The sequence below is a fragment of the Thamnophis sirtalis genome, unplaced genomic scaffold (assembly GCF_051295495.1).
Source record: "Thamnophis sirtalis isolate CommonGarterSnake01/CBP01778 unplaced genomic scaffold, rThaSir2_p1.2 scaffold_13, whole genome shotgun sequence".
Classification (NCBI taxonomy): domain Eukaryota; kingdom Metazoa; phylum Chordata; class Lepidosauria; order Squamata; family Natricidae; genus Thamnophis; species Thamnophis sirtalis.
This window is the reverse complement of record NW_028261393.1, coordinates 44,404,913-44,477,001: the sequence shown is the minus strand read 5'-3', so window position 1 is coordinate 44,477,001 and position 72,089 is coordinate 44,404,913. Positions and strand designations below refer to the sequence as shown.

General features: G+C 41.6%; 1 protein-coding gene across 3 annotated transcripts; it reads left to right on the top strand.

Annotated features, from left to right (window-relative positions):
• Window positions 1-19,879: 19,879 nt before the first annotated feature.
• On the top strand, window positions 19,880-52,374 carry HDX (highly divergent homeobox). Of its 3 annotated transcripts, XM_087728232.1 has the most exons (12): window positions 19,890-20,001; window positions 22,086-22,137; window positions 23,026-23,145; window positions 28,601-28,747; window positions 35,152-36,264; window positions 38,005-38,058; window positions 40,391-40,537; window positions 42,956-43,163; window positions 47,161-47,240; window positions 47,452-47,535; window positions 49,113-49,235; window positions 50,561-52,374. In XM_087728232.1, the coding sequence occupies exons 4-12, from the start codon at window positions 28,601-28,603 to the stop codon at window positions 50,684-50,686; spliced, it is 2,082 nt and encodes a 693-aa protein (XP_087584358.1). In that variant the 5' UTR covers window positions 19,890-20,001; window positions 22,086-22,137; window positions 23,026-23,145; the 3' UTR covers window positions 50,687-52,374. The 3 variants fall into 3 exon arrangements, with proteins under 3 accessions (XP_087584359.1, XP_087584358.1, XP_087584360.1); XM_087728233.1 differs by lacking the exons at window positions 22,086-22,137; window positions 23,026-23,145 and having other exon boundaries at window positions 19,880-20,001; XM_087728234.1 differs by lacking the exons at window positions 22,086-22,137; window positions 23,026-23,145; window positions 28,601-28,747 and having other exon boundaries at window positions 19,923-20,001.
• The last annotated feature ends 19,715 nt before the right edge of the window (window positions 52,375-72,089 follow it).

Here is a 72,089-nt window from a genome sequence, read left to right as displayed (position 1 = left end):
CAGGAAACCCTACACCACTTCAGGCAAATGGTTATCCAATCTCTTCTTAAAAACGTCCAGTGTTGGAGCATTCACAACTTCTGCAGGCAAGTTATTCCACTGATTAATTGTTCTAACTGTCAGGAAATTTCTCCTTAGTTCTAAGTTGCTTCAGACAGCTGGTAACTTGCCTGCAAGGAATACAGACACAGATAAACCTCCAAGTGCTTCAATGACCCACTAAAAGGATGCCAATGACCAGCTGTCTGCAAGGAGTATAAATCCTTCCATTCCCCACTATCCTGTCAGAGCTAAAGATGCTTCTTGGATGAGAAGTGAAATGTCTTCAAAAGAAAAAAAAACAAGAAAGTCCAGTTGCGTCCTGAAATGCCATCTTTGGGTGAACTGCAGTGGTGGGATTCAGCCAGTTCACGCCACTTCGGGAGAACCGGTTGTTAACTTTCTGAGCAGTTTGGTGAACTGGTTGTTGGAAGAAATCATTAGGGCAGAGAACCGGTTGTTAAAATTATTTGAATCCCACCACTGGTGAACTGTCATTTGTTTATATAGCCCATTTTTCTAGTCTTGCCAGAACTAATCAACGAACAGCACATCTTGTGTTTGCAGAACATGCTAAAACGGTGTGGGTTTCTCTGTACAAACTCATGATTAGGTCAATTTAGCAAACCACGGTTCATTTAGTCATGGATTAGTGTGTAAGGCAAGCGTAGCCACAGATTCCCTTAGAGGGAATGCAGGCAACAGTAGTTCAGGGGGAACAATGTCAACCTTGATCTCTGTGAATCCCACCTACTAATCTTATGCTTGGTTGCTTTGCAAAGTCAGGAGGCTCTCTTCTGTCTTCAAGCACCTTAGATGTGTAGTCATCTAATGTGAGATTGTATTTAGTATCCTATTGTGATTTAAATTGATTGCTTTAGTATACTATGACTGTCACTGAGTGTTTTATCTATGAGTTATGATGAATATATGTTATGATTATAATTATGATTATCACTTCTTGCTTATATGCATATGGAGAGCTTATGCACTGGAGAGAAATTCCTTGTGTGTGTGTCCAATCACACTTGGGCAATAAAGGTATTGTATTGTATTGTGTTGTGTTGTGTTGTGTTGTGTTGTACTGTACTGTACTGTATTATGTTCCGTTCCATTCCATTCTGTTCCATTCCATTCTATTCTGAGCGGAGCATCGCACAGGCGCTGTATGTGCCATGCGTGTGTGCGAAAGCGCCGAAGGCTTTAAAGGACAGGTAAGGAGCTCGAGCGGGTGGGTGGGCCCTCCGGAGCACCGTACCAGAGCGGTACCTGTACCAGGGCGTCGTGACCCAACAAATGCACGCACGTCAAAGGTGCGCCGACAAAACCGCACCGAGAAAACCACAAGTTCGAAATCACGACAACAGCGCGCCGACAACAGCGCGCCGACAAAAGCGTGATTACGGTTAAGGTAAGGTTTAGGGTTAGGGTTAGGGTTAGTTCAAGGTTAGGTTTAGGTTTAGGTTTAGGTTTAGGGTTAGGTTTAAGGTTATTACGTTGTTTTTGAGTTGTTTTTTGAAGGCACGGTTTTGTTGGTGCGCTTTTGTCGTGCGTGCATTTGTCGTTGAACCCCGGGGCATACCACCTGCAACCCACCACTGGCATGCGTGCACAGGGAACAGGGAGAGCCTGTTCTTTTGCCTCGCTGCTGACCCACTCTGGAGGCTCCGGAGGCAGCACATAACTCCCAGATGGCCCTGCCTCCACCTTCTGCCTCTGATGCAGAGCCCTCATCCGAGCCTTCCCCAGACTCCAGGACTGGCCCATGTTCCTCCCCAGCCTCCCCGCTGTCCCTCTCTGCTGCCAGCTCCGCAAGCCGCCAGCAAACCACAACATAAGCAATGAGCAAGAAGCTCATTTAAAATCGGTTTCCTTCCATGCCAGTGGAGGTTTCCAAGTCACCTTCAATGGCAACCTCGTGCATAACTCCTTGCAAATATGCTAGGGCACAGGAGAATTATTAAAATCTTTTGTGGATGTCAGAGCATGCACCACTGGCTACCAGTACTTTTAGGGTGGATATAGAACCAAGACCACCTACAAATTGTTGAGCACTCCCTGCTATTGCAAATGAAGACACCTCGCATGTTTCCTTAGCCACAATCTCTTTACTCTTAGCAGCTCTGCTGGGATCTTGGACAGACTCAATGCCTGTAAGCCCTGTTCCTTATCATATATTCTTGCCATTCTGTTTTCCTTCTCTGTTTCCCACTGATGCTAAGTTTCCTTGCTTTCCTGCCAATGGCTCCGCTTATCAACATCCAGCACCTGGTCTCACTTCTTTTTTCTTTCTTCTAGACCTACCATATTTGGGCTGAGAAAATCCACTGGATGCCAATAAAGATACAGAAAACTATGCTGACCGCTAGTGGGTATTCAGATTTCTGCACCCTAAGTATGATTTCTCTACCTTTATTTATCAAGTGCCTGTTTTGACCGAGGCTTCCCAAGAGCATGAAGCAAACTCCTGGACAAAAAAAACCCTTTTATTAATTGACTGTGAATTCTGCTCATTTATATCCAGCAAAGTCTTTCAAGGGGGGATTTACAGTCACAGACCTCATCTGGCTTGGAGAACTGCCAGGCCAAGATCTGCTAAACTTGACAAAGTGTCTTGGGGAGTGAGGAACCAATTAAGTGAACTAATTATCTCCTGCAAACTCCACTCCCCTTTCGCTCCTCTTTTACTTCCTCTGGGAGGGGCCATTCATCATCCACCGGTGGCCTTACTCACAAGTTGACCCCTGTTCCTTAGGTATTCCCTTCATCTGTCAGCTCTGCACATGCGCACACTGGGAACAGGCTCCAGCTGTTTGTCTGCCTCACAGATGTCTGCCTCTGAAGGCAGCTGATAACTGGCATACGACTCTGGCCCCCTCTCTGCCTCCGACACAGAGCCCTCATCAGAGCCTTCCCAGACTCCAGAACTGGCCCATATTCCTCCCCAACCTCCTCATTATCCGAATCTGCTGCCAGCTCTGCCAGCTGCTCTTGGGCCACAACATTGCTCATCTCCCTCACAGAGGGACTCCGGGTTGCATACCAATAAAATATTAAAAACAATATTTAAAATGTAAAAGGGGTGAGCAGTGTTAAAAATTAATTAAAAGGCAGGAGGAGGGCTTTCAAAGTGTTAATCAACCCCATGGCTGTGTACTCCTCAGTATCTACTCCTTGGTATAAAACAAGGGTGCAGAGGCATGTTTTCATGTAACAGTGTTTCATGCATCTTCAGTGCTTAGTCATGCTGGCCACATGACCATGGAGACGTCTTCGGACAGCGCTGGCTCTTTGGCTTTGAAACGGAGATGAGCACTGGGAACGACTAACACATATATGGGAATCTTTACCTTTACCCTTTTAATGGTTTTTATTCATAGAAATAGGTTTTTGAAATAGTGACTTACTATTGAAATAGAAATGCATCTCCAATGCTGGATGAGATAATGACCAGGTGTACTAACAGCTTAGTTCGCTGCTGTCCTGGTTCTAACTTTGGTGAGAACATTGAGTAATGTTAAGGTATCTGCTTTCTCTCTTTTTCCTCCCCCTCCCTTTGCTTCCTTCTATCTTTAAACTGGCCTAGTTTTCTTGTTACTTCAAATAGAACAGCGTCTTCTGTTAAGTAAGAGGCATGACCATACAACCAAAGGCTGAGGATTTCATTCCTCTTTGATCAGCGAAGAAAAACAAGTCAGGTGGAAATCTAAAAGAAAGGCCTATGCTTCATGAAAGGAGTTCGATTCTCAGCATCATGCCATTGGGCAATGTAAGTGCTGTGGTGGTGCGGTGGTTAGGATGCAGTACTGCAGGCTACTTCTGCTAACTGCCAGCTGGCTGCCTGCAATTTGGCAGTTCGGTTCTCACCAGGCTCAAGGTTGACTCAGCCTTCCATCAATGGTGGGTTTCAATTTATTTTAGCACCGGTTCGCGCGGATGTGTGTGATGCTTCTGCGCATGTGCAGAATGTCTGGGTGGGTGGGCGGAGCCTACCACCGTCACTATCGGTTCGCCTGATCCAGGGCGAACCAGCAGAAGCCCACCTCTGCCTTCCATCCTTCCAAGGTTGGTAAAATGTGTCAGATTGTTTGGGGGCAAGAGGCTGACTCTGTAAACCGCTTAGAGAGGGCTATAAAGCACTGTAAAGTGGTATATAAGTCTAAGTGCTATTTCTGTTGCTCTTCCTTGTCTCCTTCCTTCCTTCCTTCCTTCCTTCCTTCCTTCCTTCCTTCCTTCATTCATTCATTCCCAGTGATTACAATGTAGTATTGCAGGCTAACTCTGCCCACTTGAAGCAGTTCGATCCTGATTGGCTCAAGGTTGACACAGACTTCCATCTTTACCACATTAATAAGGATCAGATTTGGGGAGAATCACAATACTTCCTGAGCATCCCTTAGATTTTCTCTAAAATAAAGTCTCCTCTTGAGTAAGGATTGATTTTTTTCGGGATGCTAGGGACATATCCATGTAGATTTTTCAACAGTATTAGGAAAGCTTGCCGTTTTTCAACTTCCCAGTCTGATCCATGGTCCTGAAATTTCCAGATAGCCTCTCATTCATGTAACCAATTTCGTTGTATTTATTTTGTACAATGACAATAAAGGCTATGTACTAATGAAGTCTTTTCATGCTGAGATTTTAAAAAACAATTCAAAGAGACACGCCACCCACCATCATGTGGACATTTTCGTAGCTCACAAATAGGTAACAGATGTATATGTTAGGCCTTAAAGTCATCTTGGGCATTGGATCTTCAGGCCTGCCACATTTATTGCTGTGGGGAATTAGGAGGGGGGATTGTATGGAGCTGGGGAGATGTATAGAGATAATAACATTCCGTTCTCCGTGACTCAAGGACATTTTGCCCTGCACCTGGAGGGGTGTGACTGGGGGGCATCTCCAGTTGGGATGGTGCCTGATTGGATCATTTGATGGACATGTGGGTGCTGGGCAGGGACTTTCATTTGGGTGGGGAAATCTGGAAGCTTTCAGATTCAGGTTTTACCAGATGTGCCAATATGACATTTCTAATAAAATGGAACTTTGAGGAAACTCAAGCCTCAGAGTCTTCTTTTGTTGGGTGTGTTACTTGGAACCCTGAAAAGACCCTTAATCATCCCCCTGGCTCAGCTGATAAGGGAGGAGAGATTGTGGCTTAGAGGTTAATATAACTGCCTAATATGTAAAAAGAGCCCAAGTTTGAATCCCAGCAAGGGTATGGCTAGCTGATGAGAGCTAAATAGCTTGAAATAGATCTATACTAGTCTCCCTTCATTTATTTATCAGCAAAAATGCAACATCCACACAAACACACACACAAAGAATGTTACACTCACAAGCACACACACTCTTCTGTTTGCGTGAGTGTGTAACATTGCACACACAGGAGTGCCTTTGGCTTTATAAATGAAAAGTATCATATTTTATAAAACCAAATATTCTCTCTCCCTCTCTCTCTCTCTCCCTCTCTCTCTCTCTGTGTGTGTATAATGGTATACACACAGGAGTGCCTTTGGCTTTATAAATGAAAAGTAACTTATAATTTGTACAACCAAAGGTATTGCTTTTGAATATTTGATGTGCTAAAATCGTACTGAAGTCAGAAAATCAGCCCTTATTTAAATCAAATCCCTATATTTTACTGTATCTATGACGTTTGCTGTATATTCTCATGAGTGCTAACCCTGAAGGTTGAAAATCAAAATAATGGGGTTTATTGCCAGAGGATTTCAACTTTAGGTGCAAATGTTCCTCATTTGTGATTAAAGCCCACAGGAATATTACAGAGCAATCTAAATATAAAAAAGCTGAATCCACATTCTCTACCTTCTACCACAAATATTTGCAGGTGTGTTGTCCCCCCCCCCCCCAGAAAAGGCACTTTCCCTGGTTGTGGATTGTGTTGCTTTGGTGCAGCAAAATATGTCACATTATACTTCAGATGGTCTCCAATTTTCCATCAGCTGTTTTAGATGTAGACTACAATGGATTATGTCTAGTGACAAGGACATGTGTCCTCGCAACCAAAAATACCCACATCCTTTTCCGCTATAGCTTACAAGGCCCTAATAAATGCAGTGTTTATTTATATTTTGTTTCTATTTAAAGGTCAGTTCTGCTTTGCTTTCCCTCATAAACAGACTGGAACTAATTAACCAAGTATGAAAAAACCCGCCCACCCTAAAACAATGAAAATAACAACCATTAAGAGATCAGAATAAATATCAACATCAAATATCAATTTAAAATCGGGAGTCCCAGGCCTGTGTGTGAACAACCTTAAAGGTAAAGGTTCCCCTTGCACATATGTGCTAGTTGTTCCCGACTCTAGGGGGTGGTGTTCATCTCCGTTTCAAAGCCGAAGAGTCAGCACTGTCCGAAGAAGTCTCCGTGGTCATATGGCCAGAATGACTAAATGCTGAAGGTGCACGGAATGCTGTTACCTTCCCACCAAAGGTGGCTCCTATTTTTCTACTTGCATTTTTACATGCTTTCGAACTGCTGGGTTGGCAGAAGCTGGGACAAGTAACGGGAGCTCACTCCGTTACGCGGCGTAGGGATTCGAACTGCCGAACTGCCGACTTTTCTGATCAACAAGCCACTGAGCCACCGCATCCCGAAAAAAACCCTTAAGAGGCAGAAATTGTTACCTCCTTGTAAGCTTTAATGTGACAGAACGGAAAATGCTTAAATATATGACTGGAGTAATCCCCTTAACGGCATTTAATGTTAATTAAATGAAATGAAGTGTAGTGTTGGCTGTTGTCCCATCTTCTTTTTATTTGAAGCAGAGACTTTGACATGTTCTCCATGACCAAGAGAGGATGTTTAGCTTAGGGGGAAAGGCACATCCTTGACCTGAAAGCCAAATGAACAAATATCCATCATCCAAGGAACAGAAACTCAGTTTTAAAAGTATCGAGCATAAATCTAGCATAAGGTCTCGCATAACAAACGCTCTGTCTTACACCTTAGCAACAAAAATCAGAACACCAAATACAAGCTGGACGGATACGACCTCGTAGACAACCCTCACTCTGTCAAGGACCTAGGAGTATTCATCTCAAACGATCTAAGCCCCAGAGCTCACTGCACCAGCATTGCCAAAAAAAGGCATTAAGAGTTGTTAACCTAATCTTGCGAAGCTTCTTCTCTGGTAACATTGTACTGCAAACCAGGGCATACAAAACCTTTGCTAGACCAATCCTCAAATATAGTTCATCTGCCTGGAATCTACACTGTATATATCGGACATTAATACTATCGAGTGGGTTCAGAGGTATTTCACGAGAAGGGTCCTCCACTCCTCTACTCACAATAGAATCCCTTAAGCCACCAGGCTCAAAATGTTGGGCTTGGACAACCTGGAACTACGCCGCCTGTGGTATGATCTAATCACAGTACACAAAATTGTCTGCTACAACATCCTACCTGTCAACAACTATTTCAGCTTCAACCGCAATAATACACAGGCAAACAAGAGATATAAACTCAAGGTTAACTGCTTCAAACTTGATTGCGGAATATACGACTTCAGCAACAGAGTGGTCAACGCCTGGAATGCTCTACCCAACTCCATTGTTACATCTTCAAACCTTCACAGCTTCAACCTTAAACTGTCTCCCGTGGACCTCACCCCATTCCTAGGAGGTCTGTAAATGGGGCGTGCATAGGTGCACCAGCGTGTCTACCGTCCCTGTCCTACTGTCCTGATTTATTTGTACTCATTTCATGTGCTCATGTCCATGTTTATACTTAGACCTGTTGCCTTGTACATGTTTGACAAATGAAATAAAATAAATAATGAATGAATGAAGCCATCAGAGAAGGGGTATATTCTTTCTTAATGCACAGCTTCCTTCATCTCCAATATAAATACAGGATGTTGCTTCATTCAATATTAACCGTGCCGTATTTTTTCTTTTTGGAAATGCTCTCTGTAAATGATGGAGAGTGTGCTTTTAATCAACATTTCATGAAACACGCCATTTTTATTTATGCTTATTTTTTGTTACTTGGAAACCCAGCAGGGAATATTGGGGGGGAAAAATGTTTGTGGGATTAAAGACTGAAGGCTCTTATTTTTACCGAAACTCTTGTGGGGACCTGGATCACACAACTCACTAAATGTACCATTGTTTATTTGACTTTAGAAAGCTTTATGGAATGATCATTTTAAATGAGGCATATAGTTATGCGCAGTAGGATAAAATATGCAGTATAAGTAGTCTCTCAACTTGGACTGGGTCCCATTCAAAGTTATGGCAGATCTACTCTGCAGCTACTTATGACCCAGTCCTGAAGTTCTAATGGTCGGCTCCCACCTCCATGGTCACATGACTCAGGGGTGAAATCCACTTACTTTTGCTACCGGTTCAATAGCAATGTGAGCACCTCCCACACATGCGCAGAGCATCAAAAAGGTAAGGTAAGCGAACAGCGAGGGAGGGGGGGAAATCCACTGTGCCGCACAATTTATATTAGACATAAATCACGTTTTCCGACAGCAGATTGTCGGAAAAACCAGTTCGCCTGAACCAGTTTCATTTATTTTACTAACAGTCTGGGAGAACCAGTAGCATTTTTACTACCGGTTCAAGTGAACTGGTTCGAACCAGTAGTATTTCATCCCTGACATGATTAGATTTTGGTTGCTTGGCAACACAGTCACATTTACAGCCGTTTGCAGCATCCCATGTTCAGGTGACTGCAATTTACAACAGATTTGTCCAAAACTGGCACTTACCATATTTTTCAGACTATAAGATGCACCGGAGTATAAGATACATGATTTTGAAGGGGTAAATTTTTTTTAAAAAGTTTTTGCCCTCTGCAGGGCTCCCAAACCCTCTGCAAGCCTAGTTTTTTGTAAAAAGAGAGAGAGAGAGAGGGGGGGGGGGGAGGGAGGGAGGGAGGGAGGGAGGGAGGCAGGCAGGCAGGCAGGCAGGCAGGCAGGCAGGCAGGCAGGCATGCAGAAGCTTTGGGAGGCTTGCAGAGTGCTCCTGGGGGATGGGGGGGGTAAAAACAGGCCGAATTCTGCTCAGTTTTGCCCCCCCCTAGCCCCCAGGAGCACTTTGCAAGCCTCCCAAACCCTCTGCACGTCCATTTTTGCAAAGGGGGCGGGGTTTCAGGAGGCCAAAAATGCCGTATTCAGTGTATAAGATGCACCCAGATTTTCACCCTCTTTTTTGGGGGGGAAGGTGCGTCTTATACTCTGAAAAATACGGTATACCCAGTTTTCAGCAAAACCATGCAATAGCGAACCAGTGGTTCATTGAACCACCATAGAGTTTGCTTTACAACTGCCATAAATCAAGTCATAAAATGGAGTCCATCATGTGACTGACCCAATTTACAACCATTACGACTTACGACCATTAATAACCATACTCCATTACAGTCATAGGTTAAGAAGTATCAGTAATATATCAAGATACAGATTAAAATATGGTACATTTGCACGCTTCAAGAGGTAGATATTTAAAGCAGTGAAAAAGCAGATGCATTTCCCAAATACCAAGACGCGATACCATGTTTAAAAAGAATGAATTTACGTTTGCTGTAAATGTTATTGCTGCAGGATCAAATTGCATTTTTAAATTATTTTATATGGTGTGGCTTTTAGTGTTACAGATAATTATGATAGTATAATAGCCATTACCAGCATTCTTGGGAATATTTTTCTTTTGTAACTTCAAGGTTGATGCAATCAGAGTTGATGGCCGGAGCAGAGGCAGAGGGACAGCAAAGGTTTAAATCAATACACTTCACTAGTCTTCATTAATTCTAAAGCCCAGACAATTATACTAATGCAGGCAGCAAGAAAGCAAATTCATCAGTTACTAGGAAGCTTGGCTGATGAGATGCATTAGATATCGAAGGAGGATGTTTTCTGCTCCTTACTCTGTTCACTTTGCTTTTTCTGATCAGCTTCTTCCCAAACATATTGCATTTTTAACATAGGATAATTGTGTGTTTATATACTCAAAAAGTTTATGCTATGTATATAGAATAACAGAGTTGGAAGGAACCTTGGAGGTCTTCTAGCCAACCCCCTGCTTAGGCAGGAAACCCTACACCACTTCAGACAATTGGTTATTCAACATCTTCTTAAAAATATCCAGTGCTGGAGCATTCACAACTTCTGGAGGCAAGTTGTTCCATTGATTAATTGTTCTAACTGTCAGGAAATTTCTCCTTAGTTCTAAGTTGCTTCTCTCCTTGATTAGTTTCCACCCATTGCTTCTTGTCCTACCCTCAGGTGCTTTGGAGAATAGCTTGACTCCCTCTTCTTTGTGGCAACCCCTGAGATATCGGAACACTGCTTTCATGTCTCCTAGTCCTTCTTTTCATTAAACTAGACATACCCAATTCCAGGAACCGTTCTTCATATGTTTTAGCCTTCAGTCCCCTAATCCTTTGTTGCTCTTCTCGGCACTCTTTCTAAAGTCTCAACATCTGTTTTACATCGTGGCAACCAAAACTGGATGCAGAATTCCTAGTGTGGCCTTAACAAGGCCTTATAAAGTGGTATTAACACTTCACATGATCTTGATTCTATCCCTCTGTTTATGTAGCCTAGAACTGTGTTGGCTTTTTTGGCAGCTGCAGCACATGGCTGGGCTGGTTCATGTCTTTGTATACACAGAGGACACAGTTTACATCACAGAATGATGTCCAGGTTGCTCTCAAAGCTGCACAAAGAATTTTGGAAGGTGGGGTCCTTGATGCTCTCTGAACGGTGATTTTCTTGCAGATGTTTCATTACAAAACTAGATGACATCATCAGTCCTAGGACAAATGAGGCAGCACTGGTGATGTTACCTAGTTTGATAATGAAACATCTGCAAGAAAAGCACCATGCTCAGAGAACACCAAGGACCCCACAGTTCAACTCTGAGCCTACCTTCTGTTGGTTTTGAAAATGATGAGTGCTTCACATGTACTAACACCATCTCCTTGAAGTGTGACAGCAGTTACACATCAGCTTGAAAGGTGGCCTTGGTGTTTGCAATGGCCATATCGATTCATCCACTTCTCACCTTCTAAGGATGATCTTGCCAATTTTCTTCACTCTTCCTTCATATTATGCATTTTGCAATTCAATTCTTAACAATCCTGTTAAGAGGCTCAGTAGCTAAGATGCTGAGCTTGTCAATCAGAAAGGTTGGCAGTTTGGTGGTTCAAAACCCCAGCCAAGAAACGGAGTGAGCTCCTGTTACTTGTCCCAGCTTCTGCCAACCTAGCGGTTCGAAAGCATGTAAAGAATGCAAGTAGAAAAATAGGAACTAGCATTCCGTGCACCTTTGGCATTTAGTCATGCCGGCCACATGACCACGGAGACCTCTTCGGATAGCGCTGGCTCTTCAGCTTTGAAACGAAGATGAGCACCGCCCCCTAGAGTCAGGAACGACTAGCACATATGTGCGAGGGGAACCTTTATCTTCAATTCAATTCTCATTTATTTCCTTTTTGTAACCAAATGAACACACATCATGTCTTAAAAGAGATGTTTTTGTTCATTCCACATTCATTCGGCATGCATTTGCTCTTGCATAAGACATGTACCTAGTAGGGACCATATATCTTGGGGAAAAATAAAAAAAATTCTTGTTAATAATAAAGGAGAAACCTCAAAAGGGTCAAACCTGAAAGGTTCATAAGGATTAAAAATGGTCGGTGTTTTACAAGGTTGATGTTTATGGCTTTAGTTTGCAAATGAAAATTCAAGAGCAAAACCAAGAAAATAATTAAAATAAATAAATCTCAAGGACAGCAAGATTGATGTCAACCTCACAGGGCAAAGCAGATAGGAATCACAACTAGGTGAGCTAATTCTAAAGGTAAAATTCCCCTCGCACATATATGCTAGTCATTCCCGACTCTAGGGGGCACTGCTCATCTCCGTTTCTAAGCCAAAGAGTCAGTGTTGTCTGAAGACGTCTCTGCGGTTATGCGGCCGGCGTGACTAAATGCCGAAGGCGCACGGAACGCTGTTACCTTCCCACCAAAGGTGGATTCTATTTTTCTACTTGCATTTTTACATGCTTTCGAAATGCTAGGTTCATATCTGTATGAGTATTCATATACTCTTCTTTTAGGATCAAGAACAGACACTAGCTATTTGCAGCAGAAGCAGACGATTTTGTCTGGTCAAAAAAAAAAAAATTCTGATTATCCAAATTTTTGAAGTGGAGAAGCTGTCTAATAATTGCATCCTAATTGGAGATCAAGAAAGGCAACTGCAATTGTATCATTTTTGGCAAAGTTCAAAATTCTTCCCCTTAGCCCAAGATGTCATCTCATTTTAAGGCAAACCAAAATATACCCAAAGGAAAAGGAGACACCGAACAACGTACTGACTATAAAATATGTGGCTGCACATGGGGCATGAACCTGGAAAAAGTGCAGCCAAACAGCTCCTTTACATAAAAAAAAGATAAAAATGTCTCAGCATGAATCGAGTCTGCTGAACACATTTTTAAAAAGAGGAAAAAAAAATGACATGGTTATTACCAGAGGAAAACAATGCGATAAGGCATTGTCAAAAGCTCCTCTTTATGGCTATTGCAAAGATACTAATGGCACTTCAGAGAAGAACACCAATATTGTATTGCAATGAGCTTCTAACAATGGAAAGAGCAGATTCTGATAATGAGCAATCTTCTTTTGGCAAACTCTTTTTCTCTGTTTTATTAAGCAGCCCTAAGACTCCTGGTTTAAAAGATGTGAGTATTTTCCTCCAGCCAAGCAATTATCAATTACCTCCATAAATATTCTCAAGAAATCACCCATAGAGTGTCTTCACCTAACAATATATTTAATAAATTAAACATATGCATTGATTTTTTTCCCCTTTCTGTCGGCTAGATTTTTTTTCCAATGGGTCTATATTAGGATAGGTGTTCTAACCTAGGCTTCCCAAGAGCATGAAGCAAACTCCTTGTTCCGACAAAAACGCCTTTTATTAATTTACTGTGAATTCTGCTCATTCACATCCAGCAAAGTCTTTCAAAGGAGGATTTACAGTCACAGACCTTCTCTGGCTGGGAGAACTGAAACTTGACAAGGAGTCTTGGAGAGTCATGAGCCAATTAAGCAAATTAATTGTCTCCTGAAAACTCCACTCCCCTTTTGCTCCTCTTTTATTTCCTCTGGGAGGGGCCATTCATTGTCCACCTGTGGCCAAGTCGACCACTGTTTTTTAGCTGTTCTCTTCGTCTGGCAACTCTGCACATGTGCACACTGGGAACAGGCTCCAGCTGTTCATCTGCCTCACTGATGTCTGACTCTGAAAGCAGCTGATAACTGGCATACGGCTCTGGCCTCCCTCTCTGCCTCCGACACAGAGCCCTCATCAGAGTCTTTGCCAGACTCCAGGACTGGCCCATGTTCCTCCCCAACCTCCTCACTGTCCGAATCTGCTGCCAGCTCTATTGGCTGCTGGCGGGCCACAACAATAGGCTACATTTTAATAGAGCTGAAAATCACTCGCCAAGAGAAGCATATTGGAAGACTCTGGTTTACCCCGTTATCTGTTGAAGTAGAACATATTCAACCCCTTAAAGGGTTACATCTTGCTTCTGTATGAAAACAGCTGCTTATCACCATTTCTACACACCTGTAGACCACACCAGGAATACTGCATCCAGTTTTGGCCACCACATTGTAAAAAAGGATGTTGAGACTTTGGAAAGAGTGCGGAGAAGAGCAAAAGAAGAGGCTAAAATCTATGAAGAATGGTTGCAGGAGTTGGGTATGGCTAGTGAAAAGGGGACAAGGAATGACATGAGAGCAGTGTTCCAATATTTGAGGGGCTGCCACAAATGGCCAACCTATTCTCCAAAGCACCTCCAAAGGGAAGACAAGAAAAAAATGGATGGAAACTAATCAAGGCGAGAACCTACCTAGAACTAAAGAGAAATTTCCTGATAATGAGAACATTAAACCAGTGGGACAGCTTGCCTTCAGAAGTTGTGGGTGCTCCATCACTAGAGGCTTTTAAAAATAGACAGGACAGCGACTTGTCTGGAATGGTGGATGGTGCAATGAAAAGTGAATCTACCTTTTAAGCTGAGGTTGAAGAACTTTAGCCAAGAGTTTTCCAAATTCAGGAAAAGTTGTCCCATAAATCCTTTTGTATCACAGAGTGCTTAAGCAAGGGTTTGGATTAGAAGCACTTCAAGGTCCTTTCCAACTCTGTTATTCTAGGATCGAGCTTCCTTGCCACTTGACTTTTAGATCTAATTCCACTCTGTGATACAAAAGGATTTATGGGACAACTTTTCCTGAATTTGGAAAACTCTTGGCTAAAGTTCTTCAACCTCAGCTTGAAAGGTAGAGATTCACTTTTCATTGCACCATCCAACTCTACAGCTCTCAACAACTTCTGATACTACAGTATTTCAATCTGGGTAAAAGGCGTTCTCATTACACCTCATTTCAAATGCCAAACCATTTCCCCTAAAATTGTAACCAAACTCCTACCTACAGTGTCTATGTACAGTAGATTCTCAGTCATCCAGGTCATGGTTGCCCCAAAACTGCTTTTTCAAAAGGCAACTGGACTTTGTTTTTTTCCTTGAAGACAGTTTGCTTCTCATCCAAAAGTTTCTTCAGTTCTGTTCAGCTCTGAACTGAAGAAGCTTCTTGGATGATAAGTGAAATGTCTTCACAAGGGGGAAAAAAAACAAAGTCCAGTTGCCTGAAAAGCAGCTTTCGAACAAGCTCCTACAGGAAATCTAAAGCTATTTTCTATAGGAAAATGGATCAGATATTGGATATATTAGCCTGTAAAGAAATGGATATACTCCAAAATCTAAACTACCTATTGAATCAGAACAATATAATCATAGAGTAGGAACCGTAATGGTCGACATTGAAGGAAATCAACAAATTCTTTATTCCTCCGTGAGGAAGCATTTAGAAATGTTCTCGACATGTTAAATTGTTAAACAAAACAAAACCTTCTCCCTCCCACATTATTTACTGCATAATCTTCATCAAAGGTTCTCTCAGTAATTGGGCTATGCAAAATTGATTTTATGTAAGAGAAGATTTGCATATATATATTTTTTTAAAAAGGTTTCGCTGAAATTCTGGTATGCAGAGAAATCCACTGAATCAAATGAGACGTATGTAAATTCCCTCTGCCTTCCTTCCCATCTTTGCAAAAGTAAGCCTTGCCAATTTTAGTAACAAGCAATAGATTTTAAAAGTATTTAACACAGAATGTTTAAAAAAAGGAAAAAGAAAAGCAATCAGGAAGATCAAACGCTACAGCAGGAAAATGAAAGTTATATTGTTTTAAATACTTGATAATGCCCACTTTACCAGTAGATGGCATGCTATTTTATATAGATCTCGTTTGTTTCCACTCAGAAAAGCTATTTAGGAAATAAGACCTTTCAAACTGTATTGTTTGTGAAGTGTTATACTATTCGGTTCCTAAAGATATTTGTAGTTATAGGTTAATAATTTCAAAGTAGTGAGAAAACTGGTCAACTAACATTCAACAGTGCTACAGCTAGCATTGCAGTTACTCGCAATACTGTAAATAAAAAATAACAATACTATACTGAGATTATTGTCTCTAATCACAATGCAAGCACCTTGTCTTCTGGACTCTTTGTACCTTAGGAATTCATTACCAACATGTCCCAGTGGTTAAGCTTGAATTCTGGGCTATTGACAGCTGCTCAAAAATTATTAAACAGTAAGATTATTGCTTAACAAAAAATATGCAATTATGTACTTAAAAATAATGATAGTTTTGACAGTAAAAGCATCAAGTCACTTCCACACACAAACATAAATCCCTAAATATGCTGATTAAAAACACTCTTTTCAATTACTCTCCAAAGCTGATAATTTACAGGTTTGAGTGATCCCGTTATTCAACCTAGTATACTTTGTTTAATGGACTCTATCACCATAATCAGTATGTTTAAATAATGCCTGTTAACCCTCTGAACTTTTAAAGAGTGGAACATGATGGATTTATGCAATTTGTGATGTGACTCCATTCATTGTTTTTCAGATTTCTTGATCATAAGGAAGCCCTGTCTGATATCTTTTAAGAAGAGATTGGAGAACCATTTGTCTGGAATGCTATGGGGTTTCCTGATTGAGCAAGGGGGTTGGACTAGAAGAACTAAAAGGTCCCTTCCAACTCTGTTATTTTGTTATCCTTTACCACTTCTCAAAGTTCCTGCTTTGGAGTTCATCATCTTGAATCGCATTCTGGACCACCAACCCTTTTTCGCTCCTATGAGATCCTTATTTCTATTCTTCTATCATCCCACTTTCTATCCTAGGATGATGGCTGTTAAGACAAATGTCTCCTCAAACATATGTGCTCCACAAAACTTTTGACCCTTCGTTGCTTTCCAACACATTTGAAGCTCTCTCAAGATCATGTTGCTTCAGTTTACTTTTGCCTCCACTTCCTTGTGAAATCTTTGTCGTTTCTTTGTTGTTTCCTTGTTTCTAAACATTCTCATTCTTTGATAAACTAGCCAGAGTTTCTGAAAGTTGGGTGTCGTGTAAAATCAATCAATCAATCTGTGATTATTTTTGGCAACTTGTCCTCTTTTATGTTCTGCAAAATAATTTATATGCTCTCATTTTTGGAGTTAGAATTCCAGGAATTTCGAAAGGCACCAGACTAGGGAAAAACATTCTTGCCGTATTGCTGGAGGTTTTCCTAGTTTTCAAGCTTCTCTACTGGTTATGTCAGTCCTTTCAATAAAATGTTTCCTATTTCTCAGAGATGTTTATTATTAATCTCAACGTATTTCAAATGGTTATGATGGTTCCATTTTACAGTGGTATAATCTGCAATGCATACGTATGGCTATCCATGCAAGCGTTTGACGATAAGCATAACTCAGATTTTAACTATTTTCTTGCTTAATAAATTCTCCCTGGATATTACATTTGCATATTATATTCCCAACAAGGGAACGTGCATAGTTGAATTCACTTTTGTTTTAGTGAAATCCAGAAGAAACAGCTGCCCTTCTACTTTTGATCTTGCTGGAGAAAAAGTTGACCCCGTTTCCTAAAGATTGCATTCTTGCACTAGATTATAATTTTAAATGACCTAATTTTGTTAGGCAAAGAACTTGCATGCTTTTAAAGCTACAGAAAATTTTACTGACAAGTCAAAAATAATAATTAAAACCTTCCTGAATTATCTTAAAATATTACACGTTGCAATACACTTGGTGGGGAAAATGTTATCAGCAATCTACAACTCTCACCTTCTTGACTCAACTTCAAATTTGTGAGAATTGGAGATGCATGGGAAATATATTGGGGTTTAGCTTCATGCATTGAATGAAGTAATTTCTTTTGGTTATGGTGCTGATTACTTTTCACCTTCTCTTAAACCAAAAGCTTTTATTTTAAAAATATTTTTCCCCCCAGATGAACTTGCTTTATGGGTCAGAATTGCGGTAATGACAAAGAAAAAGAAATGCTTTCTCAGTTCTATGCTATTTGTTTTCCGAAAATGGATGCTCTTAAGATTCCTAATTTTTGCTTCTGAATGCACATTCAGGGAACAATACCTCCTGCATTTCCCTTTTTCTCCCTCTTGATTTTTGGCCAACTTGATAGTTTGCACACTGAATTTCCTGAGCAACTGAGTACATTTTAGATATGACTGTTCTTTAATTTGATTTATTTAGGTATGTTTTACAGCATTTCCGGTCTTGCTAGCATTCTGAAGACTTTAAATGCTTTTATGGATAGAAATAAATACTTCAAAAAAGAATAATAATAAATAAACAGAAGACATAGTTATGCCGTAGGGACAATTCCAATTCATTTCACACAAAAATATATGTGCATAAACACAAAACAATTTTCTTAGCAATAACTAAAATTATATTAAAAATACGTTCCATCTCAAACATTTGTAATTACTGTGTAATTTATTGGAGAAAATTCCTCATATATTTCAAGAGTAGTCCAAGCTCTTTGCTGTATTTTAGATTCATGTAAATATACGTACATTTGATTTCATCTCAAGGCAAGAACCTTTTATAAAAGTTGGGATAAAAGTGCTTAAATACTGTACAATGCTGATTAGGAATCACCACTTTTAACACCATCACGCAGTTGGTATTTAACTGAATTTATTAGTTGACCAATTACAATGGAGCTGATCCTCCAGATCTTATTATGAGGACAAATTAAGAGCATCCGAATCATGAGGAAAGCTATGAAATAAAATGTCATATAGCTTGTTCAGTCACCCAGGAACCAAGATTGACTTGACGGTCCAGAATTGTTATTCTGATTATTATACCTTTTTCAAGAGGCAACTGGTGGAGAATGGAAGAATGTCTGCAAGAAATCCTTCCATTCCTCACCATCCAGTCAGTGCTGAAGAAGCTTCTTGGAGAAATGTCTTCAAAGAAAAACCAGAAAGTCCAGTTGCCTCTTGGAAAAAAAGCACCTTTGGGACCCGTTTTTAACGCTGCAGCCATTCACCTTGAATGGCAAATGAAAGATGGGACTTGGAGGGAGTCTCATTCACAGATAAACTTGCATAACCAAGCTCTCTTATGTCTTCTCCCCCACCCCCTCCCCAACACCCCCTTTCTAAATCCTGCACGAGTCCAGCTCCTGCATATGCAACGGAAGAACGAAGCAGTGGATGCAGATTAGCAGAGCTGGAAGGGACCTTGTAGGTCATCTAGTCCAACTCCCCTTCCCCCATACACACTCAAGCAGGAGACCCTACACAGTTTCTGACAAATGGCTGTCCAATCTCTTCTTAGAAGACTCCAGTGATGAAGCTCCCACAACTTCTGAAGGCAACTTCTGTCCCATGGGTTGATTGTTCTCACTGTCAGAAAGTTCCTCCTTATTTCTAGGTTGAATCTTTCCTTGATCAATTTCCATCTATTATGCCTTGTCTGGCCCTTGGGTGCCTTGGAAAATAGCTTGATCCCCTCCTCTCTGTGGCAACCCCTCAAATATTATCAAAGACACTCTCCTGTCCCCCCTGGTCCTTCTCTTCACTAGACTAGCCGTGCCCAGTTGCTGCAACCGTTCAGTTTATGTTTTAGCTTCCAGTCCCCTAATCATCCTGTTGCTCTTCTTTGCACTTTTTGTAAAATCTCAACATCTTTTTTATTGTGTGGGGACCAAAACTTTGGTTTTGATGCTTTGGAAAATATTTGGAAAGCAAATGCAATTCAGGAGCGCTCAGGCTTTTTCTTCTTCTGTGGGACGGTTAGCCGGGAAAGCCCCCCCCCCCCGGCTAATTTTAGCAGCCCAACGAAGGGGAAACCCACTCACCCCAATCCAATCCGCACCCTCCCCAGCTCCCAAGTCGTTGTATGGCCGTTTGGGCTTTTTTCTTTGCAAAGAGGTTCCATCGCGGTCCTTTCAACAGGCACAGGTGGGAAGCCCCTCCCTCCCTTGCGCACACCCCTGGAGACCCCCCTCCTTCCCTCTCCCCCTTTGCAAATCCCAGGAAAAGCCTGGCATAGTCGAGCCCCGCGCCGCCGTTCCCGGAACGCGCCACTCCTCCGTGCCGCCCTCCGACCAAGCTGGCTGACTTGGCTGGCTGTTGCCGGCCGAGCATCGACCCCCTCCGCAGAAGCCGCCGCCGCTGTTCCTTCGAAGCGGGCGCGCGGGACCCCCCCCCCCCAATCCGCCTTCCCGCCGCGCGCGCACGCGCCACCCTTCCAAGCCGGGGCTGTTCCTCGCAAGAGCCTCTCTCCCCCCCGAGGCTGAGAGGCGGGGGCAGCGACTGTCCCGGCCGGCGCTGATCTCGAGCGGCGATTGGCCGCTGTCTACGCTGACGTCACGATCATGATGAGAATTAATGATCGGAGGCGCTGATTTCATTGTGTGACGCCGGGACCGACCCAGCCGAAACCGGCTGAATTCGGAGCCCTGGGGCCCCCCGTGGCCGCCCCGCCCGCCCCACAGAGCACGGTGGGTCCGGTAGAAGGGGGGTGGGCTGACGAACGGGGAGGGGGGAGGGGCGGGGAGGGCGCGCGGCCCCGGAGGGGGGAGGGGCGACTGTGGGGGAGGGGGCGGCCTTCCCGCCAGGCCTTCCTGAGGGTGGGTGGCTTCGAGAACGGCCCTTCCTCGCTTTATGGCTTGGCCGGCAAGAGTTCGACGGAGAAAGGGGAAAAAAATAAAAAGGAGAAAGAATTGGCGAGTTTCGGGGCTTCAGTCCGGAGCTCGCGGATCAGAACTCGGGACGCGCATGCGTGCCGCTCGCCTCGCTCGATCTGCGGCAAGAGACGGCTGGAGCGCGAGGGAAGGCTGCGCCTGCGCAGAACAGCGCCCTGTCGCCGGACTGCCCTCGCTTTACGTACCTTCGCCTCTCTTTTTTTGTACGTAAAGTCGATTTGGGCAGGAGTTGGGGGAGAGATGGCAGCCGGCGAGGTCCAAAATACCTTTACTGTCGGTCCGGCGCTTGCTTTTCGTATAGATAGCCGGTTCTTTTACTTAAAAAAAAAAGTAGTTTGCAAACGTATCTTATGGAATCTGTCAAAAGAATGAGTTGGAGTAGGAGAGAAGCAACGAAGTAGTTTTTTGAGTCATCTGCCTGGAGTTTGCTTAAAATAATACCGAAATAGGCTTTGTCTATTTTTAAAAGTTATTTCTGTCTCTGCATCAGTGCTTCTCATACTATAAAATGCCATAAGAAAAAAATATATAACAGTTTATTGGCTCAGTTGTTTGAACCCAATCAAAAGGTTTTCCATATAAGTGTTGTACATAGGAAGTCAGACAGCTGATTTCATTCATCCAAGCATTGTTTGTTAAGCTACGGATTAGTGCAGTTTTTTTCAACCTTGGAGACCCCAAATTCTGTAGACCTCAACTCCCAAATTCCTCAACCAGCAATTTGACTGGGGGATTCTGAGAGTTGAAATCCACAACATCTTAAAGTATGCTCGCCGAGAAATTTCTGGGAGTAGTTGCCAAGTTTGAGAAAGATTGGATTAAAATATTATGCCAGTGGCAATTAATATGTGTTAGAAGGTTACATCTAGAATTAAGGGATTAAGCAACACCTCTTGTAAGGACAAACATTATTCCATCCATGCTAGTCTTCTGCAACCATAGTAACTGATTAGTGCTTTGAACATGGGAGCATTGCAGGGTTCTGGTATTTCAGAAAACAGTTCTGCTTAGTTCAATTTAATTTAAATGTAAAGATGAGTTTGCATTTCCCTCTAGGGGAATGCATAAAATAGGCCCTATTTATTTATTCATGATTCCTATTCTATTCTATTCCTTATTCCATTTCATATTCTATTCTATTCTCTATTCCATTCCATATTCCATTCCATATTCTATTCCTTATTCCATTTCATATTTCATTTCATATTTTATTCTCCTATTCTATTCTATTTAATTTGACTTTGAAACAAAATCTGTATTGTATTAGTCAGCTCAGCATAGTAAGAAAATTGTAAGTTTTCCTATAGTTAACATATTGCATATGTCTAAAGTAAGACACGGCAGAACAAAGGAAGCTTAAAAAAATCAAGCATAAAAGTTGGCAGCAGTTAGGCAAACAGGTGTCTGTGGGAATAAAATAAAATGGTTGAGTTAATGTCCTGCCTCAACTGCAAAAGCATGAATGGTGTGTGAGCTTTGTGGAATATACCAAGGCAAGGTGTCACATTGAGAGAAGCCTTGTGGCCAGTCTGTGAGAACAGTGGAACAGCAATTATGCTTTGGGGGAAAGGAGCAGGTTCTTCTACATATATGCACGAGTCTTTTGTGGTTTCATTCATTAAAAAACTGTTTGAATAGTGACCAGAAACGTGCCAAAGGTTCAACGTAAGGTCCTTCAGTTGGGGGAAAGATACTTTTATGATGATGAACTCTTGATGCCATATTTAATGACCGTCAACTGGATTCGGATGGGTGGCTATCGAAATATGAATGAATGACTAAATGAACGAATCGATAAACAAAAATAAATAAATGATTTAGCTGATACTGGTATTCTGTAGATTTGTGCTTTGAATTACAGCGTTGCTTAATAATTTCAGGGAGTGAGATGTGGCTTCAGAGCAGTACCCACCCATGATCTACAATATGGAGGTAATAGCGAGGGGTTCCTTATGTGGTTATATATATATAAAGTGCTTTGAAGTCATGACACGAAGTTATGTAATTTGTCTAGTCTAATTTTAAGCTGGAGTCAAGCTGAGAGTGCTTTGGTCAATCCCGGAGCTGGCAGCTGTAAGGGAGAATGCATTCCTGTGGGTTCCAATCAATCTCTCAGCCACATTTCTTTTATTATTATCAAGCCTTATACCCTTCCTGGCCTCCTGACATGGGAGATGCCCGTTTGCAGGGTCTCTAATCCATGTTTAGAAACTGATATCTGAAACTGGGGATGGGGGGGGGGGTGTTCTGTAATGGTTAGGTTTCAAATCTATCCCTGTGTATGTTTGCCCAATTTCTTTTTCATATTGCCCAACGTTTACTTAAAATACCGCAAGATACAATAAAACCTCTGGTCATGAAGGCTTCTGACAGTGACCAAATCGGGTTCCGACCAAAAAAATTCACATTGTTTTTCTGCGGCTGATTTTTCCCTTCCGCGCTGTTTTTTTTTTTTTTTTTTATAAGTGCCAAATTTCCAAAATTCAGGTCACTACCAAATTGGTTTGCGACCAAAGTCATGGGAAGAATTATGGTCGTGACGGAGGTTCTACTGTAATTGGGAATTGTACTATTGCAACCATTGTTGGTTGCCAGTTTTACATGTAATTCAATGTGGTAAAAATACTCCTGGTTCTCCTGCCATGTCCTCTTTTTGCTACCCCAACCCTGTGAGTTAGATTGGGCAGAGAGAGAAAGAGAGAGAGCGACTGGACCAGTCATCCCATTGGCTTTCATGCCTAAGGGAGACCTAGAATTCACCATCTCCAGGCATATTGACCATCATTACATCAAACTGGCTCTCGTATTATTATATTGCAGAATAACAGAGTTGGGAGGGACCTTGGAAGTCTTCTAGTCCAATCCCCTTCTCAAGCAGGAGACCCTAGACCATTCCAGACAAATGGCCGTCCAATCTCTTCTTAAAAACCTCCTACCAAGGTAGTTTTTGATATATTTTTTCAATCAATGTTTGGCACAATAATGGAGTGGATATATGATAGTAAACTGAAACGTTCAGTTAAATCAAAGGTCCTTTTCATTAGGGAAAAAAGGCTGGTTTACCTTCTCAGCTGGAGTTTGATCCAACCCTGGGGTTTTGTGAGTTGCAACTAATTGCATTTTGGTTGCAAACAAGCATTTCTTCTGTTAGCTTTCATACGCCGGGCTTACTATATGGTTACTCAGTTTGGTATAATTTTCTTGCTTTTTCTGTTCATGCCTTCCTCAAATAAACATGGACAGTAGATTAATATACTTAAGGAGAAAGCATGGTATGGGCAGCATCAATTTCTGTTGACTTTAGGTGGCAGTCTTTGATTAAAAGTTAGCTTATACAAATTTCTGGGGAGAAACAATACAGAAGCATTCATTGCTCCAGAAGCAGTATTTGCATCTTCTTTGCAACTTGCCAGCAAGGAACAAAAATTGTATTTTATAAAATACAATATGAGTACGAATGGTTCTAATATGGTGCATTGCTTTGATTATTTGTGTCTTCATTCATTCAGTCAGTCATTCATTTCCCACCTATTATTTTCACCAATAATTCAAGGCAGCGATCACATCCAATACATCTTCCTTCCTCCTCCTCTTATTTTCCCCACAACAACCCTGTGAGGTGGATTGGGTTGAGAGAGAGAGAGAGTGACTGGTCCAAGGTCACCCAGTCGGCTTCATTCCTAAAGTGAGATTAGAGGTCACCATCTGCTGGTGATTGGCCCTCATTGGTTTTGGCACTCAACTGGTTTTCCTGGCTAAGGCAAGACTTGAACTCACGATCTCTTGCTTTCTAGCCTGATAACTTAACCACTAGACCAAACTGGCTCTCTCAATTATGGCAGTAAAGAATAACATCTACTCCACCTTATACCTTATTCATACCTTTTTATCATTTGCTATGTAGCTATAGTAGTAGAAGGCTCTATTTATTTGTTGTTTTGTGGCGTGAAAATTACCAGCGGTTATATACATTTCTATGGTTTTCCAATTAAGTTTGTGTTTTAGAGAGGCACTAGTGTTGATGTGCCAATACTTGTGTTTTGGGCATCATAATTAAAGGGGGGTGGGATCCTCGGACTGCACCTGGCCAGTTTAAGCCTTCTTTGGAAACTGAGCATATGGTTTCCGTCATAATAGAGCTAGAGAAGAACAAATGGGCAATTGAATTTTTGGTAGTACCGTACATAAAACACACATCTTGTGTCACCTTAAAAATAAAGAAATGTATTATGTCATTATTTTATATGTATCAGAAGCTACTTCTGATTAATGAATGGAATGGCTTGCCTCCAGAAGTTGTGGGTGCTCCAACACAGAGGTTTTTAAGAAGAGATTGGACAACTATTTATCTGAAATAGTCTAGGGTTTCCCACTTCAGAGGGTTGGACTAGAAGACCTCCAAAGTCCCTTGCAACTCTGTTATTCTGTTGTTCTGATATAAAGTGATCAGTTGGCTTAGGTATAAGTCATTTAGATAATCCTGTCAACTTTTCTGCAATAGAAAAGCAAGCAAAGCACTTTAATGATCTGTTATCGGTGCATCTGACCTGATCACATTTATTTTAACATACAGGCAGTTCTCGACTTACGACCGTGATTGAGTCCATCATTTCTGTTGCTAAGCGAGATAAGTGAGTTTTGCCCCATTTTGCAGCCTTTATTGCCACTGTTGTTAAGTGAATCTCTGCAGTTGTTAAGTTAGTAACACGGTTGTTAAGTGGATCTGGCTTCCCCATTGACTTTGCTTGTTGGAAGGTGGCAAATGGGGATCTTATGACCCCAAGACACTGTGACTGTCATAAATACGAACCGAATGTCAATTTTGGTTAAATGACCATGGGGATGCTGCAAGGGTTTTAAGTGTGAAAAACAGTAATAAGTCACCTTTTTCAGTGCTGTTGTAACTTCGAACAGTCACTAAACAAATTGTTGTAAGTCAAGGACTACCTGTAAGTTAATAACGATAAGGATGAGTGTTATCACTCAGTATTAAAAGAAATTGAGTCTCAGTGTAATTTGTCCCTAATATCTACATTCTTAAGAGCTGTGGTGGTGCAATGATTAGAATGCAGTATTGCAGGGCTAATTCACTGCTCACTGTCAGCTGTTCGATCCTGACCAGCTCAAGGTTGACTCAGCCTTCCATTCTTCCAAGGTCGGTAAAATGATGACCCAAACTGTTGGGGGTCATAGACTGACTCTGTAAACCGCTTAGAGAGTGCTGTAAAAGCACTGTGAAGTGATATATAAGTCTAAGTAGTATTGCCCTTCCTTCCTTCCTTCCTTCCTTCCTTCCTTCCTTCCTTCCTTCCTTCCTTCCTTCCTTTCTTCCTACTACCTCCCTACCTACCTACGCAGTATTTCAAGCTAAATCTGCCCACTGCCAAGAGTTCGATCCTGACCGGCTCATGGTGGACTCAGCCTTCCATTCTTCCGAGGTCAGTAAAATGAGGACCCAGACTGTTGGGGGCCATATGCTGACTCTGTAAACCGCTTAGAGATTGCTGTAAAGCACTGTGAAGCGATATTGCTTTACAGCCCTCAGCCCTTTACAGAGTCAGCCTCTTGCCCCCAACAATCTGGATCCTCATTTTACCGACATAGGAAGGACGGAAGGCTGAGTCAAACTTGAGCCTGGTGAGATTCGATCTACCAAACTGCTGGCAGGTGGTGATCAGCAGAAGTAGCCTTCAGTATTGCACTCTAACCACTGACCCATCACGGTATATAGGTCTAAGGGCTATTGCTAATACTATTGCCCTTCCTTCCTTCCTTCCTTCCTTCCTTCTTTCCTTCCTTCCTTCCTTCCTTCCTTGTGGTTAGAATGCAGTATTGTAGGATAATTCTACCCACTGCCAAGAGTTCGATCCTGACAAGCTCAAGGTTGTCTCAGTCTTCCAATCTTCCGAGATCGGTAAATGAAGACCCAGATTATTGGGGACCTGATGTTGACTCTGTAAACCTCTTAGAGAGGGCTATAAAGCACCTTGAAGTGGTATATAAGTCTAGGTGCTATTGCTATAGCACACATTCTAGAAATAACAGCTAACTAGCAATCTTGAAATGGCTTCAGCAGAAGTGATTTTAGCATTGATTTGTACCATTTCTTTGTTCACTGACTTCTATCGGAAGTCGTTTTCATTAGTGTTTGCTTCATTTCAGCTATCGGCTTTTCAATCAAACTTGATGTCTTTCTGTTTAAAGAATGGAATCCATAGGCCCCTTTGAGAACCTGATTGATAATCCCAATATATTGATGCAAAGTTATCAAAAGAGGGAACAACTTTCAATCATGGTATAGATCAGCATCTTGCTCGTCTCTGTTATTAAGGAAGTAAGCGCACAACAGGAGCAGAAAACAGGAGAAGCACCTGCTTTAGCCATGTCCATATTGTTCCTCGGATTATGCTATGCTCTGGTGTAGCCCAAGTCCTTTGAATATCCAACAAAATCAAACTACGTCTTTGCCAAAATCAACAACAATGTTAAGTAAAACATGTTTGCTTGAAAGAATCTGTTTGATATAACATACGTTTGGCATTAACATAACAACGTTAATAGCACTTAGACTTGTATACCGCTTCACAGTGCTTTTACAGCCCTCTCTAAGCGGATTACAGTGTCAGCATATTGCCCCCAACAATCTGGGTCCTCATTTTACCCACCTCAGAAGGATAGAAGGCTGAGTCAATCTTCAGCCAGTCAGAATCGAACTGCTGGCAGTCAGCAGAAGTAGCCTACAATGCAGCATTCTAACCACTACAGCTTTTATGTAGCAACAGCAATAGCACTTAGACTTATATACCACTTCATAGTGCTCTATAGCCTCCTCTAAGCAGCTTACAGAGTCAGCCTCTTTCCCCCAACAATCTGGGTCCTCATTTTATCAACCTAGGAAGGATGGATTTGGATTTGGATTTATTACATTTATATGCCGCCCTTTTCCCCGAAGGGGACGCAAGGGATGGAAGGCTGAGTCAACTTTGAGCCAGTCAGGATCGAACTCCTGGCAGTCGACAGAATTAGCTTGCAATACTGCATTCTAACCACTGTAATATAACAAGTCACATTTGCCATGGTTGAATAAACTCATCACTCTTAAGCCGTGATGATAACCTCATTATAGATTAGTGGACAAATCATATCTGGCTCATTTCATGCCTCATTTCCAATTAAAGTGTTAAGTAATGTTTACAAACTGCAGTAACTAATACAAAGCCCATTTTTTTTGCTGCTAAGTGAAATGTTTGTTAATGGAATGTTGCCCCATTTTACGGCTTTTCAGGCCACCGTTGTTAAGTGAATCACTGCAGTTGTTAAGCTAGTAACACCATTGTTAAGTGAATCTGGCTTCCCCATTGACTTTGTCAGACAATCACAAAAGGGGATCACATGACCCCCATCTGCAACCATCATAACTATGAGTCAGTTGCCAAGCATCTGAATTTTGATCATGTGACCATGGAGGTGCTACAACGGTCGTGAGGGTGAAAACATGGTCATAAGACACTTTTTTCAGTGCCATTGTAACTTTGGACGGTCACTAAGTGAACTGTGGCAAGTCAAGAGCTACCTGGAAAAGCTTTCAGCTCGATGATAACAGGCCGCTATACCAGAGGTGGTATTCAGCAGGTTCTGACAGGTTCTGGAGAACCGGTAGCGGAAATTTTGAGTAGTTCGGAGAACCGGCAAATACCACCTCTGGCTGGCCCCGCCCCCATCTCTTCTCTGCCTCCCAAGTCCCAGGTGATCGGGAGGGAATGGGGATTTTGCAGTAACCTTCCCCTGGAGTGGAAAGGGAATGGGGATTTTACAGTATCCTTCTCCTGCCATGCCCACCAAGCCACACCCACAAAACTGGTAGTAAAAAAAATTGAATCCCACCATTGCACTATTCCCGTCACCTCTGCAACTTTGCAGATATCTAAGACTACAAATCACGTTAGTCTGAGCCTGCTTAGCATTCATCAGGGGCAATAAAAGAGGTCAGGAAAAACTGAATTAGGTTTCACCATTGTGTCTCTGGGATCAATAGAGAACCAAGACCTCTCTGTCTGCAACTTCACCCAGTATCCCTTTTCTCGTTTATTTGCTTGTTTTCTTTGTTACAAACCCGTTTTTCCTCTTGTAAACAAACCTTTTAATCATTTTAATAGTATCGGAGTTCTATTTGTGTTGAGCTACCCTTAATTCCTGAATGTAAATAGCTACTGCTTCGTTTTGTTTTTGAGTGTTTGTAAACTATATTTAAGAATATTCACAGGGGAACTGAAATCAATTAGACTCAGCCTGCTGTAGTTTTTCTATTTCTTTACATAAATGGTACCCTTTTTAAAAAAATGCCCTGTAAGTATTACATTATTCCTCTTTTCAGAGTATCTTCTTTTATTTTTAGATGAATCTGCGTTCTGTATTTACTGCAGAACAACAGAGGATATTGCAGCGTTACTATGAAAATGGAATGACAAATCAGAGTAAAAATTGCTTTCAGCTCATATTACAGTGTGCACAAGAAACTAAGCTGGACTTCAGTGTAGTCAGGGTAAGTACTGAGGTTTCCATGCTCAAATTTACATAACAGTCTTAACAGACACAGGTGTTTGCTTACCTTATCTACAGGGCATGGAGCTGTGAAAGAAAAAGAAATCATTAGCTATATGCTTCAATAGAATGTGTGTTTGGAAATTTCTGTCGAAAACCTGAGTTCTACTTTATTTATTAAATTTATTAAACTTATATGCCACCCATCTCACTGTTGCACATTACAAAAGGATTAAAAAGGTAAAGAAAGATAATACAAAATGATTAAATTTAAGAAGAGTGCATTTATTTGTTTATTATTTATTTATTTTTGTTTCTTTGTTTGTTTATTTATTGCAGTGGGCATAAACGCAAAGGTGCTTTTTTTTTCCAGGAGCAACCGGACTGTCTTGTCTTTTTCTGTTGAAGTCGTTTCGCTTCTCATCCAAGGAGCTTCTTCAACTCTGACAGGATAGTGAGGAATGGAAGGATTGTCTTGTCAGAGCTGAAGAAGTTTCTTGGATGAAAAGCGAAACATCTTCAACAGAAAAAAAAAAAGCAAGAAAGTCCAGTTGCCTCCTGAAAAAAAAGCATCTTTGGGACAACCATGACCAGGATGACTGAGAACCTCTACAGACTTTCAGTGGGTATAAAATGCACAAGAGCCCCTCTGGGTATGATAATTTGGGACATTTATTGTATGTGTGCAACTGTAAGATTAAAGCATTCATACAACAAATGGCGTTTGTGGAGGGGAAAAACCCGTATTAGGCAAGTTGGGTTGTTATAATTGGCTTTGTAACACCTTTACTAGTTTCCAGTTGAATGGCTGCTTGGTGGCAAAATTTTATTTGCCTTTATGAAATGAGTGAGAAATGCCTCGCTCCTAAAAGCGATTGTGTGGGCGCCAAGCCTAGTTAAATGTTAAGATTTAGTTTAGTTATTATTTTAACAGTAGGTTAAAGCAGAACAGTCATGTGACACCTCTGCTCCGTGAGCTGCATTGGTTGCCAGTTTGCGTCTTGTTGCTTGTAGTTGCAAAGTCGTTTCCGACCCATCGCAACCCCCTGGACAATGTTCCTCCAGGCCTTCCTGTCCTCTACCATCCTCTGGAGTCCATTGAAACTCACGCCTACTGCTTGGGTGACTCCATCCAGCCACCTCATTCTCTGTCGTCCCCTTCTCCTTTTGCCCTCAGTCGTTCCCAGCATGAGGCTCTTCTCCAGGGAGTCCTTCCTTCTCATCAGGTGGCCAAAGTATTAGAGTTTCATCTTCAGGATCCGGCCTTCTAAAGAGCAGTCAGGGTTGATCTCCTCTAGGACTGACCAGTTTGATCGCCTTGCAGTCCAAGGGACTTGCAGGAGTCTTCTCCAGCACCATAGTTCAAAGAGTTTGTGTCTAGTCCCAATTAAAGATGCTGGTTTTAACCTTTAATGGCCTTCATGGCATGGGACTCGGCTACCTGAGGGACTGCCTGTTTCCGGTGACACCTTCCCATTCCATTAGATCTGGCAGAGAAGACCTGCTACAGGTACCATCAGCTAGGAACCTACATTTGGTGGACCTCAGGAGATATGCCTTCTCTTCCTTGGGCCCACCTTATGGAACATGCTTCTTCCCAAAATTAAATTAGCTTTTGACATCATGGATGTCCCTCAAGACCTGGCTATGTTATTTGGCTTGATGCTCCCCAAGAACCAGATCCGGTACATGCTTAGCTGGCTCCATTGTTGAGGTGTCCAATCTTCTTCTCTCTCTGCCCAGGGGTTTGTATGTTTATTTTTATTTATATGGTTATTTTTTTAATTGGGATTTGTTTATTTTTACATCTATTGCTTCTAAAACCATTATGTTGCTCAATTTTTATATGCTGTCCAGAGTCGATTTTGGTGAGATGGGCGACCATACAAATTTGATTAATAAATAAAAGTAGATGAAATTGAGTGGCAAGCATTACCCTCTTTGATAGGGCAGTTGTTTTTAGAGAGTGTTCTTTGTCACAGAACCTGTCTATTTCTCTTTTTTTTAAGGTTAAAGGACGTAGGTGTTGTGGCCTGCCAGCGGCCAGCAGAGCTGGCAGCAGATTCGGACAGTGAGGAGGTTGGGGAGGAACATGGGCCAGTCTTGGAGCCTGGGGAAGGCTCTGATGAGGACTCTGTGTCGGAGGCAGAAGTGGGGGGGGGGGGGCAGAGCCATATGCCAGTTATCAGCTACCTTCAGAGTCAGACATCAGTGAGGCAGATGAACAGCTGGAGCCTGTTCCCAGTGTGGGCATGTGTAGAGTTGCCAGATGAAGGGAACAGCTAAAGAACAGTTGTCAACTTGAGGATAAGGCCACAGGTGGACGATGACTGGCCCCTCCCAAAGGAAATCAAAGAGGAGTGAAAGGGAAGTGGAGTTTGCAGGAGACATTTTGTTCAATTAATTGGCTCGTGACTCTCTGAGACTCCTTGCCAGGTTTTGCAAATATCGGCCTGGCAGCTCTCCAAGCCAGATAAGGTCTGTGACTGTAAATCCTCCCTTGAAAGACTTTGCTGGATGTGAATTAGCAGAATTCACAGTAAATTAATAAAGGGTTTTTTTGTCGGGACAAAATAATAAAAAAATGAATTAATAAAATGGTTTTTTCCTGACAGAACAATTTGTGGAACGGCTTGCCTCCAGAAGTTGTGAATGCCCCAACACTGGAAGTCTTTAAGATGTTGGGTAGCCATTTGTCTGAAATGGTATAGGGTTTCCTGCCTAGGCCGGGGTTGGACTAGAAGACCTCCAAGGTCCCTTCCAACTCTGCTATTGTATGTATGTACAAGGAGTTTGCTTCATGCTCTTGGGAAGCCTCGGTCAGAACAGTAGGGGAACATTTTAGGATTGAGATTTGGATAGGAGTTTTTAGGTTGAGGTGGCATTTTTTTGTAGGTGGCAACAAAACTAACTGGTTTGTCTTTTTTTAAAAAAAAATTTTGTTTTTTTTAAAATATGAACATTCCATCTTTCCTTAAACAGTATGTCGTCTGGGTACAAATATCTCTTTACAATAACTATCAAGATGTACAGCATCATTCACATTGATATTAATTCCCTAATCTTAGAATTATAGTATATTAAACAGTTGAACATAATAATCTTATTCATTTTTTCCTCTTAACGTATCTTCTAGTAAAATGTAATAAAAATATTAAGCATAATAATCATCATCATAATACTAACAACTATCATATTGTTTATATCTCTATCTTAACATATTTTCTACTTTTCTTTAATCTCCTTTTATTTCCAACTTCCATTTTTATTCTATAACCATTGCTAAAATAATTCCCATATTATATAATATTCAGGTTGTTCTTTCTCCTCAATTGCCAGCATTGGTCTCAGTCTGAAGGGCACCAGATTGATGGCGTGCAGCCTAAATTACGCTGGGTTGAAATACCTAAAACTCTGATATTATGGGTGGAATACAATGATCATAACGCTTCTGTTTGGCATACTCTGTGAATTGCAGGTTTCCTTTGTTATCACTTACCTATACAAGAAGGGACCAAATATCTCAGGGAAAATATCTTGTGTGGTAGTGAAGTTTCACCTGAAAAATCCATGATCGAGAGAATGAAAGTATTTCCAGAAAGTATTACCTCTAAACTAATAATAAAAAGAGAATGTGTAATTATCTCACTCCTTCCCTCTCTTTTAATCAACAGGGAAACAATTCTTGTACATCTACACGAAACTTTATGAGTGAGGCAGGATGCGTGATAAGATTGGGGTCACTCTTGTGCTTTTTCTTTTTCTTTTTTGGTCCTACCGATTTGGTGGAAGAATTTTACAGTTCTTACAAGTTATTCGACAGTTGATTTTTTTTCTCTTATCTGTTCCATAGAAAAATTATAAATGCTTGATCATTGGTTGCTTAGACAATACTATAGTATGTATTGTTTCCTTGGTTTGTTTCTTGTGGGCTTTTAGGACAAGAACTTCTTCTTTCCTTTAAATGGCAGGTGTGGGCTGCTATAGCAGAGCAGTATTGTTGTGTCTCCATTGAACGGCTAGAACGTGTCACTTTTGTGGTGATGCTTTTGGGCAAAACAAAGGCTTAGAAATCAGAATTGATTTCCACTACAAAATGAGCCACGTGGCTTCTTGTTGCGCCGGGAAGCAAAACAAAAGAGCTTCCTGCTCTCTTTTTCTCTTTCCAATATATATTTTTTTTACACTGGTCTATGAAGATACTAAAGTTTGATTTGATTTGACTTGGTGGGTTTTCTCCTTGTGCCTCCAGAACCCCCCTCTATACTTAATAGGACTCTCAGTCCATTCTCGTTCACAGTCTTCTTTGTGCAACATATGGTCTGAATCATGCGTAATACATTAGTTATCCCTTATTCATCATACGTAGACAGTTTAATATACTACCATTAAGGCTCCTTTCATGTGTTTGCTAGGTGTGGGGAGTGAGGGTGCCATGTTTTTCATTACCTATTTTTGGCTTTATCTTTGAAACGTACATTGTGGCTGAAAATGCTTTTGCATTTGAAATGTTTGCAGCACTGGAAGAGACACTTATCATGAACATCCTATGCTATACAAAAGGGGTCCCCAGCCCCCGGGCTGCAGCCCACTACAGGTGTGGCCTATGTGGAACTGGGCTGCACGAGTGGCTAGTGCGCCCAACAAGCAGGCCAGCACATACACGGCCACAGCATCACCACGGCAAGCCAGCGGGCACTCGCGCCAGCCGAGGTGTGCACTGGCCCACCACTTGCACAAGTGAGCTTGTGCCATCCCGCTTCTGGCATGGCCCAGTTCCCTCTCCCTTCCCCCAGCTGGGCCACCAAAGCCACAAAGGTTGGGGTCCATTGGTATAAAAAAAAAAGTCTTCATATGAGAACAAAAATGAGGATTTCTGAGGAAAGAGTTAGTGGCACCTTCTCTTAAACCAGATGTGCAAAATAAACATAATTCAGTTAATAAATCTCTGCTCACTTATAGTAGAAGAAACTGATATCCAATCCAATCATAAACTGACCTGAATTTGTAATACAAATACACACACACACACACACACACACACACACACACACACACACCCTTTATAGTAGTACTAGCTGATAACCCAGCGTTGCCCGGGTATTTATTTATGCTTACCAATCCCTCTTACTAAAGGTTGCCCCATTGTGGAGTACTGTGAAGCTGTTACCATGGCAACTCCATTGTGCTTTACAGTAGAAGCCATTTTAAGGCACAACAGGTTGTATCTTAACAGAACTTGAATCCAAAATACACACTATCACTGTAAAAAGTACTGTGATTTGACACTATAGATATAATTCATTCCTTTTCATTTCATTTTAAATGCATTTTTAGCAAAGCATTTAAAAACATATTTTATGTAAAGAAATAATAAAATAGAACTTCAGTGACATTTCTAAACATGAAACAGTTAAAATTCGAGGAATTGAATGGTGTCATTAATGTCTTTGTAAAGATTGTTTTTTCCCCCACTTTTTAAAATAATTATAGCATTTAACATAAAATTAAACATGTAAAATAATCCTGGATATTGTAACTTCTCAAATGGGCAGGTTCCTGGTCACAAAGTTACTGTGTATTGAGTCAGTGTTGAGTCAGTGTTGATTCCTGGTGATTGCCTGGATAAGTCCCTGCAATTTTCTTGCCACGATTTCAGAAGTGGCTTTCCATTGCCTTCTTCCTACGTTTGAGAGACACTGGCTCATCCAAGATCCCCCTTTGGCTTCATAGCAATAGCATTTAGACTTACATACCGCTTCATAGTGCTTTTACAGCCCTCTCTAAGCGGTTTACAGAGTCAGTCTCTTGCCCCCAACAATCTGGGTCCTCATTTTACCCACTTCAGAAGGATGGAAGGCCGAGTCAACCTTGAGCCTGGTGAGATTCGATCTGCGAAATTGCAGTCAGCTGCCAGTCAGATGGAATAGCCTGCAGTACTGCACTTTAACCACTGCGGCACCTCATGCCTTAAGGCAGGCCTAGAACTCGCAATCTCCCAGTTTCTAGCTGGTGTCTTAACCATTATAATGAACTGGCTTTTTGCAGCCTTAATTACTTAACTGTCTCTCGTTCCCATATGTATATCAGTCAGGTGTTGAAAATGTTTATTATTTTCTCAGAACTTTAAACAAAGTTTTAGTTTGGGAATAAAGCATTTGACATAATGATGGAAACACCACCTTGAAGTCTAGCTGAAAATTATAGCTGAGGCCTGGAAAACCATCTAGCTTAGAATTATAGGTGAGGCGTGGAAAGCCATCTCGAAAACTCTCTGAAAATTATAGCTGAGGCCTGGAAAACTACCTACTTTGAGAATAATAGTTAAGTCACCAAAGGCCACCTTGAAAGCTAGCGGAAAATTACGAATCCTCTTTGCTTACAAATTCCTTTTCATTTTTGCAGACGTGGGTTGGAAACAAAAGAAGAAAGATGAGCAGTAAGAACGCCATGGATTCTGGAGGAAGCCCATCCGCCACAGCCAGCAGCACATTGACAGTGCCTCCGGAAGTGGCTGTTCAAAACGTGGTCAGCATTGCCCGTTCCCAGAGCCAGCAGTCCTCGTGGACGTCCTCCAACAACGACGTCATAGTCACTGGCATCTATAACCCAGCTACTTCATCCAGCCGACTGGTCTCCAGTAAACAGACTAACTCCCTGATGAGCGATATGCATAAAAACTCCCTGTCGAGGTCCGCTGGGAAGAGCGATCCCGAATTCCAGCGGCAACACATCGCGGTGACCCGCCAAGCTCCCCACTGTAAAAACGCTTCGCTGTTCCTGGGCGAGAAAACCATCATCCTCTCCAGGCAAACCAGCGTGCTGAATTCAGGGAATTCTATTTATAACCACACGAAGAAAAGTTACGGCGGCTCGTCGGTTCAGACGGCGGAATTAGTGTTACCTCAGAAGCCCGTCTTGTGCCACCGGCCGTACAAAATGGACCAGGTGGGCTGCCAACGGTTGCAAAAACCAGAGCACCCCATCCTCGCTTCCTCCGTTCCGTCCGGGCAGAGATCGAACATTAGAGATCCTTCCTGCAGCACCCACAATTTGGAAATCCGAGAGGTTTTTTCATTGGCTGTGACCGACCAGTCCCTGGGAGGAAGCCGTGAGAAGGCCCTGTCAACTTCTGGAGAAGGCAGTTGCCTGTCTATCGCGATGGAAACCGGGGATGTGGACGATGAATACGCCAGAGAGGAAGAGTTGGCCTCCATGGGTGCTCAGATACAAAACTACTCCCGGTTAACCAGCACGCCCCTCCGCGTCGAGAATCCGGGATCCGTTTTTTTGGGCTCGGGCAGGAGCATGGGTTGCAATTCGCACGTGCTGAACGCGAGGAACTTGCACAACAATATCTTGTATCACAACAGAGACTATCGCTTACCTTCACGGACTTCGTTGCATAGCACATCCAGTACGCTCTATAGCAGTTCCCATCCATCAAGAAGTAACCTTTCTTCTCATTTTGCAGCATCCAATCAACTAAGGCTATCTCAGAACCAAAATAATTATCAGGTAATTGGGCTTTTCTTCCTAAGTTTTCTTCCCACGTTTAGGAAAGGTGCCACTTCCATTTTGAAAAAATTGTAAATCACGAATTCCAGCTCATGAGCGACGGTAAAGGGAATTGCTATCTTCTTTTCTGCTACCAGGAAATAAGAAGAGTTTTCTATTTCAACCCCCCCCCCTTTATTTATTTATTTCATTTATTCATTTCTTTATACATGCCCATTTTCCTCTTACGTCCCTGGCATTTCGATACTTCATTCCTGCATTACAATTCTAATGATACCTGAATTTGGAAACAATCGTTCTGAAAACATCTTCAGAACCATATGAAGCGAAAAGTCTATCTTGATTCATATTCTGGATTAGATTGTGACCTCAAGACTGGACTACTGCAATGCGCTCTACATGGGGCAGCCCTTGAAGAGTATTCGGAGACTTCAACTCGTCCAGAACGCAGCCGCGTGAGCGATTGTGGGTGCACCTCAGTACACCCACGTTACACCTATCCTCCGCGAGCTGCACTGGTTACCGATCAGTCTCCGGATACGCTTCAAGGTGCTAGTCGTAACTTATAAAGCCCTTCATGGTATTCGATCTGGGTACTTGAGAGACCGCCTGCTGCCAATTACCTCCCACAGACCCATTAGATCTCACAGGGTTGGCCTCCTCCGGGTGCCATCTACCAGCCAATGCCACCTGGCTATTACCCGGGGGAGGGCCTTCTCTGTGGCAGCTCCGGCCCTCTGGAATGAACTCCCCGCAGGGATTCGGACCCTCACCTCTCTCCAGGCCTTCCGAAAAGCCGTCAAAACCTGGCTTTGCCGGCAGGCCTGGGGGTGATGAGTTCCCTCCCCTCTCGACATGTATGGTTGTGCGACTGTTGTCTACTTTTATTATTTGTATTTGTCTTTTTATGTTCCCCCTTTTTTCCCCTTTGAACTGTTCGCCGCCCTGAGTCCTCCCGGAGAAGGGCGGCATACAAATAATAAAATACAATACAATTTAAATCAACTAAAAAAAAAAAACCCTTAGCTGAATTTACAAGAATTCAGAACCATTCAATAAGTTCGAGATCCAGTAAATGATGATTTATTCCGTTGGGTCTCAACCAGAGGCGGTATTCTGCCTCTAGTTGACAGGAGTGGCGGCAGGCTTCATCCACCTGCCCAGACTTCATCACGGACGCGAGCGCCCAGTTCTTAAATGATAGCGAAGGTAAGCAGATTTCATGCCTGGTCTCAACCTGTGATCCGTGGACTCCTTATGGGGGGCGGGTGGGGGAGCGTGATATCGTCACAGGTAGAGGTGGTATTCAGCCAGTTCTGACAGGTTCTGGAGAACCGGTAGCAGAAATTTTGAGAGCGGGGAAGGAATGGGGATTTTGCAGTATCCTTCCCCTGCCACGCGCACAAAACCACACCCACAGAACCGGTAGTAAGAAATTCTGAATCCCACCACTGGTCACAGGGAATGTGTGAAGGCTTGAAGAAATATTATGATTTAAATGTTAAGTCTTGGGGGTCACGAAAGGTATTTAAAATGGGATCCATGGTGAAGAAAAGGTTAAGAACCACTGGTTTATTGTTTCTAAATCAGGTTTTGTTAGAGAAAGAAGAATGGTTTATGTTCATCTCAAAAGAATGCATTCTAATACACTTACAGTAACTGTTCTTCAGATGATTATCTGTCTATGAAGCATGCAAAGATACCTTTGTGCTATTTTTTAATTATTATTATTTTCCACAGATTTCAGGAAACCTTACTGTGCCTTGGATTACTGGGTGCTCCAGGAAAAGAGCAGTAAGTACATCCTGTGGAACTGGACCAACTTTCAGCTTTAGATTGTATGTTTATTTGTTACATATATTCATATACAGCACAGTTCTGAGTAGGTTATAATGAATTTTAGCCAACAATGAGAAGCATTTGTTATTTTTCCAAGAAACATTGCATGTAATAATTCTGATTCGAGTTGTTTTTCTTTTGCAGCCCTGTAAATTTGGGGGGATTGTCACCAATGTAGGCAGTAATCAATTAAAGTTGTTATAGTCAAAAATCCTGTCCATTAACTGTTACAAATTGGTTTAATATTAATTATATCCATCAACAGTTTTCGTTGTTGCGTTTCAGTGACAGCATCGCAATGATAAAAACGGCTGGAAAATAATTGTACTAATGGAGCGGTATTTTTAAAAGCAACTGGAAAACCCAGTGTGGGTTAAAACAACGTGGCAATCTTTTTGGAAAACAAAATAAATCTTTTGAAAGATGAGCCTTGCTGATCCCAAGAGTAATGAAGACAGTTTCAATTGTGGCCAATCAAAGTAAAACCTTCATAGTCCCAATTTATAGTCCATTTCAACTGAACATTAGTCTCAACTTAAATTCTGTCTGCTTCCAAATAGTTTTGTCTTTCTTTTTCTTTTTCTTTCTGGTTTAATTTCAAGCCAGTGAAATCAAACCTGTGGGGCACAAAGAAAAAAGTAGAGTAGAACAGAAAGGCTGTGAATCTTTTAATTCTGCAATAACTCTAAATCTATCCTTAAAAAAAAAAGTTTTGCGCGGATTCCTCTTTAATGTTGTTGGTTAACTATCTTATATTAATTTGTGTTGGCGTTAAATAGCCTGAATCTGTGCAATTAAAAATGCTTTCAAGGCCATTTTAAACCCGTTTGCAGAAGCTGCAGTCTAACAAATGGCACCAATTTCTAGACTTTTACATAATCTTCATTTGCACAGGGAAATTGTATTCAAATGAGGTTTGCAAATGAAATAAAGTCATTTGTCTGTCTCCAGTTATAGTAGGATAACAAAGTATTAGCAAAGTTGGTTTTGTGACCAGAATAATCTTAGGTGTCATTTTTAAATGACACATCCTAAAACCTGATCTGGAGCAAAGTTTCTTAATGTTTTAAGCCATGGTCTGTAAATGGCTTCTTAATAAATATAGATATCTATTAATAAAGGGGTGAACTTTTCTCTAATTTTGTGTGAGTTGGATTATGGCACACTAATCTCTCCACTTCTTGCAACCAAAATACTAGTGTGAATCAAGCCCCTTGGGCCCCATTTGGACATTATAGCTTAGGGTTGTACTCATTTTTGTTGCCAGCAGATTATACATTAATGGTTGCGTGTTATTTTGAGGGGACAGCACATTTACAATTTACACTGTTATACAAGATGTATACTCACTACTTTACGTTGTAGCCAAGTGTCATTTCTTCAGTGTTGTCACATGAAAAGATATACTTAAATATTTACAAAATGTGAGGGGGTGTACTCATTTCTGTGATATACTGTGTGTTTACGGGGGTATTCAATTGTTGTTTCTGGGTTTTTCTTTTTTTTTTAACCTTGCTGATCACTGACTGTACTTTAAAAAGATTTGACCATGGCAACTTTCTGGAACATTGCTATCTCCAAGTTTTTGGACTTTTAATAAGATGTTCTAAGAAAAGGAACATTCTTTTTCCAAGTTTCTGGACTTTTAATAAACTGCATTTAGTAATCTTTGCATATTTGTGTGCGCAAGCCCATGTCCTTGTAGGTTTTTCAAGGTAAAAGAAGATTGCAAAATTCTGCAGCTAAAGGCAGCCGTTTTTAATTGGGTCCAAGTGACTAAGCTTTGTGCTAATTTGTAACAAGTCTCCTCAATTTTACACCTATTTCTTTGGAGTAATTTCTTTTCACCGATGTTATAAATAAACCAATAATTTTGACTCGACGATATAATTTAAAGTAGGACTTGATGTTGAGTAGAGGTCTACAACAACTTGCCACCGGACAATTCACCATGAGACGACAAGAGTTACATTAATATCGAAGAAATAAATCCAGTTAAAGAAAGGATGCTAAAGGAGGGGGGGGGGACGACAAAATTAAACGTGAATGACAAAAATTAAAATAATTTTTAATTATTTTAAATAATTAAATTGAATTGTCCCGCTGGGAGTTGTCCCATGGCCATGGCAAGTTTTCCCATGGGTTGGACGTGGTGAATTGACCATGGTGTGTTGGCTGGAGCAAATTGTCCCATTCCGGTTGAATGCCCCATTCACTGTCTGCCCTTGTCTGTCTTTTGCACTCTTCATTGTGGGGGGCAAAAAAAGGATATGTGCTTTTTTCACAGTTACAGGACCGTACGCAATTCAGCGACCGAGATTTAGCCACCCTTAAGAAATACTGGGATAAAGGCATGACCAGCCTTGGGTCGGTTTGCAGAGAGAAAATTGAAGCCGTGGCTGCGGAATTAAACGTTGACTGTGAAATAGTAAGGGTAAGAAAGTCACGTTTGTAGAAACCAAAATAGCCGTGATGAAAGTTTTCTTTCTTTTTTCTGAATTGCAAGAGTGAGATCGAAATAGATTGCACGTGTTATTGAATGGTTACATTAGGAAGTGCTCTGTTTCCTGTCTATTTATAGATATCATGCCTTAGGTGAGACATTTATTGATAGCTACTATATGTTAGATGTCTGATACTTCAGTTGTACTGAGATTTATATCCCTTTTTTAAAAAAAAAAACAACCTGAGAGCTGAAAAGGAATAACAGTTGTATTTCAGTTCTCCGTATTGTGGAAGGAAGCTGAGTTTTGTTTTGATCTCAATCAACCCACCCATCCCAAAAAAGAGGAAAAGATAAGAGCTATGCTTTGCATGTATGGAGTTCCAAGTATATTACCTGACAGCAATAGCACTTTGACTTATATATTGCTTCATAGTGGTTTACAGCCCTCTCTATGCGGTTTCCAGAGTCAGCATCTTGCCCCCAACAATCTGGGTCCTCATTTTACCCACCTCAGAAGGATGGAAGGCTGAGTCAAGCTTGAGCCTGGTGAGATTCAAACTGCCAAATTGCAGGCAGCCAGAACTCAGCAGAAGTAGCCTGCAGTATTGCACTCTAACCATTGTGCCAGCATGGCTCTGATCCTTCTTCCCAATTTCCCAAGCTCTGCTTGAATACCTGGATACTTGAGAATGCAATACATACAATACAGGAGAAGAGCAGTCAGAACTGGGAGGTGGAGTAAAATGTGTCATCAGCTTAGAATCCTTCTGTTGCCACAAACAAGCGAAGGCCAGTCCTCCATTGGCCCTTATCTGATCCCAATTTAGTGCTAACTGTTACGTGACCAGATTCTTGTGCCATAAGCTTCAATAAATCATTTCTGCTTCAACCTACATGAATGATGCTGATTTCTTTCTTTCTTTCTTTTTTGAGCCTGATATGCGTTGTGCTCAATGATGAAGCGAAGAAAGGCTGGGAATTCAGGAGAATAGAGATAGTCCTCGATTTACAATTATAATTGAGCCCAGAATTACGGTCATAAGTTGTCCCAAACGTTAAACTGGTCACCATGTGATTGCTCTCGATTTTACAACCTTTTTTGAAACAGTCGTTAAATGGTATAAAACCCCAAACATTTGTTAAATATTCTGTGTGTCTTATATCTGTAACAGAACTCTTTATTGGCATCAATGAGTGTCCCAAAGGTGCATTTTTTTCAAGAGTCAACTAGACTTTCTGGGTTTTGAAGATGTTTCACTTCTCATCCAAGAGGCTTTTTCAGCTCTGACTGGATGGTGGGGAATGAAAGGATTGATACTCCTTGCAGACATTCTTCCATTCCACCCCATCCAGTCAGAGCTGAAGAAGCTTCTTGGATGAGAAGCGAAACGTCTTCAGAGAAAATCCAGAAAGTCCAGTTGCCTCTTGGAAAAGCACCTTTGGGACAACCATGACCTGGGTAAATCTCCATAGACATTTAGCACTGATGATGTTACCTAGTTAGGGTAATGAAACATCTGCAAGAAACCAAGGAAGCTCAGAGAGTACCAAGGACCCCTCATGTCCTGTATCCGTGATGGCGAACCAATGTCACACGTGCTACAGGTGGCACACCAAGCCATATCTGAGGGCACGTGAGGTGTTGCCCTATGTCAGCTCCAGTGCGCATGCTGGAAGTTCCAGTAGGCCTGTTGGGCCTCTTTTTCACCATCCACAGGCTCCGGAGGCTTCATTGAGGCCTGCAAGCATGTGCAGGAGGGAGCACGGAGGGATTGTGCGCGCATGCGCAGGGGGAGGGCGTTGCATTATGGGCGTGCACCCTTTTGGAACCCGAACAGAAAAACATTCTCCATCACTGTCCTATATCTTTCTGTCCCCCCTTTCTCTCTATATAATACTGCCTCAAGACCATTTTTTAGAATAAATAATCCTGTGCACATCCTCTCACTTGTGCTTTTAAGTGTTTCAATTTAGAAATCAGGTATAATTAGGGCAGCCCTCGCCATCCGATTCTTTCTAAATGGATTTTCTCTGTATTTCTTTCCTTAGCCAAATCTGATAATTGCCATTAAGGTGCCTCTAATTCTAAAACTTCAGTACGATACATTTTAGACATTCATTAATTGATAATCAATACGTAAACAGCTTTTCATCCAAAGCTAATTGGATTGGAGGTGATAAAATTAGAAGAAATGAGAACATATGTTGAAATTTCATTAAGTTTCTCTTGGATTCTAAATCTTATGTGAAATTTGCCATCCACACATTTCCAAAGAAGCTTCAATAATGCAAATGTGTTCCTTCTTGAATGATTGCAGTTGTGATTGTGGCTTCCTTAATATTAAGGAATATTAATATTAAGATAATGTCTTAATTTCCCCCCCCCCTCCCGTTTCCTCACCCAAGACTTGGATCGGAAATAGGAGACGGAAGTATCGTTTGATGGGCATTGAAGTCCCTCCCCCGCGAGGTGGCCCTGCCGTTTTTTCGAGTCAGTCTGATTCCAGTGATAAATCGATACCCATTCCAGGCGATGATCCCCTGACTGATATAGGAGAGGATAATGACAGGAATGATGAAGTGTCCATCTGCTTATCGGAAGGAAGCTCCCAAGGTGGGTCTATGACAACTTGCCGTGGCCAACTCGCCACAGCCAACTCGCCATGGCCAACAAAGAAAGAGGCTTCCATGGATCAACTTTAGACAATGTTCCTCACATGTGGGATTATGTTGAGAGTTTTCTACCTTTTTGACTTTAACAAATCCTAGTTAAAAAGTCAGTCTGGGCCAGGATGTATGTCCAACGTATATATATCTTGTCTGAATATTTCATTGTTCATTTGGACAGTCCAAGTCTAGATAAAATTTTAACTTTAAAGGTAAAATTAATTTTTCAGGAGAAGAGAGGCACAGACTCATAGCTTGGCACCAAATCTTTAATACGGCTGAAATGAACTTTTAGAGTTAGACCCCATTCTTAGCAACCCAACAAGTGTCAGAGGCAGGCTGTTACGATGCCAGAAGTGTGTTTTAAAATGCAACAGTAACTGTGTTGGTTAAAATGAACAGGGGTTCACATTTTACCGGCTTCACAGTTCAGCTAATTGCTCCTTGTGCGTTTGACTGGAACAAATTGCCAAGGTTTTGCCTTGGGTACTTCAAAAATAGCCTGTTTCTGGGGCACATTAATGGATAGATAGATAGATATGCCAAGCTTGATCTCATCATTTTGTTTAACCAATTTGGAGAAGGCAAGGGTAATGTATATGTGTGTGTGTGTGTGTGTATGTGTATATGTATGTGTATATGTATATATATATATGTATGTGTGTGTGTGTATGTGTATATGTGTATGTATATGTGTGTGTGTGTGTGTGTGTGTGTGTATGTATGTATGTATGTATGTATGTATGTCTCTAGTTGTTCGGGTTTTCTCCCGCGTAAAATTGGAGATGTCTTGGCGACGTTTCGACGAAGTCTCATTCGTCATCTTCAGGCTTGGTGCTTCCAGGAGCAATGTGAGATCTCGGCTGTTTCTTCCTTTTAACTGCCAGTGGGGGTTTGAACTGATTGGGTGGGAGCTTGGCTGTGTCCTGATTGGATGGAGGTGTGTTCTGATTGGTTGGGGGTTTGTGTTTCATGTAAGGATAGGAGGGGTTTAAAGAGGCTAATTGTGCATTTGCAGTCTGGCTTCTGGTCCTTGGTCGTGCCTCCTCATCAGTGTGGGTTTTTGTCTGCTTTCTTTATGGATGTTTGGTGGTGATATTCTGTGTGGCTCTTGTGAGTGTGGGCCTGGTGTCATTCATCATGTTCGGGACTCGTTTATCAATACGGGCAGGCTTCCAAATGGCTGGCAGGCGGGAGGTATCATCCCGCCTGTTCATGCTGTGTGGGCGTTTTTCTATCTCAATGGCTTCTCTGATTATTCGGTTGTTACTATCAAAGAAAGGCACCAAAAAAATCACTCTGATCAATGCAGAGACATTCAATTTTGCAGCTATTAAGATTGTTGGACGAGCAGGCACAAAAACAGCCAGGGAAGTGACTGAAGCCTGGGAAACAGGCCCTTCATCAGTCAACAGCAGTGCTGATTTTTCACCAACTTATCAAGTGCTTAGAAGGTGAGGTTCTGGCAGCACAAGCAAATAATAGCCAATGACTTAAAAGCCAGCCCTCAATTTACCCTAATCCAGGAGTCACCAACCTTTCGGACCGCAGGAACCACTAAATTCATAATTTTTAATCCAACAGACCACTAATATGAATTAATGATAGGATTGGGTCCTTCAGGCACTTAGCTTGGCCGCCTGTTAGCGGAGAAGAGTGCCCGGGGTCAACCCTAACTTTGCTGTCCATTGCAGCTAGGAATCTCAAATATGGCCAAGAATGAATGTTTGTCTTGCAGCCAGCCCGGATGCCAGATCAGTCCCCTGCAAACTCCGTCCCTCAAGGAGCCTGGCCGAAGTTTCACATGCCGCTCCCTGAAGTGCCTGGACACCCAGGGAGGGAGGGAAGGACTGGAGCTACTAAACAGGCGGCCAAGCTAAGTGCCTGAAGGACCCCATCCATTCAGCGAGTGAGATTAATTGCTTCGCCAGGCCGTATCCGGCCCAAGGGCCATAGTTTGAGGATCACTGATTTAGTGCAATATAAAAAATGCAAAGATGTTTCTGCAGGCTACCAAAATGTTCTTGCAGACCACCAGTGGTCCCCAGACCACTAGTTGGTGACCGCTGCCCTAATCAACATCTAAAAGGCCACATACAACAGGCACTATAAATACCACACACAGAACAGTTCACACTCTGCCAGAGAGAAGTTCCCTGAAGATGGGCCCTAGCACGAGTACCAAAGCTCGGAATACAAAATTGATTATATTATTAGTTTTGACAATGGATCTCTCTCTCAGTTCTTCTCTTGTTTGGCCATTGCAAGATTTGAAATCCAGCTCCACACCAGTAACAGTGGATGGATTAGAGCTCTCCAGAGTAATTCCTAGTCACTCATGTTGCTTCTCAGTTTATATCCTTTTTTCATGAACACTGATGATCTGTTGGCTGGACTAGAAATACCATTGTAAAGGTTCCCCTTGCACATATGTACTAGTTGTTCCCGACTCTAGGGGGCAGTGCTCATCTCCATTTCAAAGCTAAAGAGCCAATGCTGTCCGAAGCCATCTCCATGGTCATGTGGCCCGCATGACTAAACGCCGAAGGCGCATGGAACGCTGTTACCTTCCCACCAAAGGTGGTCCCTATTTTTCAAACTGCTAGGTTGGCAGAAGCTGGGACAAGCAACGGGAGCTCACTCTGTTATTCGACGCTAGGGATTCGAACCACTGAACTGTTTTCTGATCGACCAGCACAGTGTCTTAGCCACCGAGCCAAGGCATCCCTGCCATTAAGATAAGATAACCTTTATGGCCTTTTTTTTTTTACTGTGAGCACACTGGCACACAAAAATAAAATGTGCGTGTGTGTGTATGTGTGTGTACATATACCCATGTATGCTGCATTTGTGCTGATAAATAAGCACAAATGCAATACAAATGTAACAAAGGCAACATTAAAAATAATGGCTTTCTGTCTGGATGGTCTTCTGGGGTGAGCCGATAGACAGAGAAAGGAAGCAGTATGCTTCCTCCCATATTTGGGCATACCAGGGGTTGTGACACAATATATACCTAGATGATGATAGATAGATGATAGATAGATAGATAGATAGATAGATAGATAGATAGATAGATAGATAGATAGATAGATAGATGATAGATAGATAGATAGATAGATAGATAGATAGATAGATAGATAGATAGATAGGTAGATGATAGATAGGTAGATAGATAGATGATAGATAGATAGATAGATAGATAGATAGATAGATGATAGATAGATAGATGATAGATAGATAGATAGATAGATAGATAGATAGATAGATAGATAGATAGATAGATAGATAGATAGATAGATAAGATAGATAAGATAGATAAGATAGATATAGATGTAGAGATACACACATGCGCAGACACATACATTAATCACTGTCCATTTTGAATACATAACGGAAAGAAGAGTTGAGAGTTCACAAAGTTGATCCTATATGGAACAACACTGTGGATGAATCTGATGCTCTGCTTCGGATACCATGAAGCCCCCTCCCAGAAGGTAACAAGGGAAACAGGTTGTGATGAGGAGGTGTAGCGTCCCAGACAATCCTGCAGACCCTGCTCAAGCATCACTTATATTCTAGGACTTGGATAGAAATAAAACAAAGAGGTGCTCAGTATTGATTCCGCATAATGATTCATTATTTTTTTCACTATCAGGTAGAGTTAATTTTAGCATTACTATGTCAGAAGAAAAGCAAGATGATTTAAGAGGATGATTTATCCTTGGGGGGGTGGGGAGTGGAAACAAGATCTAATAACTTTGGAGGTTTTTTAAATTCATTTTGTTATTAACTCTTAATTACAGGATATAGACAAATTTGATTTTACTTAACCTTTTCATAAGTCTCTGTGAAGTGGACACACTTTCTTTCTTTCTGGGGATTTTCTGACAGTCTTTAGATCAGCAATTTGCTTAGAATTACATCATTGTTTATTTCTGCAGAAGAACACAATGAAGTTCTTCCAAATGAAGGCATGGGCCACAAAGAAGAGGACCACACTACTGTATCTTCAGATAATGTGGTGAGAACGCTTCCTAAAATCAACTCCCTAAATTAAAACCACAAAGCTTGATGAACTGATATCTGAAGGGCTTGGTGTTGTGCTGTGGAATTGGGAGGGAGGAAAAAAATCAAAACTCAGAATATCCAATCTTGGAAAGCTTTTGTGGAGGATGAAATCCTGACCGTGTCAAAATGTTTGCTTTCAAAAATGAAATACATTTTTTTTCCAGAAAATAGAAATAATAGACGATGAAGAAAGCGATATGATAAGTAATTCTGAAGTGGATCAGATGAGCTCTCTTCTGGATTACAAAGTAAGTGCCCTGCATTTTTGTTTAAACAGAAAAAAACATCCTCTAAATCAGAGGTGGGTAACCATGGCCCCTTTATGACTTGCGGACTTCAACTCCCAGAATTCCTGAGCCACTTTCTAGTCGTAGTAGAAGCCTCAGTGCTCTAAAGTCTCGAGTATAAATTAGGGACCGTGAGAACACAACTCCAGGCAGATGGGTGCTGAAGCAAACATTTTTAAAAGTAGGATGGTTTTATTTTTTTCAGGCAGAATGTTCCAATTTCACCAGCTTGTAGATTACAGGCGATAATGTTTGCTTTTGATGCCATATAAGCAACAGCAGTTGGGAATACGATAAGGACAGCTTTTTGCCAAATTTGCAAAGGTTACATATGTACATAAGAATTGGAGGTGGATCACTTCTAACTTAGGTTTCACTTGGTGTAACAATATAGAACACATGTTATCCTAGAACATTGCCAGGTTTAAAGTAAATGGAGGCCTTTGGGGGAAAAAACGCAATATGTGTGCAACTGAGCTTCAGATAGTTACTTCATGATCCCTGCTTTAAGGGAAAGAACAGTGGCAGATGAATATAAATGTGAAGAAAGTGGTTTCTTTAATATCACTTGCCACCAATCTGAATAGTATAACTACAAGAATGTGTTATCATGAATTTTGATAAACAGTTGCCCGGTTTTCCCCAAAACAAGACCTCCCCGTATAATAAGCCCAATCAGGCTTTTGAGCACATGTGCTAAAATAAGTCCTCTCCTGAAAATAAGCCCTCCCCGAAAATAAGACCAAGCGCTTATTTCAGGGAAACAGGTATTTTCGGTTAAATGAGCAAATATTTGAGAAAAATAGGTTATCCATATATATTTTAAATAGAGTTCTTATCTATTGCAGTTTTTGTTGTTGAAATAAATAGGAAGAGTGTTTCCTAATTACAAAACATAGGACAGAGAGAGAGATAGGTAGATAGGTAGATTTTGAGGTAGATGGATGGATGTGCGGTGGCCTAGAGGTGGAGCTCTCGGCTCACAATCAGAGGCTGTGAGTTTGATCCTAGGTAGAGACAGATATTTCTCTCTCTGGGCACACTGAGAATATATCTGCTGGAAAAAAACTCTGCATTGGCAACAGGAAGGGCATCTGGCCAGTTAACACTCTGCTACCTCCATTCAGTTGCTTAGACTCCATCCCGCAAGGGATTATGGAGTGATAGATAGATAAGATATGGATTAAGAAAGGGGCATTTTGATTCTGCATTTTAATGTTTAATTGGATTGTGCTGCTATTCTTTAATCTATTATTTAGTATTTCTCATTTGGGGAAAATACTTTGTAAATTTATTGTAAATATCATAACTTCATGTTTTGCATCTCAAAACTATGAGAAATTGATCCATTTTTATATTAACTGACTTTTTCTCAAAGCATAAAACTCTACATATTTGTACCACATATTTGCAAATATCGCTCCTCTTTAAACAGCCAAAGGGGGTGGGGGGGATGACCACATTTGAGAAGAACAATTTAACACCCTTACAAAATGAAATATACTGTAAGTTATATGGAACCTTTTTCCTCCCTCCAGAACGAGGAAGTAAGGTTCATTGAGAGTGAACTGGAGCATCAAAAACAGAAGTATTTTGAACTCCAGACTTTCACAAGAAGTTTGATACTTGCTGTGAAAACAGATGATAAAGATCAGCAGCAGGTAAGACTAAAGAAAAAGGAAACAACCTTTTGTCATCTTTTGCCTCTGCTGTGAAGATACAAGCAAATTTCAGTGGGTCTCCCGGTTAGAACAATTCTCTGCCACTAACGATACACATGTAAATATATACACAGTGAGGATGTTGCCTCTGAATATTTCTCTATTATAGAGGTTGTTAAATGTGGATTACAGAGATTGGGATGGGTTTATTTTATCTATTAAATATTTATGCCATCCATCTCCCTTAGAAGGTGACTTTACAAGTCATAAAAACAAGCCAAAACTGGTTAAACTATTGAAAGATTAAAATGACAAATATTATTAAAATACTAGCTGGATACCTGTGCTTCGGGACGAAACTATGTGATCGGGCTGTGCAGGAAAAATCTGATTCACTCCAGTTCAATTCGTTGGCTCAGTGGTGGTTGGTGATTGAAACAAATAAGGGAAACAGTTCCATAGGTGGAAGGCATATACATTTTGGTGAGGTATCGACGTTTAATACTGTAAGGAGCCCCAGACCGCTCCTGGGTGAAGGAGTGGAACGTCTGCCAGTTTGAACTGACAGACGGAATGTGAGACAACTGGCAGTTGGAACAGAGTTCTTTTCAGGTGGGGAGGGGGAGTAGAACTCCTTAGCTTCAGAACATGTTAAATACTGTATAAAAAATACTAATGATCTGATGGTCATTTCGAAAAATCCTTTCTTAGCGAACACCTAGAAGCCAAGAGGAACATACCGGCCAAATTTCAAGTTTGTAGGCTTTACAGTTCTGGAGATTGCATGATAAGTGAGTGGTATTTGGCTTATATATACATATATTAAAACATGATGCGTGAAATAAAATGAATGAAATGAATTTCACTGAATGAAGAACTTCAGAAATGCAACTCTTGACCTAGCATCAACAGAATCATCCTCTCATTCAATCACTTCCCATTTTATCTTCCTGGGCTGAGTCCCTTTCTCTTGATGGGGGACATACACACATTAGACCTAGGGGTTGTTGTTGTTGTTTTGCCTAGTTTGGATCTTGGAGCAGTTGAGACATGAACAGGTAATGCCAAGATTGAAAGCAGAACAGAATAACAGAATTGGAAAGAACCTTAGATGTCTTCTAGTCCAGTCCCCTGCTCAAGAAGGAGACCCTATACCACTTCAGACAAGTGGCAGTCCAGTCTCTTCTTAAAAGCCTCCAATGACGAAGCACCCACAATTTCTGAAGGGAAGCTATTCCACTGGTTAATGGTTGATGTGATAGGACCCCGAACTGACAAGAATAAATAGCAACTTTTCATGGGTTTTCATGTTCTTTGTCATGCAGGCACTTCTAGCCGATTTACCTCCAGAATTGGAAGAGATGGATTTCAACCATACATCTCCAGAACCCGACGATACCTCATTCAGCTTGTCATCTTCATCCGAAAAAAATGCCTTGGACAGTTTGTGATCTTTTTTTTTTTTTTTTTTTTGACAAAAGGAAAACCACACACAGTATAGTTTGTCTAACGTGTATGTTTCGAACCGATTACATTGGGTTAGCCCAATATCCTTAAATATGAAGGAAGACATAGGGTGGGAAGGCCAACGAGCCAATTGTACATTGAGGGCATTTTGACAGTTTCTGCAAATTCAGAGTTTTGTTGTTGACAAATGTGAAAGCTACTTGAAGGCTGCTTCCGGCAGCTCTCCCTTGATGATGGTACCTTCATAATAACATGAACTTAATAATAAACCCTTGACCTAGGAGGGCACCGAGAATGGAAGAATAGTCGTGAATTCTGTTAATAACTTCCTAATGTTAATCCGTCAGTCCTGCAGTGTGATATTTTGCCTTTTCTTGTTCTTTTCTCCTTCTCAGGTAGATGGACTGATCACTGGAAATTATAGGTTTCAGGAGATGAGTGGGGATAACTTGGGCCTTCATTCAAATGATTATCATTCTAACCAGGGATCAAACAAAGAAGTGTTGGTCTTTTTTTTTTCTTTGTTCTGTATATAGCAGCAAATATCTTCTCTTCATTTTGGGATGATGAAATATCCTGGAATATTTTCATTACTGAAAAAAAAAAAGCAAATCTATTTATCTTAGCTCTAATAAATTATTTTGTGTATATCAGCAGGTGGAAATTCCAAACAAGCAAGGAAAAACACTTGACTCTTTTTATGTGCACAATTCAGAAAATACAAATTTCCAGTTGCACAGCCTTCCCCTTTAGTACACTGTAGAGATTGGTAGTAGTAATCCCGTCAAGCTGCGAAGATCCAGCATATATCCATGTCCGAAGGTCTGGCAGATGCTTGCGGCTTACTTACAAGTGACTGGTCCATGAGCCTCATTAAAAAAAAGATGAAAATGCGGAAATTGTTACTCAAGAGAAGAAAAAAAAGCTTCATAAGTGGTGTGGGAAATGTTGATGAGAATTCCCTCGAAGGGGAAATATATTTCTGGACTTTTAATGTGGAACAGTTACTTAGTCCATATACTTCTTAAGATAATTGTGTTTTTTTAAACAAACAAACCAACCAGCTAGCTAACAAGCAAACACTAATTTATGGATTAGCTCCGAATAGGATTTAGCAAATGTACAACACATTTATGCAGCCAGGCTTAAAAGTTATTTTGATCGATTTTGTTAGGCAATTAGTAGGCTGTGTAGACCTGAACTTGGTGAGAAATATATTGGCGTTCTCCATCTTTGCTGTGTGCATCAAAATCCTCAGAATAACCTCTTAAGAGTCCAACGCATAATTTGACCATGGTCCTCTTTTTTTCAACTACTGCTGGAAAGTTAAGATTAATGTTTTTAATCTTAAACATTTTTTTTTTAGAATTTTGATCTAAAGTTATGTATGTTGTGTCTTAAATAGGATAATGAAAATGTTACTTACCGATTTGTATGCTTTGTTCTTTGGGATAGTATTTAACCGATCGATTAGGTGCTTGTCAAGTCCACGTTGATTTGATTCCTAGCGACCATGTAGGTAGGCTTTTCTCCAGGCTGAGACGTCCTCGGTGTGTGGCCTTGAAGACACCTCAGTGCTGCAGTCACAAAAATGTAAGGTAGATAAGAGATGCTCCATTGATGCCCCATAGCACTAATCTGGAAGGCACTGCTTTTACACTCAATGGAACTGCTGTGTAAGAAAATTGTCCTCCCTCTTGTAAAGTCCCCTTGTACGTTATTCTTAAATTCCAGCTCACAGCTTCACCCTAGCTGCCACCACCTCTCGGCCCTCTTCGTTCCTTTGCGTTTTATCTCCCTGCTCTTTCTAGTCGCTCTCTTAAGAACGAAAAAGCACAGGAGAAGCAGGATCGCAACTCCTTTTAGCCAGAGGTGGTATTCAGTCGGTTTGGACCGGTTCGCCCAAACCGGTAGTAGAAGTCGCGGATGGGCCCCTCGGCTCTATGCCGTCCTATTTAGGCAAGTTTTCAAGCCTCGTGCGTGTGTGCAAGCCGCACACATGATCCAAGCACGTACAGAAGGCCGAGTGCACATGTGGACGGGGCGCGGGTGAGCGAAGCACCTACATTTGCGAAGCAGTAGGGAAAGTAAGTGGATGCCACCCCTGCTTTTAGTGTTAGTAATTAGGGCATCTCTCGGAAACCTGACATTTAGCCTAAGAAGATCTTGCCACAGAGGAAAGGGTTTTTGTACATGTTTCAGAGGAGGAATTAAGAGATTTCTTCCCCCACCCTGTTTAATCGCACCTCTGGAGGCAAGTGAATGTACTCAATTATGAGCAAGGATGTGTTTGCTCATTAATAAAGGTAACAAGGGCGGTGGCATTGGGCACTGCTCTGCATCGAAATCCAATGCCAAAGAAGGCTGTATTCTTTTGGCCCACCGAAATTATGCAAATTGAGTCGACGGGATAATTGCGGCTTCTTGGGATTTTTTTCTTAATGCTACCCTCGTTTGCTTTCTCGGAAAGGAGTCAGGCCGATTCTGATGTTCCCCTACCTCCGAACACTGGGAAGCTCACGAAGCCACACCCCTCTCACGCTTCTGAGTTTTCAGCAAGCATTCCTTTAAAAAAAAAGTCCGTATAGCACAAATTAGCAGCAATAAAACTTAACTACCCAAGATTCTCAAGAAGCTGTTCTAGGCTCACTGTCATGTCACATCTGCATGACCTGGCTTGCTTGTGGCTTGTTTCCGGAGTCCTAAAATGCAGCTTGAAGTGCTTGTTGTCCATATGAACAGTTGGCACTACATGCATTTTTTAAAGAAAAAAAAATGAATGTAAAATGTAGGAAGCAAACTAAGGGCATGCATGATAAAGCCAGCTTAATAGAGGAGAAGGTTGTGATGGAGAGCTTGAAAGATCTGCAGATTTGAACTGCATGTGCTTAGAGTCAGAACCTGTTGTTTCAAATGCCATTTCTGTTTGCATTTGCTTAGTCAAACACACTGCAAATGATGGTCATTGGGAGGAAAGGGGATGCCCTTAAAGCAGGGGTCTCCAACCTTTGCAACTTTAAGACTGGTGGACTTTAACTCCTAGAATTCTGAAAGTTGAAGTCCACCAGTCTTAAAGTTGCAAAGGTTGGAGATTCCCGTCTTAAAGACCTCCATGATTATCTCAGGCAGTGTTTCTCAAGATGTGCGGATTGCTGTGCTGGCTGGGGAATTCTGGGTTGTTCATTTTGCAGCCCCCAAGGTTGAGAAACATTGATCTAAGCCAGGTGTGTCCAACCTATAGTTCATGGGCTACATGCGGCCCAGGACAGCTAGTAATGAGGCTCCCTCAGACTGTAAACTTTTAACATCGATGTAAACTAGGTAACATCATCAATAGCACTGATGATTCAATCAGATTAGGTTAACAGAGTTGGAAGGGACCTTGTAGGTCATTTAGTCCAACCTCTCCCTCCCCACCCCCACCCCCAACACCATGTTACCTAGTTTGGGTAATGAAACATCTTCAAGAAAACCAGTAAGAACATTATTATGTGATTTATATAAATTAACTACCGTATTTTTCAGAGTAGAAGATACACTTTTCCCCCTCCCCTAAGAGAGTATAGGAGTATTGGTGCATCTTATACACCAAATACAGACATTTTTGGCCTCCTGAAGCCCTGTGCCCGCATCCCATTTTGGCAAAAAATGGGCCTTATTTCACAAAAACGAAGGCGTTTTTGCCTCCCCCCGCCCATCCCTGCTGAAGCCTGCAGAATGCTCCAGGGGGCCAGGAAGGACAAAAACTTTTTTTTTCTTACTTACCTCTTCAAAATCTTGGTGCGTCTTATACACCGGTGTGTCTTATAGTCCTAAAAATACGGTGTATTCTATATTTTCCTTGTGACCCAAGACAATTTGTCTTCACTCAATGTGGCCCCGGCAAGCCAATAGGTTGGACACCCGTGATTTAGGCACTTCCTGCGTTGCTTAGTCAAAGAGCAGCAATCCAGACATCATAAATGTTGGGTTTTAGTGGGAAATGCAAGCTGAACAGAGTTTTGGAAGAACTGAAAAGCTTATTTCATACAAAAGGATTGGGATTTTTTTTTGTTTTTGTATTTTGTATTTAGCTACCTCGGATGTAGATGCCCATATTCCTAAGCTATAAAGATGCCTCTCAGCTTTGCAACAATTCCAGAAATTCTAACGGAAGGCTTATATGCTGTTTAGGCAAATTTTTGTGTGATTTTTTATGTTATTTTTACCAGTAATTTGTGTAGCACTTTGGTTTGCATACACCTAGTTCCAACTTCATAGAGGGACACGGTGGCTCAGTGGCTAAGACACTGAACTTATTGATCAGAAAGGTTGGCGGTTCGAATCCCTAGCGTTGCGTAACGGAGTGAGCTCCCGTTACTTGTCCCAGCTTCTGCCAACCTAGCAGTTTGAAAGCTGTAAAAATACAAGTAGAAAAAATAGGAACCACCTTTGGTGGGAAAGTAACAGCGTTCCGTGCGCCTTCACCGTTTAGTCATGCCAGCCACATGACCATGGAGATGTCTTCAGACAGCGCTGGCTCTTCAGCTTTGAAACGGAGATGAGCACTGTCCCCTAAAGTTGGGAACGACTAGCACATATGTGCGAGGGGAACCTTTACCTTTTTTAGTTCCAACTTCAAGACACTTATTTTGATTTTTAAAGGCAGGACTCCGGCTAGTAAACACCTGGCCTCCAGAATACAATTCTGCAAATGATATCTTTTTGTTTGTTTGTTTTAATGGCTTGCAGTTCCTTCCTGCTTGTGCATCCTTTGAGGCTGAATGTATGATCTGAGTCGACAGTGAAAATACTTGTCTTTTTAAAATGGATTTGTTGGAGAATGCGGCGCCTTTTGTCTCACGCTGAGATGTCTCACTGATGTGAGACTTCATTTGATGTTAAGGCTCATCAAATGATGAGAAGATGCGTTTTATTTATTGTCTGTAATTAAAATAATCCTTCCAGACCTCACAACAGTTTATAATAAAAATCACTGAACATGTGTTTGAACTAGCTAGCCTGTATCCACTGTAGCCTTTACAGGTTGTCCTTGACTTATGGCCATTTGTTTAGCGACTGCTCAAAGTTACGACAGCACTGAAACAACAAGTGACTTGTGACTGCTTTCCACATTATGAATGTTGCAGTCTCCCCCAAGGTCACGGGTTCCAAATTCAAATGTTTGGCCAACTGGTTCCTATTAATGACAGTTGCAGCGTCCCAGTGATCCCCTTTTGCGACCTTCAGCCAAGCAAAGTCAATGGGGAAGCCAGATTCACTTAACAACCACGTGACTAGCTTTATAACTGCCGTGATTCGCTTAACAATTGTGGCTGGAAAGTTCAGAGAACGGGGCAAATCTCACTTAACAGCTGTCTCACACCTGAGAATAGCTGAGTTTGGATTCAATTGTCGTAAGTCAAGGACCGCCTGCATCATTTTCAAATCCAAAATGGGTCCTTCGAGAAAGGTCTGGTCTGGCATTTTAAGCAGAAATTGTAAGGACACCCTTTTTTTTTTTAACTTCACGATCTTTCATACCCCGTGTTTCTCTCCCTCTCTGAAGCTTTGGGACTTTATGGAGACGAGGCTCTTGTGTATCTTTTAACAATTGCACTGAATGGAGATACCTTTCACAGAATCAGTTATTCTTCTGGGGGTAATGCAAGAGATCTGCTTCCTTTTTCTCTGGTCGCTCGCTCATTGTTCTCCTTTTATTTTAAAAAAAAAGACAAAAGCAACAAAAGAAGACCGATGATACCTCTGCTTGGACCAGGAGGTTTAAAACATTAAAAGTATATTGTACTTCATAATGTTCGTCTTGTATGTGTGTGAACATTGTTCAAGGTAATTTAACACTATTTTCAGGGAAAGGATTGAAACTGCATGTCGATGGAGATTCTCCATCAGCCAGGTCATGGTTGCCCCCAAAGGTGCTTTTTTCCAAAAGTCAACTGCACTTTCTTGGTTTTGACAACGTTTCACTTCTCATCCAAGAAAATTCTTCAGTTCTTCAAATTCAGTTCAATTCAAGGAGAGAAGCAGCCTAGAACTAAGGAGAAATTTCCCAACAGTGAAAACAATTAACCAGTGGAACAACTTGCCTCCAGAAGTTGTGGGTGCTCCAACACTGGAGGTTTTTGAGAAGAGTTTGGACAACCATTTGTGTGAAATGGTATAGAGTTACCTGCCTAAGCAGGGGGTTGGACTAGAAGACCTCCAAGGTCCCTTCCAACTCTTATTATCCTGTTATCGCTTTTGGAAAAAGCACCATTGGGACAGATTGAAACATGTGAATGGATAAGTAATCCATCTATCTTTCTTTCAAAGCATGAATTCTGGTGTTGTCTTTTCATAGGAAAATCTTTATCTTGGTTGCCAGGGAACATCAAACCTGAACCTTAAATACGTTTAAGTGTCATTTTGTTTGAAAAAGAAAAGTGGGATGTTATAGACAAAAAGTAAATTCAGCAAATTCATTTTCTGGTATGTGACATATTTTACTGAATTATTTAATTTACATAACACTTAAAACACACATCTATACATACATTTTACAGGCTACCTCTGCTAAGTGATGCAACCTTGGGTGTGCACTAGATCAGGAATCTCCAAACTTGGCCATTTTAACATTTGTGGACTTCAGCACCCAGATTTCCCCAGGCAGCTAGCTGGGGTATTCTGGGAGTTGAAGTCCACACAAGTCTTTAAGTGGCCAATTTGGAGCCTCCTGCACTAGACTATAATGTGACCTCTTGGTACATTTGAAATGATCAAATAATTTCCAACTACTTGATAATTTCAGGTTTGGGAAGAAGGGAACGGGTCTTTTTTCTCCCAAATATTGTAGTCTTTTCCTTAAGTGGCTCTTTAATCTAATTTAACGTTAGCAATATTGATTGTAATGTTGTTAGTAATTGATGGTTATACAAATGGGGAATTAGAAAGAAGCTTGGGAGCACTTTAGTTGTGTTGCCAAGTAAACATGGCGACATTGTGATGGAGCTCCCAGCTCAGTTCAGAAGAAAGCTGGGGTGTCGAAATGATTGGCAAACTGTGCATTTCCATATAAAAGACTCTATGAAGGGGAAATATATTCTACAATAAAGGTACAGCTGACTGGGGGACGTTCCTTCAAGCGATCCATGAAGAGATGAATGGGTGTTGTTGAGTTAGCCAAACCTTTTTAACCAAATGGACATAAGGCAATTGAAACATTCAATGTGGTTTTACAGAAATTCACATCAGATGTTCTTTGGGAAATAGAAACTTTCCCCCTGCATTAGAGATAACAAATTTAATATAATAATGAACCCAAACAATTAAAAATGTGTATATTAATAGCATTTCCATGTTCTGATTATCCTTTTAATTTCCCAGTATTTTATAGGGGGGGATATTCAGGTGTTGAACAACCTCCAGAAACCAAATTAACTCTCCTTACTTCTTTAAAATATTAAATATTAATATTTTAAATATTAAAATATTCGGGACATAGGTCTCAAGATAGATCATCCAAAAGGCACTTAGAAGGTGAACACGATACAATTTCCTGGAAAGAAACAGGAAAACGATTTACTTTCCCACTGAAAAAGCGTGTGGCTTGGTCCTTTTGCTGCCTCAAATCATACTTACATTGCATTAACCCATCCACCATGATTTACAAATTGTGGTTTATTGGGGGGAACCCATCACACATCGTCTTCAGTGAAGAGACTAAATAAGCTTAGAACGGAGTCAGCAACCTGCGACTCTGGAGCCGCATGTGGTTCTTTCATCCCTCTGCTGCGACTCCCTATCGCCAATCAGCTCCACAATTGATAGGGCTTTTGGTTAGGTTAGGTAGAGGAAAAAGGACGCCGCACTAGGAGGAAACTCTATGGTAGGGGAACCGGACTTCCGGTTGGCAGAGAAAAAGGATGCCGCGCTAGGATGAGACTCTATGGTGGGGGAACCGGACTTCTGTTCGGCTCCAGAATTGAACAGGGGGCTTCCGGTTAGGACCTTTGTAGCTGTTTGAGTATTTAAGGTTGGTTAACCCTGGCTTAGAATGAGTAGCTCAAATTGGTGGATATCACCAATTCAATTAGAAAAGAAGGCAGTTGAGTTCTTCTTTGACACGGCTGATCTAGGAACACAGTCCCTAAATCATTCCGATTTAAGTGGTTTTTGCAAGCATGGGTAAGGTTGTATTGTAGATCATTGCACAGAACGGTGGTTTGTTTTTCTTCATATATGCAAGCACTCAATTTAAGTCAAGTGTTTCTCAACCTTGAAAACTTTAAGATGGATGGACTTCAACTTCCAGAGTCCTGGGAGTTGAAGCCCACCCATCTTAAAGTTGCCATGGTTGAGAAACACCAGTTTAAGACATTCCACTGCCCAGTGCATCCAGCACCCTATTCTTCTACTGTAACCTCATCAAACTGGCATGTTGAGTTTTTAAAGAGAACGATGTGTGGGGAAAATATGTATATTCCTTGTTCCATTGGCAGAGTGCTGGCAACTGAACAGCTTTTTCAAAAAAATCTTTGGCCAGTTGGAGGAGTGGCAATTTACTGCATTTTCCACTTTTGTTTACAATAAAACAGAGATTATTATTTTTGTCCTCTTCTGCTTTTTTTGCTGCAATGCTGTTTTGTCAAAGGTTCTAGAATTCACCTGCTTCTAATCAGTGCATGGAAGGAGTGAAGCATGTAATTTTTTTTAAAAAAAAAAAACATTTTAATGCTTTTGCGAGTGAACCTTTCACGAGGGACGTGGATTCTAAATTTCATAATTTCAAAGCAAGATGAATGCAAAATAAACGAAAGTTTTGGATCGAGTATGAATGCACTGTAAAAATTTGCTGTGACTTGTAAGCTGGCAGCTCCATAAATGCTCCTAAACATTTGTCCGTTTGACCTTATCCGAAACCTCTCTTTAGAAGTTCCTCCGCTTTTAGGGGATGGTAACATTTGGTTTAAAATTTTGTTTGATGCTTTGAAAAATTTTGAGTATCTTGTCTTTTTTTTTTATTAATATAAGCTGGTTTATTTAAAATGCGTCACTGAAATTGAAGGAATTAACAGAATGTACATTTGGCTAACTTGGGTGAATTTTGTGATTTAAAGCTGAATTTCTCTGTGAAACTCAGTGCTTATACTGCAGATTTAGAGTGTGTAAATGGCTACAGATTCTTATCTTGAGTACCTCCATTGTAACCCAGGATATGTGATCTTGGTTTATTGCTAAAAGGGACTCCACCCAATTGTACTGACCTTGTTTCTCTGTCTGTATGTGTCTGTGTGAATTGTACACACTCACATACACGCGTGCATACACAGACAACATATTTATAATCTTGTATTATCAAAATCCAGAACCACACAGGAAAAAAAGATTATTCACAAGAAACCGATTCAGCTATTTTTATATGAACTGTTGGTCTCTGCCTTAACTTTTTTTGTGAAAATTTTGTGCCATAGGATTTTTAACTTATCAACAGATAGCTTGAGAAGTTTGGTTTGAAAAAAAATAAAAATAAAAATGTGAATATTGGATTTGGGCTAATGGATACTTTCAAAGTTTCCTGTCTTCATTAAGGGTTCTGAAAATAAACACCCTGTAGAATTGCATGAGTTAATTTTCTTACTGTGTTTCTTCCCCCTCCCCATTTTTCAGGGAGGGATGGGTTGGGTGGGAGGGGAGAGATTGCATCCACACTGAAATGCATACTTTTAATAATTTCAGGAACTGTCAGTTTGTTTTCTGACTGCGTCAGTTATAGTTTGACAGACCCTTAATAAACTGAGTTGTAGTAGTAGAACACTGTAAACTGTTAGGTCAACTTGGTTAAAGTGAAGGTATATCTCCCTTCGCTTAACTTTATCTACTCCATTCAATGATATTTGTCTACATCTACTAGATCTAAAACACTGGAGAAATTCAATAAAGGATAAGTAAGTTGATTTCCTATATTAAGTTTCCAGTTTCTGTTTTCATAACCAACGATTTAGAAAGATTTACTCTTCTTACTCAAGCTTGATTTCATGTTCTTGAAGTCAACTCTAAGGATAGTAACATATGCTTTGCATTCAAACCCTACCGTGTTTGGCCTTCTGCTTACCTGTTCTTACCTGATGCGGTGGCTCAGTGGCTAAGACACTGATCTTGTCGATCAGAAAGGTTGGCATTTCAGCAGTTTGAATCCCTAGGGCTGCTGAACGGAGTGAGCTCCTGTTACTTGTCCCAGCTTCTGCCAACCCAGCCGTTCGAAAGCACATAAAAATGCAAGTAGAAAAAAAGGAACCACCTTTGGTGGGAAGGTAGCAGCGTTTGTGTGCCTTCGGCATTTAGACATGTTGGCCACATGACCACGGAGACGTCTTCGGACAGTGCTGGCTCTTCGGCTTTGGAACATAGATGAGCACCGCCCCCTAGAGTCGGGAACGACTAGCACATATGTGGGAGGGGAACCTTTACCTTACCTGTTCTATATATTAGCCCAAACTACCAGTAGCTACTAAATGTTAGCTCCATTCACATATTGCACTAGGGCAATTTTGTTTTGGGGTGAAAGACAGACAGAAACATTGTGGTCATTGATCAGTAAAAATACCTTCAATAAAATAAAGCAAAGGTAAATCCTAACATCAAAGACTGTAGGCAGCCTTTCGTGGGTGAAGCTTACACATAATGTGGCAAAATTGTGGAATTTATAGACAAAATAGATTTGTTCTGGTTGTTTTGGGGTGTTATGTGATTTTAAAACAATGGTTTATAGCTTATTGTAATGTATAAACTTTGGCATTGCAGCTCAAACAGGCAAAGTTAAAATAGAACATGGATTAATATGAATGTCCATTCTATTAATTATAATGATGTTTTCATTTAAAAAGAAGAAGTGATTGCAGTATTCATCACAGAAAGTGAATTTGTCATTTTTATACAAACACTTGCCTAGTCAACAGATACAGTAGATAATTAGGGGACTTGTCTAGCTCTGGCTGAGAATAATGTGTGAACCAAGCAATTATGCTTTAAGCATTTATGTGCAAGCCATATGATGCTGTTTTTTTTCCTTTTAACTAAAGAGTAAGCAAAAATAACAACACCCAAACCTGGCTTAAAATCTCGTTTGAGTTCAGCCATCTTCCTCTAAAGGCTCCCCTCGCACATAAGTGCTCGTCGTTCCTGACTCTAGGGGGTGGGTGCTCATCTCCTTTTCAAAGCCGAAGAGCCAGCGCTGTCCAAAGACGTCTCTTTGGTCATGTGGCCGGGCTGACTAAATGCCAAAGGCGCATGGAACACTGTTACCTTCCCATCAAAGGTGGTTCCTATTTTTCTACTTGCGTTTTTTACATGCTTTCAAACCGCTAGGTTGGCAGAAGCTGGGACAAGTAACGGGAGCTCATTCCGTTACGCGGTGATGGGGATTCGAACCACCGAACTGCCGACCTTTCTGATCGACAAGCTGAGTGTCTTAGCCACTGAGCCACCACATCCTCTTGTAGAGTCTTCCTCTACAAGAATGAATTAACAACTTTGTTTAATTATTTGTTGTTGGGTATCAAAACTGTGACCCAGCAGCCTGTAAAAATGAACTTGGGTCCTGTCTATAGAGGAAAAGGTTGGAGAACAGCATATGTTGCCAGTTCACTTAAATAAAAATTGCTAATAGCTTTTTCTCTCGATGACTTCCATAATGGTTGTTATGTAGGCAGCAGAGAATTCGTTCTGTAGCTGAAGAAGGGTTATTGATCGCTCACTTCCAGACCACGGGTGTCCTATCCTGCTGATTCAATTACTCAAATGTCTTGCCAGTTAATGAGGATGCAAAAATGCAGCTATCCTGTGATGAGGGTGAATCGGGCATTGGGCTATAACAAAGCTGTAAAAACAAAATGACATATTTTTTTTATTCAGTCATCCTGATTCAGTCCTTTAGAGTTGATTGTTATAAAATGAATTTATTCAGTCCATTCCTCTGTTAATTTTTTTTTATTCAGTCATCTTTATTCACAGGCACAAACACACACAAATTGAAGAATGATAACGAATCAGCAGGAAGCCAAAACCATCCTAATTTTGCCACCTTATGTGTAAGATTCAATATTTAAGATTGAGTTGATTTTGAGAATACTATGTGCGTGTTCAGAGCTATTAACAGTCCGCTTGGTGAGGTAAATTGCAGCTCACAAGAGCTGATAATAATAGTAGTTCACCTAGAAAAGTGTCTTTAGATTCCGGTGTTTTAATCCTGGGCTGAGTCCTTTTACGAAGACCCAGAATTGGAGTCCTGAACGATCTGAAAAGCTGTCCAAATGATGTGTGAACCCTAACGAGAGGGCTACTATGTTTAATAAACCATGTTTAATGCTCTGAATTGAAGCTGAGTTTGGCTTCTTCCGTGTTCGCATATTTTTATTTCCATTTTCATAACATACAATCACATGTATACTATACAAAGCCAGTATCATATAGTATTAAATAATGATTACATCAGTTCCTCTTGTCCTCAACGCCCCAAAAAGATTAACACCCCTTATTAGTTCTTCTACTCTCCATACAGCTCTTTCTTCTACCTCTCTCTTCTTCCTATCTTCCCTCCATCTTCCTTTCCTACTCCACTTCCCCTTCCTTTCTCCTTCTCCTCTCTCTACATTCCACTCCTCCTTATCCTCATCCTCCTCATCTTCCCCCCTTACCCTCTCTCCTATCCCTCTCTTCCCACCTTTCTTCTCCCTTCTGCTTCCCAGTCTTCCTTTCATTAGTGTATTTCCGCTTCCATACTATTCTACTTCCCCTTTCTTTCTCCTTCTACTCTCTCCCCTTACCACTCCTCCTTATACACCTCATCTTCCCCCTTCCCCCTCTCTCCTATCCCTCTCTTCCTATCTTCTTCTCTCCTCTACTTCCGACTCTTCTACATCTTGTCTTCCTCCATCATTTTCTACTCTACTTCCCCTTCCTTTCTCCTTCTCTCTCCCCTTACCACTCCTCCTTATAGACCTCATCTTCCCCCTTCACCCTCTCTCCTATCCCTCTCTTCCTAACTTTCTTCTCTTCTCTCCTCTACTTCCCACTCTTCCTCTAATTCACTTGGTGTGTTTCAGCATCTAAGCAAAATCGCTTTTGTGTTAATGGTATTTATAATTCCATTTCAATATACATAAAAAAGAAAAAATAGCAGTATACATGTACTTGTACTTGTACACTGAGTTTGGCTTCTTGATGGTGCTCACTTACCTTGGACAATAAGGTAAAGGTTTTTACTCTGCTGCAGATTTTACTATGCTAGTCATGACTGACAATAGAGAGTGGGGGGCTCATCTCCGTTTCAGGGCCATGGAGCCAGCACACTCTGAAGACGTTTTCATGGTCACATAACCAGCATGACATCACGGAGCGCTGTTCCCACCGAAATGGTATCTATTTACTCATATTTGCATGCTTTCAAACTACTAGGTTAGCGGGAGCTGGGGCAAAGACGGGAGCTCCCCCCATCACGTGGCATTCAGATCTCAAACCTGGACTGTCAGCTTTCCAGCCAGAAGCTCAGCATCTTAACCATTGAGCCACCATGCCGTCTGTACTTTGGACAGTGCTGAGAAGAACATACTACAACCTCATTAATTGTCTGTAAATTGAAGTCCAGCCAACTAAAGTTGCCAAAGTTGAAAAATCCTGCTTCCATCCTCAAAAGAGAGTTTGAGGGTTCCATCGGACGCCCTAATTAAATCATGAGCCTCAAGCTAAGCTTCAAAAGAAATCCAGTTATTTATTAGGAGCGCCATGTTGACACGTATCCAAGTGTAGCCAACTCTGACCCCACATAATTTACGGCCCAATTATGACCCTGTTTCCCCCTCCCCCCAGGGTGTCATCAGTCACATTTGACAACGGAGCAATTTTGCGAGTTGTAATGATCACTCCCTTCCGGCCGCTGTGGGTAAACCTGGGAGACAGCCTTGAGAAAGATATATCTGGAAAGTGCTTCTGTTTATGGCTGCTTTGTCAGTTTCCCATCTCCCTTACCTATGACAACTTGAAAGCAGGCCAGGGATGCTTTGTAAGTTGACAGAGAGTGCAAAAGGACTTTTTTTCAAAGGATGTTTTGTTTCAGATGAAAGGAGGTCCATCTTCTTTATCTCTCACCTCTTGAAGATCTACCGTATTCTCATTTGCCTCCTGGAAGCAAACCAGCCATGCCAGCATGGAAACGAGAATGTGCTATGACTGTCTTGATGCATCATATCTAAGGCAGGTTTGATCTAAACTACTTTCACATGAGCAGACAGGAACAAGATATAACCCCTCCCTGTTTCAAGAAGGTTAATAAAATCCATGCAAAAGAAGCCCTTGGCATCATTTTGAAAATCAGTTTTTTTTTCATATCTCTGCTTGCTTGCTTGCTCATCAATACAACAAGAAGGATCCTTTTAGCCTCACTGGATCTTTGCCAATTGTCGCTGCTTGTGTTGGGCCAAGTTGGAAACCTTAGTGCTGCAGTTGCAATTACTGGCACCCTCCAACTCTAGAAACTGTTAATTAGCAGTATCGACACCAGGGTGAATCAGGAAAGCTAACTCGGAGTCCTTGCTACGTGAGATTTGCAATATTGATGGAGCTATTAGCAGCCTGCTAAAGGGGCATGAAAAGCTCCGAAGCACTTGAGGACAGGGCAACAATCAATGGGTGGAAAGCTTGTTCAAGAGAAGTCCAGCCTGGAATAAGGAGAAATTTCCTGGCGGTGAGAATGATTAATCAATGGAACAACTTGCTTTCCAGAGAGGTGAATGGTCCATTATTAGAGGTTCTCAAGAAGTAAAATTGGACAATCATTTGTCGGGATGGTATAATGCAGAGGTGGGTTCCTACCAGTTCGCACCTATTCGGTAGAACCGGTTCGTCAAATCTACCGGACCAGTTAGAAGAGGTTCCACCAGTGGACCCGGAAAGCAGGCCACACCTACAGAAGAGGTTCCCAAAAATTTTGAAACCCTCCACTGCTAAAGGGTTAGGGGGTGCAAGGATCTTGTAACTTGACAGCTTTAAGACTTGTGGACTTCAACTCCCAGAATTCCTCTTCCAGTCACGTTGGCTCAGGAACTCTGGCATTGAAGCATGCAAGTCTTAAAGCTGTCAAGTTACAAGATCCTTGCACCCCTAACCCTTTAGCAGTGGTGGGTTTCAAAAATTTTGGGAAGACCCCTAGGTTTTTTTTTTCTAAAGGGTTAGGGGTGCAAGGATCTTGTAACTTGACAGCTTTAAGACTTGCATGGTTCAATGCCAGAGTTTCTGAATAGCTACTTGGATCGACCTAAGTACTAATTCATAATTCCATATTCGGTCACATGGGCGACAAGCCACTCCCATCCGGTCACATGGGTGGCAAACCACTCCCACAAAGGCCACACCCACAGAGTAGGTTCGAACAATTTTTGAAACCCACCACTGGTATAATGTTTCTTGCCTTGGGCAGTGGGGTTGTACTAGAAAACCTTCAAGATGTCTTCCAGCCGTATGTTCTAATATTGAGCTGAAATCTCAGTAAACCAGATAGTATCTACAAGGCCACACCAGTGGTGAAATTCAAACTTCTTTAGTACTGGTTCTGTGGGTGTAGCTTGGTGGGCGTAGCTTGGTGGGCATGGCAGGGGAAGGATACTGCAAAATTTCCATTCCCACCCCACTCTGAGGCCAGCCAGAGGTGGTATTTGCCGGTTCGCTGAACCACTCAAAATTTCCACTACTGGTTCTCCAGAACCTGCTGAATTTCACCCCTGGACCAAGTCATAAATGAGCCGTGGTGGCGCAGTGGTTAGAATGCAGTACTGCAGACTACTTCTGCTGCCTGACGGCTGCCTGTAATTTGACAGTTCAAATCTCACCAGGCACAAGTTACTCAGCCTTCCATCCTTCCCAGGTGGGTAAAATAAGGGTCCAGATTGTTGGGGGCGATAGGCTGACTCTGTAAACCGCTTACAGTGAGACATCAGTGAGACAGACAAACAGCTGGAGACTGTTTCCAATGTGCGCATGCACAGAGTTGCCAGACTCTAAAGAACAGGGAGTAAGGCCAGAGGTGGACGACGAATGGCCTCTCCCAGAGGAAATAAAAGAAGAGCGAAATGGGAGTGGAGTTTGCAGGAGACAGTTAGTTCACTTAATTGGTTCCTGACTCTCCGAGACTCCTTTCTAATTCTGCAGATATCGGCCTGGCAGCTCTCCAAGCCAGATAAGGTCTGTGACTGTAAATCCTCCCTTGAAAGACTTTGCTTGATGTGAATGAGCAGAATTCATAGTAAATTAACAAAAGGGGTTTATGTCGGGACAAGGAGTTTGCTTCATGCTCTTGGGAAGCCTCAGTCCGAACAACTTTAAGACTTGTGGACTTCCACAAGTCTTAAAGTTGTCAAGGTTGGAGAACCCTGATATAGTGGACTGCTGCTTGTCTCTTTTTGTGCAATATGAACACAAAACCACCAATTCATTTATCAGTAAGTGGAAAAACCAAGCATTCATGGCTGAGGATTTCTTTTATAATCTTGCCTGCATCCTTTCTGAATCAATAGACTAAACACAAAGACAAAAAGATAAAAAGTGTGCTTTTAAAAAAACAAAACAAAAACCCACAAAAATTAAAAGCAATAATTGGGCATTAAAACCCCAAACGAAATCTATCATGATACTAAAATTCTATAATAATGGCATAAAGATTTTCGGGTCTCTGCTGCGCATGGGCAGGAGGGGGATACAGGAGACGTGCACGCATGCAAGGCGGTTGCATGCACAGGTGTGGGTCGCATGTGCATACATGGAGGATGGGGGGTCACATGCTCGTGTGCAGGGATTGTGGGGTCGCACGGGCAGGCGTGGGTGGCGGGCCTGGGGGTGCATTGCATTATGCATGCATTATGTTTTGGCACATGGAGACAAAAAGATTAGCCATCACTGATATAGGCTTTCCTGGCAAAGCAGGGGGTTGGACCAGAAGACCTCCAAGGTCCCTTCCAACTCTGTGATTCTGTGAATTTGTGGAGTATTGTTGTTAACGCCCTCGCAGAGAAGTGTGCTACGAAAAGGATCCCATTGTCAATGTTAGAAGATTGATCTGATTTGATAGAACTTCACCTCTTTGATCGACTTTCCTCTCAAGCCAGCATCTTCAACTTTGGAAGCCCTGGAGCTAGCTAGCCGTGTGAAGTTTAACCAAATAAAATGGGTTCTTACGAATTAAATGTTTTTTTAGAAATAGAGAATGTGTGAAAAGCCCGGAAAGGACTTTTCTTGTGGGTGGGGGAGTAGAAACGGAAGCATGACCTGTCTTTTTAAAAGGTGGAGAATTTTTTTTTCCCTTGGAAGGAAAGATAATATCTAAACTCATGCTTTGTGTAATACGTGCTATTGTACTGACATCTGGTGGCAAACAAAAAAAAGAACTAAGATGAAGAAGAAAAAATAGCTGGTTAAAAGGCGGCATTCCCATGTTTTCCCCACCTGGTTTTCATTTTCCTGGTTTATGCATTCAGCCATGCTCATAACATAGCTTTGTGCATCATCTGATTTCACAAGGAAACAAATCGCCACGGGATTTGGTCTTTCCATCTATTGAATGGACAGTAGAGCCTTCCTCAGTTCCAAAATATCAAGAGAATAGAATGGAATGGAATAGGATAGAATAACAGAATTGGAAGGGTCCTTGGAGGTCTTCTAGTCCAACCCTCTTCTTAGGCAGGAAACCCTTCACTACTTCAGACAAATGGTTATCCAACATCTTAAAAACTTCCCGTGTTGGAGTATTCACAACTTCTGGAGGAAAATTATTCCACTGATTAATTATTCTAACTGTGAGGAAATTTCTTCTTAGTTCTAAATTGCTTCTCCCCTTGGTTAGTTTCCACCCATTGCTTCTTGTCCTACCCTCAGGTGCTTTGAAGAATAGTTTGACTCCCTCTTCTTTGTGGCAACCCCTGAGATATTGGAACACTGCTATCATGTCTCCCCTATTCCTTCTTTTCTTTAAATTAGACATACCCAATTCCTACAACTGTTCTTTATATGTTTTAGTCTGCAGTCCCCTAATCATCTTTGTTGCTCTTCTCTGCACTCTTTCTAAAGTCTCAACATCTTTTTTTATATCGTGGTGGCCAAAACTAGATGCAGTATTCCAAGCGTAGCCAAAGATGATCGCCCCAAAGATAATTTTTGGAAAGTAAGTCTGTCTCCCTCCCTCCCTCCCTCCCTCCCTCTCTCCCTCTCTCTCTCTCTCCCTCCCTCCCTCCCTCCCTCCCTCCCTCTCAGTCAGTCATAAGTCTTGGTTCCTGGTGATAGCCTGGACCAGGTTCTACATATTCAAAAGTGGATTTTCCTTGATTTTTTCTTCCTAGGGTTGAGAGAGGGGGATGGGCTCAGGTTCATCCAGTTGTCTTGGTGCCTAAGGTGAGACTAGAACTCTCATTCTCTCAGTTGCTGGCAGATGCCTAAACCACTACACCAAACTGGCTGGCACCCAAAAACCTTACTTTCAACCCTAATGATGGAAGGGTGTTCTTCTTGGCACCTGTTGAGGCAGGTTTTTAAGAAGTGAATAATTAAACTCTATCTATGATCAAAGGGAATTCAGGAGGGATAACCAAGTAGCCTCCATTATATACCTTACTATTTGCTTACCTGCCGGAACACTTATTTAACCTTGGCTGACATAGAAAACCAGACTAAGATAGAACCTATAATTACCTGGGTGAGAAAATTCCAGGAAATTCCAGAGTTGTACATAGATCCTTTTTTAATCGTTGATAATGTACAGGATAAATTAAAGTAAGTCCATTGTCTCTTCTCATTCATTTAAAATGGTGGTCATGCAGGGCCTTTTCCCCCCCATGGTTTTGATTTGATTGTCGGAAGGTTCAAGCACCCACTTTATGAATAACTTGGTTTTTGTAAATGGAATAGGCCAGGGGTCATCAACCTTAAATACTCAAAGGGCCACAAAGGTCCTAACTGGAAGTCCCGTCCCCCCACTCAATTCTGGAGACGACCGGAAGTCCAGTTCCGCAACCATAGAGTCTCCTCCTAGTACGGCATCCTTTTTCCTCTACCGGTCCTAACTGAAAGCCCTATCAATTGTGGAGCCGACTGGCAACAGGGAGCCGCAGCAGAGGGATGAAAGAGCCACATGCGGCTCCAGAGTTGCAGGTTGCTGACTCCATTCTAAGCTTATTTAGTCTCTTCACTGAAGACAAGATGTGTGATGGGCTCACCCAATAAACCATAAACCACAATTTGTAAATCATGGTGGATGGGTTAACACAAAGTAAGCATGATTTGAGGCAGCAAAAGGACCAAGCCACATGCTCTTTCAGTGGGAAAGTAAATCGTTTTCCTGTTTCTTTCCAGGAAACTGTATTGTGTTCACCTTGCCAACTCCTGGAATAGGCTGAATTATCAGGTGTACAACTGGAAATACATAAGCTTGGAAGCTAAATGCCATAATGAAGGAAGTTAATTAATCCCTGGAGACTTTTAAGAAGAGGTTGGAGTGCCATTTGTCAGAAATGGTGTAGGGTCTCCTGCTTGGGTGAGGGGGGGGTTGGACTAGATGACCTTCACCATCCTATGATATCTCACTCTAACTCTATTTATGGGTCTGAAGATGGAATGCATGGACCAACATGTGAGGTTAAAAATGGTGAGGGATAGTCATTTATCCATTGTGGACTCAGGAAAGTCAAAGGTATTGATGTTAATGTCAGGCAAAGTTGGTTTTCTAGGGAACCACCTTTGGGGAGAAGCATCAGAGAAGAGGTGTCCTAGCGCAGAAGGAAGAAATGTGAGTGTAGATAATTTGTGTGAGAGTGTGCTGGCATGTCCAATGTGGGTGGCCCTGCTCAGTGCTGACACACAACGAAAGCCTGACTAGAACAAATGTGACACTCACACTACAAATGCTTGCATTGTTTAAGTTGTAGGCAGAGTAAAAACGATATTTGTAATGTGGGGGATACTGAATAAACCATTATACTTTCTATCATTAACCATTTGGAGTGTCTTCGTCAAGAGACGTGCATGGAAATGTATTCAAAAGGGTAAAATAGCAAGTGTCACATTCTCAGTGTCTAATTTTAAGCCATTCCAATCCATAATATTGATGATGACCTCCTCCTTATCTTCCTCTTCCTCCTTCTCCTCCTCCTCCTCCTCCTCCTCCTCCTCCTCCTCCTCCTCCTCCTCCTCCTCCTCCTCCTGTTCTAAAAAGGAGCAAGAGCTGTGTGCAAAGCATGAATCATACACACATTCCCATCTGTACTATAAACATGTTGGGATAATTCTGCCAAATATTTCTTGTTGAATTTAGGCTTCTTTCCTGTGCACAAATCCCTCTGCTTGTTCTAATTCTGCCAACTGTTTCATTCAGCTAGTCCGCTCCTTTTCCCCCCTACAACCTACAGCTAAAATAACTTACCTTTGTTTCCATGACGGATTTCATCTTGTAATAAACCTTGCTTCTAAAGATCTGAAAGATAATCATCTGGTGGATTATCCAATTTTCCTTCATAATCCTCCTCTAAAATAAACCTATCCACCCATGTATATGATGTAGTGGAACTAAGCAACCTTTATAATGGAAGGTGTGCAGAGACAATTAAAGTAAGATGGATAGTCCATTATCTCCCAGAACTCTAAACCCACCAGAGATCACTGTCCTATGATTGCCTCATGAGGAGTAGCTGTCTAGAGCAGAGATGTTAAAATCAAGGCCCTGGGCCCAGATCCGGCCCATGGGATGCTTAGATCCAGGGCTGAAATTCAGCAGGTTCTGACAGGTTCTGGGGAACCGGTAGTGGAAATTTTGAGTAGTTCAGAGAACCAGCAAACACTACCTCTGGCTGGCCCCAGAGTCAAGTGGGAATGGGGATTTTGCAATATCCTTCCCCCAGGAGTGGGGAGGGAATAGGGATTTTGCAGCATCCTTCCCCCAGGAATGGTGAGGGAATGGGGATTTTGCAGTATCCTTCCCCTAGAGTGGGGAGGGAATAGAGATTTTGCAGTATCCTTCCCCTAGAATGGGGAGGGAATGGAGATTTTGCAGTATACTTCCCCTAGAGTGGGGAGGGAATAGAGATTTTGCAGTATCCTTCCCCTAGAGTGGGGAGGGAATGGAGATTTTGCAGTATCCTCCTAGTATGGAATCCTTTTTGCCCTACCCGTCCTAACTGAAAGCCCTATGAATTTTGGAGCCGACCAGCAAGAGGGAGCCGCAGCAGAGGGATGAAAGACCCACATGCAGCTCCAGAGCCATGGACTGCCAACTCCTGGAATAGGCTGAATTATCAGGTGTGCAATTGGAAATGCATAAGCTTGGAAGCTAAATGCCATAATGAAGGAAATTAATCCCTGGAGGCTTCCAAGAAGAGATTG

Bases quoted from the DNA above. Each gene is read 5' to 3' on its own strand.
- HDX (XM_087728233.1), top strand. From the start codon at position 28,601: ATGAATCTGCGTTCTGTATTTACTGCAGAACAACAGAGGATATTGCAG. The intron at 40,538-42,955 runs GTAAGAAAGTCA...TCCTCACCCAAG, and splicing joins TTGACTGTGAAATAGTAAGG to ACTTGGATCGGAAATAGGAG. The intron at 43,164-47,160 runs GTGGGTCTATGA...TTATTTCTGCAG, and splicing joins ATCGGAAGGAAGCTCCCAAG to AAGAACACAATGAAGTTCTT.